Source organism: Oncorhynchus tshawytscha, linkage group LG16 (assembly GCF_018296145.1).
Source record: "Oncorhynchus tshawytscha isolate Ot180627B linkage group LG16, Otsh_v2.0, whole genome shotgun sequence".
In the NCBI taxonomy this organism is placed as follows: Eukaryota; Metazoa; Chordata; class Actinopteri; order Salmoniformes; family Salmonidae; genus Oncorhynchus; species Oncorhynchus tshawytscha.
In genome coordinates this window covers 63759104-63831192 of record NC_056444.1, presented here as the reverse complement: position 1 = coordinate 63831192, position 72089 = coordinate 63759104, and positions in this window count along the sequence as shown.

Genomic DNA, 72089 nt, shown 5'->3' with positions numbered 1-72089 from the left:
ATTGGGATTGCGATTTTACTGTGCAATCTGTGCAAAATTGTTCCTTTTGTTCTGCTGCTTGTGCATTGTTCATGGGCTGTGTTTAGTATTGGTAAACTGTTTAATAAAGGTTTCTTGGGATTTATCTTGAGAACCCCTCTGTGGTGGTTAATGGGAATGGGTTCATGTTGACGCTATCGTGGCTGTACTGAATTCTGAAGACTGCTGAAGAGCTATCTGTGCAGAGACATGCTCTGTTTCAAAGGCTTGTTTGCCTCCAGCTTGTGTGGATATGAACAGCCTCTCTTTGTTATGCTCTAAAAGTAATCCACTCAAGTTTGAGGACAGTTTGCAACAATTGGAAGACTTTGGAAGTTTGCAATTGTAATGAACATGATGGGAGACAGAGAGCTGGTTTCAAGCTCAGGGCGCAGCAGGTGTTTATTGTAAAGGACCACAGGAGGAGGCAGGTAGCTGGGTCCAGGGTCAGGCAGAAGGTCACACACAGGGGGTCCAAAAAGGCAACAGTACAGGCAGGGAAAAGTCTAGTAATGTCGTCAGGGAGATCAGGCAATAGGTTGATAACAGGAAATCCAATAGGCAAAAACTATCATACACGGGAAGAGTAAATTACAGGAAAAACAGATCTCATACTAGAAGTGTGTCACAAAACAAACAATACCTCACAATGATGGTGTGCAAAGAACTGAACTAAATAATGTGTGATAATGACATACAGGTGTGTGTGAACAGATGATTAGAATTTAGGTGATTGGAATCTGGAGAGTGAGCTGCGTTCAGGGGATCTATGTGTTTGAGAGTGTGAGCTGAAAAGTGGTCTGGAAAGTGAGCTGCGTTCAGGGGATCTACGTGTTTGAGAGTGTGAGTTGGAAGCAGACGTTACAGCAATAAGAGGCAAATGCTGGGCAGATACTGTAAGAGTACTCTCTGCGCTGGAGGCATCCCTGTAAAAGCCATCTGTGATTGGTGCTTTGTTTCGCCTTTGCTCCTCAGAACTCCAACCAGCATTTCTTCTCTCTGATCATACCCATACCGAGAATATTCATTAAACTATGTGCTAGACAATGTCTTCCCTCTCATCATCAGTTTCATAATGGACTCGCTTGATTTAATGTTTCATGTGAAGCATATTATTAATTCGACCTCGTGAAATGGAAAAACTGCTATCTGGAATCTGTTTTACTCCGCCATATATTTTAGGGTTATAATTCTGAGAAATAGCAATTCATGTCTGCACTTAGGGGGAAAATATATATTATATGAAGTCCCTCTTGAGAGGAATGGATCTGCACGGGTCTAGTTGCACAACAATCTGCCTCGGAGTGAAGGCCTATAAGGTGAAATGTGTGTAGCTTTAGTGAGGTCTTCCATGATGTTCATAATGACACAATGATAGGATTTATGTATGTGATACATGGTTCAGACGTCTCTCTCGGCTCCTTCACAGTCTCTACATTTGGTCACCAGGGGCCAAAATAGTGCGTGACTTCCACACTTCGCAATAAGCGACGTTTTCAGAAGTGATAACGGAAATGTCAATCTGGAAAATGAGAACTGTTTGAGAAGGACACGCTTTTGACTGGCCAATGACACAGTATATCCTCGAATGACAACCAATTAAATGCTGCTATTACATGTCAGGATGCTACCTTGAGGGGCTTCATTCATCTCTTTTTGAACAGTACATGTTTAGAATGCTTTTATTTCCCCAGAAGAACATACCTGACAAAGTATCGGCACAAGCAGGATTTCTTGAGTATTCTATCCTCCCAACCTGTGATTGATTACTTTGGTCTGAGGCTGATCGGCTTCTTAATTGATTCAGCGAAACTGTGTGGTGGGTTACCGTGGTTGATTTAAAGCACCACAGGTTTTTACTTTTCCAGAGATGGCTGTTTTGTGAAATAGAGGCACCACGGGACTCATTGTAAATCATGTTTAAGCACAACAAATCTGCATCTGTGACTGTTCTCAGGTGATGGGGGAGATTTATCACTCGCATAGGTCTACTGTAGAATATGGCTAACTGGGAAGGGTGTGTGTGAACATTACAGAGAGCTCATATGATATTTGAGTAGCTGTGCAATGTCAGTGATGTAATATTCATTGATATATACTTCATATTAAAAGTGTTGTAGATCACAGCATTAACATTACATTATAACACATTGTCTACATACTCCTCTTTCCCCTTCAGTTTGCCTGCAAATATGTCTTCCCCTTTCAGCTTCTTTGTGAAGCAACCCTCTTCATTTGAAACAACAAAACTATCCCTGAACACAAGGTGGTTAACAAGGCGAACAGGTGCCTCCCGAGTGGCCGGGTGTGATCCCAGGCTCTGTCACAGCTGGCTGTGACCGGGAGACCCATGAGGCGATTGGCCCAGCGTCACCCGGGTAAAGGGAGGATATGGCCGGCCAGGATTTCCTTGTCCCATTGTGCTCTAACGACTCGTGGCGAGCAGGACGTCTGCAGCTGACTACGGTCACCAGCTGGGTGGTGTTTCCTCCGACACATTGGTGTGGCAGACTTCCGGGTTAAGCGAGCAGTGTGTCAAGAAGCAGTGTGGCTTGGCAGGGTCGTGTTTCCAACGACGCATGGCTCTCGACCTTCGCCTCTCCCGAGTTTGTAGGGGAGTTTCGGTGTTGGGACACGATTGAAACAACCAATTGGATATCACGAAATTGGGGGGGCTAACAAGTGAAATCCAAGGAGGTAAACTGAAATCAAATTGTAGTTTCTATCGACCCTCAGTTACGGAACCCCATTTCCCAAAGATTACAATGTCCTATAGACTGGAGGTGCTTTAGTACCATTCCTCTGGGACTCCAGCCTCTTCTGAAGGACAATGCCCTTCAATTGGAATTGCTGCATGCTATTGATTTTCCTCAGCTGTTTTAATTTAGTCTCTTTCACCCACGATACAATATTTGGGTAGAAGCTATTGTAAGACATTGTACTTTTTTTACAATGTCTGTAAGACTGTTTTGAAACTGCTTCCTCTGCTTCTGATCTCTTTTTCATAGTAACAGGATTGGTTGAACCTGCTCAGCTGTACCATAAGTAGCATAAACACTCACAAATAAAGACGGCCAGTATTCACAAATAGGGATATTTTTCTACGTTTAATTGCCTCGAATCTGAACCTAAACTATACTGAAACACATTTCACATACATAACAAAATATGAAGTAAATGTCAACGCCCTGACCTTAGAGAGCCTTTTTATTTCTCTATTTGGTTAGGTCGGGGTGTGATTTGGGTGGACATTCTATTTGGTCTGTTTCTTTGTTGGCCGGGTATGGTTCACAATCAGAGACAGCTGTCTATCATTGTCTCTGATTGGGAATCATACTTAGGCAGCCTTTTTCCCACCTGTGTTTGTGGGTAATTATTTATTTTCTGTGTGTGTTGGTGTGCGCCACAGTTGCATCACGTTCGGTTTCTGTTGACCTGTTTTTTTTGTGAAAGTTTCACTTTATTAAAGATGTGGAATTACATGCACGCTGCGCCTTGGCTCATTTATGACAGGGAGTTTGAAGACAGTGAACGTGACAGTAAAGTATAGTGGGGGAGAATGTGGGAGAATGAGGGAGTTGATTAGCTAGAAGTAAACCATGCATAATTATATAATCACCAATTGTGAATGAAGAGCAGGGCGGGCCATATTATATTGCATTGATGTATTCTAATTATCTCAAAATGGTATGTAGGCCTACCATATATCAGTCCACCAAATCCATGCAGTCTCATCAGTCTACTTTAAAATATATATTTTACCCGGTAGTTCACTGAGAACACATTCTCATTTACAGCAACAACCTGGGGAATAGTTACAGGGGAGAGAGGATGAATGAGCCAATTGGAATCTGGGGATGATTAGGTGGCCATGATGGTATGAGGGCCAGATTGGGAATTTAGCCAGGACACCGGGGTTAATGTCCCTACTCTTACGATAAGTGCCATGGGATCTTTAGTGACCACAGAGAGTCGGGACACCCGTTTAACGTCCCATCCAAAAGATGGCACAGGACAATGTCCACAAACACTGCCCTGGGCCATTGGGATATTTTTTTAGTCCAGGTGAAAGAGTGTCCCCTACTGGCCCTCCAACACCACTTCCAGCAGCAGCAGCAACTCTTATCCAGGGTCTGACCAGGACCAACCCTGCTTAGCCAGCAGTGGGATGCAGTGTGGTATGCTGCTGGAGTACAGGTGTACTCTGGCCTAGTTGGAGTACACAATGAGAGCGTGCGTAATTTACAATGACAAGAAGACCAAGACGAATGGATGCTACAAAATTGGAAGGAAAACGACTCAGATGGTGGGAAAGAATGAATGGCATCTCTGAGTATACTTCTGATTCTGAGACCTCCGAGGCCTAAGCGCAAAACAAGACAGAGCGGTGTGCACTGAGCAGGTGCCCCTGCTAACACCAAATGAAACTGTGAGCGGGAGAGAGGAAGGGACAGCACAGTTGGATAGAATAAGCTGCTGACTGTTACAATGCTATGGGCCTGCTCTCTGATCGCTGAGAGAGCAGGGCCTACATCTCAAGCAAAAAACATCAGTTACACACTCCAACTAATGCCATTGCATGAAGAAACACACCATGTAAGCACGAGCTGACAATGATATATATATATTTTACTGCTATCATATCAACACTTACTGTATATTCATTATAATGCCATTATTGCTTTTATGCAATTTTTCACCATTTATCAAGCACACTTGGCGCTTCTAAAGTTGTTTAGGCTACTGATCTTTTCATCATTTGACTGCATGTCTTGCTAACCATGCATCTTGGTGGTTGGGGTATTTTTTTTATTTTGGCATTATTTAAAAAACATTTCATAGTGATAACAAAGGCACTCCACGAATGAAAAATAATTGAACTCTTGAATATGGGTGTTTTTAGTGTTTTTTTGTTTTACATACTGTGTTGCTTACAGTAACATAAACTAATGAAAATGCTATTGTGTTGTTAAAAAAGTATTCTAATCTTACTTAAGACCTTCATAAACAGAATCAAATAATTATTTTTGCAATAGCATATATGAAATGTATTAATTACACTGATAGAATGTTGCAGTCAGAATGACTGCTCATTAGCTTGAAGTGGGGGGGGGGTCCCTCAAGGTCCAGCAGTTTTAGTTAACCCTATTAGTCCTGAGACCACAGCAAGAAACGGCTTTCACTTTCATTTATCTGCATGTCCATCCCTTATATTTAGCCTCACAATGAAATGTATGGTGGAAAATTAGAAGATTGTATTTTAATACTGTTTATGCATCGAATAAGGTTTCTCAGTACTGTCTCATCTGTGTCTGCGGGACTGAGTTGGGCCTCTGGGGCTTGGCGCTGGCAATTGATTTATGATGGCTTGGTGATAAAACCTACAGCCTGCATTCCATTAAATGATTAGTGTCTGTGAAAGACTGGCCTGTCTGCCAGGGCCAGGTGAACCCTCTGTCCAGTTTCTCTCCCACATGCAGATGAACACTGGACTTCAGGAACTGTGATGAGGACCCTGTGTTCCATGTTGCATTAGTATATGTGTGTTAAGGAAAATAACCATGTATTAACAAGCAGTAAATGAGCTAGAGACAGAAACCTGCCGCAATGTAAATCTTGCTGTCTGTTGCTTGATAGCACAATGTACCTTTGTATAATTCTACACATTTGTTTGTTGTTTGTCATGAACATTTAGGAGGATATACTTTTCTATAAAGGCCTGTAACCCAAATCGGCAAGTTGGGCTCTCAGCGATCACTTACAGGGGGTCGTTGACCAGCTCCATTATTGCAATACTGAATAATAAAGTTAGATTGTTTTGAAGAAATATAAAAGTCTCTCTCCTTTTAATCAGAAATATTCCATAACAAATGTTTTACCATTTTCAGGACAACCAGGGCAACAAGTAGAACACAATTTGACATAAACAGTTGCATCCATGAGCTTTATTGACAAATGTCGAAATAAAAATAAGGCCCACCAAAGCAAAAACCTTATATGAATGAGATAATTACCGAAATTGTTTGCACAGTGGAAAATCAATAACCAACTAGTCAGTGACAACTGTGTGGAGTTTGACAGCAACTATGTGAGCTTATCTCCTGGACACTATGTCCTGGGATTTCCATGATCTTCTATATAGAAGAGCCCCTTACCTTCTAACGACTCTTGTGTAGCTTGTGAGCGACATAGAACAAAACGTGTTATATGTGGGTGTTTGTGAGAGTAGATACTGTAACTAGTTTGCAGCTCAAACCATTCAGATTCTACAAACATTTATGACAAAAGGCGAGGTCCCGGATCCTTTCAGTATCCGCCCTTGGCTCACAAACACCTCTCTAGCTCATGGTTGGTATCTATGGATGCAGATGAAATAGACCAAACAAATGGTACAACCCATAAGCCTATAGCTCAATTGGGTTAAAGGAGGGGGGAGAAAGCAAAGGAAATATTTCTCATAATGTGTGATGAAAACCAATTTATTAGCTGGGATGATGGATCAGCTGATCATTTAGCTCTCTCTCTTTCTCTGGTCCTGTCTCTGAGTTGGGGGATGAGAGGGACGTGGTCAGGTTCCATCTGTCATCTAGCTCTGCACACAAGGCTGTGTCTCTGAGGAGAAGGACACCAGGTACATATCATCATGGGGGGATATCTCTATCTGCATCAGTAATGGATGGGACACTTCCTGATTCATCAGGAATTCCTGCTTTTCTGGACATTATCCTCCATTAAATTATAATTGAAACTGACCAATACTCTAGCCAGAATCATTCTTTGCTATGTTTTCCTGATCACATAACTGACATGTATCAGTAGCCTCAGGCACAATGCCCTTTTATTTCTCATAATGCCTTTAGTCTTTTTTTCCACTTGTATTATTTTTTTTACAAACGACTGACATACTCTGAACTCCTAAGTAGTGGAGCGACTCCCTTTGAGAACGGCTAACAGAGAAATGGTTATTTCTCATTTGAATTGGACTTTGAAATCACTTCAAATACTATATGTGCCTGCCTTCATCAGGGAGTAAGATATAGGGCACGTTCCTCTTCCCAAGCGTTGCTGACACCTGCCAGATCTTACAACGCCTGAATAGGTATTTTCAATATCAGCTAAACACATCACATGTTATAGCAATCTGTCAGTCAATGACACAGTCGATGAGTGGTACGCAACCACTGGTTAATGCATGCAATGTCTGAGCAGGGGAACGGGACCACAATGTGGAGGAGAAACAATTATATAGCCTTGACACACCTGTCTCAAGGTGATCACAGGTAGTTCATATATTGGCTACTAGGGTCCGGGCTTATAGCAAAACAGCAACGACATTATATCGCATAAGCAAAAAAAGAGCCGAAAATAAACTATTTACACATGAAAAATATTGCCCAAAAAATTGCCAGACTTCAGCCCCCCAAGTCATAGACTATTCACTCTGCTACCGTCCGGCAAACGGTACTGGAGCATCGGCTCTCGGACCAATTGGCTCTGAGACAGCTTCTACCCCCAAACCATAGGACTGCTAAATAAATCAAATCAAATCAAATTGTATCAATTTTTATTTGTCACATACAAATGGTTAGCAGATGTTAATGCGAGTGTAGAGAAATTTTTGTGCTTCTAGTTCCGACAATGCAGTAATAACCAATGAGTAATCTAACCTAACAATTCCACATCTACTACCTTATACACACACAAGTGTAAAGGGATAAAGAATATGTACATAAAGATATATGAATGAGGGATGGTACAGAACGGCATAGGCAAGATAGAGTAGATGGTATCAAGTACAGTATATACATATGAGATGAGTAATGTAGGGTATGTAAACATTATATTAAGTGGCATTGTTTAAAGTGGCTAGTGATACATTTTTTTACATCCATTTCCATCCATTTCCATTTTTAAAGTGTCTGGAGTTGAGTCAGTATGTTGGCAGCAGCCACTCAATGTTAGTGGTGGCTGCTTAACAGTCTGAGAACAGTCTGTTTTTCAGACTCTCTGCTTTGATACCCCGGTACTGACCTCACCTTCTGGATGATAGCGGGGTGAACAGGCAGTGGCTCGGGTGGTTGTTGTCCGTGATGATCTTTATGGCCTTCCTGTGACATCGGGTGGTGTAGGTGTCCTGGAGGGCAGGTATTTTGCCCCCGGTGATGCATTGTGCAGACCTCACTACCGTCTGGAGAGCCTTACGGTTGTGGGCGGAGCAGTTGCCGTACCAGGCGGTGATACAGCCCGGCGGGATGCTCTCGAATGTGCATCTGTAGAGGTTTGTGAGTGCTTTTGGTGACAAGCCACATTTCTTCAGCCTCCTGAGGTTGAAGAGGCGCTGCTGCGCCTTGTTCACAATGCTGTCTGTGTGGGTGGACCAATTCAGTTTGTCCGTGATGTGTAAAACTTACTACCCTCTCCACTACTGTCCCGTCAAAGTGGATAGGGGGGTGCTCCCTCTGCTGTTTCCTGAAGTCCACAATCATCTCCTTTGTTTTGTTGACGTTGAGTGTGAGGTTATTTTCCTGACACCACACTCCGAGGGCCCTTACCTCCTCCCTGTTGGCCGTCTCGTCGTTGTTGGTAATCAAGCCTACCACTGTAGTGTCGTCCGCAAACGTGATGATTGTGTTGGAGGCGTGCATGGCCACACAGTCGTGGGTGAACAGGGAGTACAGGAGAGGGCTCAGAACGCACCCTTGTGGGGCCCCAGTGTTGAGGATCAGCGGGGTGGAGATGTTGTTACCTACCCTCACCATCTGGGGGCGACCCGTCAGGAAGTCCAGTTCCCAGTTGCACAGGGCGGGGTGGAGACCCAGGGTCTCGAGCTTGATGACGAGTTTGGACGGTACTATGGTGTTAAATGCCGAGCCATAGTCGATGAACAGCATACTCACATAGGTATTCCTCTTGTCCAGATGGGTTAGGGCTGTGTGCAGTGTGGTTGCGATTGCGTCGTCTGTGGACCTATTGGTGGGTCTAGGGTGTCAGGTAGGGTGGAGGTGATATGGTCTTGACTAGGCTCTCAAAGCACTTCATGATGACGGAAGTGAGTGCTACGGGGCGGTAGTCGTTTAGCTTAGTTACCTTAGGTTTCTTGGGATCAAGAAAGCAGACTGGGATAAGGTTTGATTAAATATGTTCGTAAACACACCAGCCAGCTGCTCTGCGCATGCTCTGAGGATGCGGCTGGGGATGCCGTCTGGGCCTGCAGCCTTGCGAGGGTTAACACGTTTAAATGTTTTACTCACGTCGGCTGCAGTGAAGGAGAGTCCGCAGGTTTTGATAGCGGGCCGTGTCAGTGGCACTGTATTGTCCTCAAAGCGAGCAAAGACGTTATTTAGTCTGTCTGGGAGCAAGACATCCTGGTCCGCGACAGGGCTGGTTTTCTTTAATCCGTGATTGACTGTAGACCCTGCCACATACCTCTTGTGTCTGAGCCGTTGAATTGCGATGCTACTTTGTCTCTATACTGACGCTTAGCTTGTTTGATTGCCTTGAGGAGGGAATAGCTACACTGTTTGTATTCGGTCATGTTTCCGGTCACCTTGCCCTGGTTAAAAGCAGTGGTTCGCACTTTCAGTTTCGCACAAATGCTACCATCATACCACGGTTTCTTGGTTTGGGAATGTTTTAATCATTGCTGTGGGTATAACATCGCCGATGCACTTTCTAAAGAACTCGCTCACCGAGTTAATTAAATGATTATCTGGACTGTCTGCCACTATCTTGCACAGACTCTATGCACACACACAGTGCCTTCAAAAAGTATTCATATGCCTAGACTTATTCCACATTTTGTTGTGTTACACAGCATGAATTTAAAATGGAAAATGTTATTTTTTTCTCTCACCCATCTACAGTACACACAATACCCCACAATGACAAAGGTAGCAAATTAATTGAAAATGAAATACAGAATTATCTAATTTACATAAGTATTCACACCCGAGTCAATACATGTTACAACCACCTTTGCAGCGATTACAGCTGTGAGACTTTCTGTTTAAGTGTCTTAGAGCATTGTACACCTAGATTGCACATTATTTTCAAAATTCTTCAAGCTCTGTCAAATTGGTGGTTGATCATTACTAGACATCCATTTTCAAGTCTTGCCATAGATTTTTAAGCAGATTTAAGTCAAAACTGTAACTTGGCCACTCAAGAACATTCACTGTCTTCTTGATAAGCAACTCCAGTGTGTTTTGGCCTTGTGTTTTAGGTCATTGTCTTGCTGAAAGGTGAAATAGCTCTATTCCATTAATTTTTTTATCCTGAAAAACTCCCCAGCATATAAGCATACCCATAACATTATGCAGCCACCAATATGCTTGAAAATATGGAGAGTGGTACTCAGTAATATGTTTAGGGCAAATCCAATTCAACACAACACTTTCTATTCAAGACAAAAAGTGAATTATTTTGCAGTATTACTTTAGTGCCTTGTTGCAAACAGGATGCATGTTTTGGACTATTTTTATTCTGTACAAATGTCCTTCTTTTCACTCTGTCAATTAGGTTAGTATTGTGGAGTAAGTAGAATGTTGTTGATCCATCCTCAGTTTTCTCCTATTACAGCCATTAATCTCTGTAACTGTTTTAAAGCAACCGTTGGCATCGTGGTAAAATCACTGAGCGGTTTCCTTTCTCTTTGGCAACTAAGCTAGGAAGGACGCATGTATCTTTGTAGTGACCCCTTGTATTGATACACCATCCAAAGTGTAATTAATATCTTTACCATACTCAAAAGGATATATACAGTATATCACAAAAGTGAGTACACCCCTCGCATTTTTGTAAATATTTGAGTATATCTTTTCATGTGACAACACTGAAGAAATGACACTTTGCTACAATGTAAAGTAGTGAGTGTACAGCTTGTATAACAGTGTAAATGTGCTGTCCCCTCAAAATAACTCAACACACAGCCATTAATGTCTAAACCGCTGGCAACAAAAGTGAGTACTTTTCAGTATTGTCACATGAAAAGATATACTCAAATATTTACAAAAATGTGAGGGGTGTACTCACTTTTGTGATATACTGTATATATATATTTTTTTACCCGTCTACCAATAGGTGCCCTTCTTTGAGGCATTGGAAAACCTCCCTGGTCTTTGTGATTGAATATGTATTTGAAATTCACAGCTCAACTGAGAGACCTTACAGACACTGTAATTGTAGGGTACAGAGATGAGGTAGTCATTCAAAAATAATCTATACGCATTAGTGGAACCATGCAACTTATGTGACTTGTTAAGCACATTTTGTTCTTGTTCTAACAAAGGGGTTGAATACTTACTGACTCAAGAGATTCCAGCTTTTAATTTTTAATTAATAAATAATTCTAATAATTATTAATAATTCTACTTTGACATTACAGGGTATTGTGTGTAGGCCAGTGGCCCAAAACATCTACATTTAATACATTTTTAATATCATGCTGTAAAACAACAATTTGAAAAAGGTCAAGGGGTGTGAATACATTTTGAAGGCACTGTATAGGAGTGGAGGCTGGTGGGAGGAGCTATAGGAGGACGGGCTCATTGTAATTACTGGAATGTAATTAATGAAACGGAGTCAAACATGTGGTAATAACATTCATTCTATTCCAGCCATTACAGTTAGCCTGTCCTCCTATAGCTCCTCCCACCAGACTCCCCTCACACACTACACTGACACTCTCACACAAAACACACACACATTCACTACATATGCACACACACTGTCACGCCCTAACCATAGAGAGCTGTTTATTCTCTATGTTGCTTGTGGTGTGATAGTGACTAGGGTGGGTCATCTAGGTGATTAATGATTTATGTTGGCCTGGTATGGTTCCCAATCAGAGACAGCTGTTTATTGTTGTCTCTGATTGGGGATCATATTAAGGTAGCCATTTTCCCCATTCTGTTTGTGGGATCTTGTCTACAATTAGTTGCCTGTGTGCACTCAAGCAGCGTCACGTTTTGTTTGTGCTTTTGTTAGGTGAGTTTCGATTTATTAAAATTATGTGGAACTCTACGCACGCTGCGCCTTGGTCTACTCATTACGACAAGCTTGACACACACGCCCACTCATATACACACTTTCACAAATCATATGCTACTGCTACCCTGTTCTTCATTTTAACATTTTTTTATTACCTATCCTGATGTCTAGGCACTTTATTTATTTATATATATATTTTAATTGAACCTTTATTTATCTAGGTAAGTCAGTTAAGAACAAATTCTTATTTACAATGATGGCCTAGGAACAGTGGGTTACCCACCTTGTTCAGGGGCAGAACGACAAATTAGATCTAGCAACATTTCAGTTACTGGTGTGATTTGGGTGGGAATTCTAGTCTTCTATTTCTTTGTTGTCCGGGTATGGTTCCCAATCAGAGGCAGCTGTCTATCGTTGTCTCTGATTGGGAATCATACTTAGGCAGCCTTTTTCTCACCTGTGTTTGTGGGTAATTATTTATTTGTGAGTGTTAGTGTGCGCCACGGTTGCGTCAAGTTCTGATTCTGTTTTTGTGAAAGGTTTCTCTTCGATTAAAGATGTGGAATTACATGCACGCTGCGCCTTGGCTCATTTATGATGGGGAGTTTGAAGCCAGCGAACGTGACAACTGGCCAACTAATATTAACACTTATTTGGTTTTGGAGAAATTCTTTCGATTCTGTATGTTTTTAAGAAATATTGCCTGGTGACTTGTAATTCCGATACCAAAATCCCACGTATCTTTTCTAATTTCTCTCCCTCATGAGCGATTTCATTACCAACAAATCTGTGCGGAATTGCTGCAACTGAATTGGCTACAATAGGAAATCACAAACCACAGTTGAGTCACCTGCTACGGTCCTCCTTTCCACTGTCATACTGTTATATTCAGCTCATAACTGTTTTCTTTCTGTTGTCTGGTGGTCAAATCAAAAGTGTTAAAACAGTCTGAGTCTGGACAACCCTCTCTCTCTCTCTGCCTCTCTAGTTAATGTCACCACTCCCAGCTGTTACTGACCCCTACCCATGAGCTCTTTCTTTCCAGTTACAGTAACCAGCATCCTCACCCAATGAGCACCAACCGATGTCCATGGACTTTGAAAGGTTGTTCAAATTTGGTCAGTCCACCCTGGACCTGATGTTAACGTCCACAGACGGATCGGACTGGACCAAATCTGAACCTATCATAGACATGTTTCACAAGTTTGAATGGCACAGTGCTATACAGTGAAGAGGACAGTACAGTATATTGTGCTGTACTGTACTATACGCTACTTTACTGTACTGTCCTCTGCTGTGCTGTGATGATAAGACATTATGCATTTCTATGTAGTACAGATCAGAGACCCATGATGTAATTCCATTAACAGATGTAAATCCATTTCACTTACTGTAGTTCAATAACCAAAATAGATTTTTATAAACTCAAGGTGCCATGTCATAGTTGACATCTCATTCTTTCTGCTGACATCTGAATCATAATTGAGAGCAGATATTTAAGAGTTTTTGGAAAACATGGCTGCATAAAAATCGAAGGGACATTTTACCGTAATTCCGTTACCAAAGTTTGAATCGGCACAGTTCCACTAAATTTGTTTTTGTAAATCTTTCTGTGGAAATTGTTACAATTAGTCATGTGCATAGAGTTGTCTGCTTTGTTAAACTTTAAAATAAATGTTTTTGGCATACATTTTAAAGAGAAAAAACGGCGTCAAAGCATAATTGTTACCTTGGAATTGACCCCATCCATCAGAAGCAACATGCATAATGTGACTCCCAACCACCTCAGCGTTATCTCAATGGCACCACCTGCTCTCTACATGATTAGAATGCTCTGTGATTGGTGTCTAGGGGATAAAGGGGGATCAACACAATGAAGCAGAATATCTGGAAGAGACTTTGGCCAGGGCCCGATATAGCACCTTGATCTTGAACAAGCCTAACATGGTATCTTGTGCTAGCTTCTGCTCTGGAAATGAGTTGAGTTGCGACCCGATCCCTTCAGACTTGAGCATTTTTGGTATGATATAACTGGATTGTAATTAGGGTACAGTTGCAAACTATATTGAAGGCACTGCTATAATATCTCTTATTATATCAGGTATTTCCCAGAAAAGTGGTTGAAACTTCGAGAGACCTGGTAAAATAAATGTTAGATGCATTGAATTATTTATCTACCATACTGAGCTTCAGAAAGAAAGTGATTTAATTATTTTTATTTATTTTTTAAAGAAAGAAAAATATAACAAAATAGGCAAATCTTACACGTGTACAACGAAGGAAGAACACCAACCTGTGTCTCCTGTTGAAACGGTGAAAAGCCATTAGAATTGATTAAAAGCCTGGTAAACACTTGTCTCACAGACATTCAACCCTCGTTGACAGAGGGTATATCTTGGCTACGAGTGGACTCTACTTAGCCAATGATTTCCATCCTAACTTTTTCGCTAGCCAGTTTATCTTCCTGCAAGGAGAATGGAGTTGATTGAGGTTGAGTTGGGGGGGGCTGCTTCGATGCAAAGTCTGTTTAATGGCAGTTTAATCATCAGTTGAAGTGTCCTCGAAAAGCTTTCTCTGAAAAAGTTACCTCAATGATTTTGTAATGGCTGCTCTTAAGAAAGTACAATATCATGAATCTCATTCTTTTGAGTTGGTGGTTTGAACAGTGCTGACAGTTGTCTGATTAGAAGTAGGGGTTTGTGTGAATGTGTGTGTTTTTATCTGTGTGTATGTGTGTTTGGCCGTGTGTGTGCTTGTGTGTGTTTGCATGTATATGTTTTCGTGTGTGGGTATGTGTGTTTGACTAGAAGGCTGATAGAAACATCAGCTCATTTACTAGTCGATGTGTAATTCATGACTTTGATGCCCTGTGGCTGCATTTGACGCTTCCGACAAGCGAGGAGGATCAAACATTCCACGTTGCATTCCTACGCCTTCAGCCAGTCATTTGTAAATAGGAAAGTAAGACACTTAGTGATTCATACCGTTTCAGATGTATCCATGAGTCATTTCTGATGGGCATTAAACAGGGTTCCTCCGTATGTACAATGAGTGGGCTCCCGAGTGGTGCAGTGGTCTAAGGCACTGCAGCTCAGTGCTAGATGCGTCACTACAGACGCTGGTTCGATTCCAGGCTGTATCACAACTGGCCGTGATTGGGAGTCCTGTAAGGCGGCGCACAATTGGCCCAGTGTTGTTCAGGTTAGGGTTTGGCAGGGGTAGGCAGTCATTGTAAATAAGAATTTGTTCTTAACTGACTTGCCTAGTTAAATAAAAATCATAATAACTGATGCTCTCTCACACAGTCCATGCATTTGCATTAATCAGGGATGTAGCTACAGAACCTGCACTGATTGCTTGACCACCATCACGTACAACTTGGCACATGATAAAGAAATGTAGGAAAAACATCTCACCGTATTAATGAATTCCAATGGCCCATATTCCCCTAAAAATGTATGTGTTCATGTAGCCAAGCACTGTAAACATCAGTTTTTTTCAACTGTCAACATCTCAGTTGATCACTTAATGATGTGAAAAGTAGTCTGCAGTGCCAGCTAAAGACAGATAACAGTCCTAACAACACAAAATGGATGCCATGGTAGTGCCATGGTACTAGTTCATCATCCAGCACTACTGTATCCTCCTGTCCACACTTACCTTAGTCTGAGTAAATGGACGCTACAGCAAGTCAACTGTACCCCAGACTACTGCAGCCATTTCCAAAAGGCCAAGCAGGGAGGGAATGAGAGAAAAGCAGAGAGACATACGTGAGGGAGAGAGAGAGAGGGAGAGAGAGAGGTGCTGAGAAAGAAAGCGAGAGAATTAGAGACAGGGGAGAATTTCATTTCCTCATCACAATGGCTACCGGTGCACTTCACACAGTGTTGCATCAGACCTTCCACACAAAAGTATGTGGACACCTGTTCGTCGAACATCTCATTCCAAAATCATGGGAATGAATATATTGCTTCCCCCCTTGGCTGCTCTAACAGCTCTTCTGAGAAAGCTTTCCCCTAGATTTTGGAACATTGCTGCGGGGTCAGGGCTCTGTTCAGTCCAGTCAAGTTCTTCCACACCGATCTTGACAAACCATTTCAGTAGTTACCTTGCTTTGTGCAGGGAGGCATTGTCATGCTGAAATAGGAAAGGGCCTTCCCCAAACTGTTGCCACAAAGTTGGAAGCATAGAATCGTTTTGAATGTCATTGCACTGTATGCTGTACAGTCGTGGCCAAAAGTTTTGAGAATGACACACATATACATTGTCACAAAGTATGCTGCTTCAGTTTGTATGATGGCAATTTGCATATACTCCAGAATGTTATGAAGAGTGATCAGATGAATTGCAATTAATTGCAAAATCCTTCTTTGCCATGCAAATGAACTGAATCTTCCACTGCATTTCAGGCCTGCCACAAAAGGACTAGATGACATCATGTCAGTGATTCTCTCGTTAACACAGGTGTGAGTGTTGACGAGAACAAGGCTGAAGATCACTATGTCATGCTGATTGAGTTCGAATAACAGACTGGAAGCTTCAAAAGAATGGTGGTGCTTGGAATCATTGTTCTTTCTCTGTCAACCATGGTTACCTGCAAGGAAACACGTGCCGTCATCATTGCTTTGCACAAAAAGTGCTTCACAGGCAAGGATATTGCTGCCAGTAGGAGTGCACCTAAATCAACCATTTATCGGATCATCAAGAACTTCAAGGAGTGCGGAACAAAATATCGATATTTTGGGTCCATGGCCAGGAAAGTCCCCAGACCTCAATCCCATTGAGAACTTGTGGCCAACCCTCAAGAGGTGGGTGGACAAACAAAAACCCACAAACTCCAAGCATTGATTATGCAAGAATGGGCTGCCATCAGTCCCAGAAGTTAATTGACAGCATGCCAGGGCGGATTGCAGAGGTCTTAAAAAAGAAGGGTCAACACTGCAAATATTGGCTCTTTGCATCAACTTCATGTAATTGTCATTAAAAGCCTTTGACAATTATGAAATGCTTGTAATTATAATTCAGTATTCCTTAGTAACATCTGACAAAAATATCTAAAGACACTGAGACAGCAGACTTTGTGAAAACTAATATTTGTGTCATTCTCTTGGCCATGTAATGTAGCTCTGAGCAGAAGTGTCCCCTAGATACAGATGTAGGATCCGCTTCCACTCCCCAATCCTTAAATTTGTATTTATTTTAATTTTATAACATTATTCTCTCCAATTTCGTGATATCTAATTGATAGTTATGATCTTGTCTCATTGCTGCATCTCCCCAACGGCCTCGGGAGAGGCAAAGGTCGAGACATGTGTCCTTCAAAACATGACCCGCCAATCAGCGCTGCTTCTTAACACACTGCTCGCTTAACCCGGAAGCCAGCCACACCAATGTGTCAGAGAAAACACAGTTTGACTGACAACTAGAGTCAGCTTGCAGGCTCCCGGCCCGCCTCTCTCGCTCTCTCTCGCTCTCTCTCGCTCTCTCTACCCACCCCAGCAGTCATAAGTTATGACCCCAGTTACAGTTTTTCTCAATTGCTAAAACACTATTTCTGAAACCTTGCTCCATTTCCTGAAAACATTAAACACAAAACCTCATCTTCAAGCACTATTTACATAACCTCTGACTCCTCTTGCAAAATGAAACATTCGCCTCAAAACAATTTTACCTGTGTTCAAAATCAAACACTGCTCTCAAATCATAAACAAAGTGATCAAAATGATATACACTCTCAAGCAGTCAGTAAACAATACACCGAAAAATAGAAAACACATTGTTCAAAACATACAATTCTCAGGGAGAAGTACATTTTTAATCTAAAAATATATTCATATTTTTCCGTCATTGTCTTTTGATGAACGAATACATGTTCTATCATAGTAGCTCAAAATTGATCAGAAATTACTCCTCTGCTTTGTTCTTTGCAATTTTGTTTTTTGTTCTTCCTCCTCCTTGTACCCCTATTTTTACAGTACTGTACCCTGCATATCACAAACTTGTCCTTTGTCTCTGTGATACTGTAATTCTTGTTCTTTGTTGATATGAACCTGCAACCAGCCAAAATCTATTGAGCAGTCAGTACTGTTAAAAAATTAAAAGCACAATGTTCAGGGCCATACAATTCATCCATTGTACAGTATACAGCCTACAATGCACTGTACTACAGTATCCATTCTCAGACTTTCTCCTTCCTACCTTCAACAACCTGTTTGCTCTCTGAACTGGCTTATATTGGTTGTGTCGCATCATTTGAAACAGGTTAAATACATTTTGAGTGGTTGTGTTCAATCAATGACATGTGTTCTCTATTTGTATTTGATTGTTGCCACTTGTGTTTACCAGTATGGATGACATGTGCATTAGAGTGCAGAATGTGTTTTGAGAATGAGAATGTGTTTAGAGTTTTGCTGAAAAGTCTAAGTGAGATCTGCAAATTGTGTTTTATCATGTGAAATGGTTTAAGGTATTGACAACAGACTGCATAATTAGCTAAATGAGTCCAGGCAACTGAGAACTTTGTTCAGCCAATGGGTTTTATTGTTTTAGCAATTGAGAAAAACTGTAATTTCCATGTGACTGAGTCGCGGTAATCTTTTCTTATGCTCTCTGGACATGCTTTGGTAGTACCCAACTTGCTAACGACCATCAGGTCCTAATGGCCGGGTACTCAGTTCTCTATTGTCCCTCTAACCACTCTGACCATCGAAAATCACATCATCAAAACAGTACTGTCCTTTTAAAACTATGAAGAAAGTTTGAACCTTCTGTTGAACTTCTGAGTGTAAAACATGATCATTGTGGATGTTGTTTCAAAGCCTAACACAACAAAATGGACAGTGCTTTCTAAAGTGGTGATTCATTCAAAGCACCCATATGCATATTAAAACAAATTAAAATGACGATTGTGACATTATGCAATACATAGCCTACTGCATATTACGCATGGCAGAAAACGAAAAACAAAACTGATTTAAGATGTCTTTGGTACATAATTGGTGTAGCCTGTACTCCAAAATTAAACACATTTCAGTAATCACCCTTGAGTGTGGACTATATTGTTATTAATACTGGCTGGACTGAACCTTATTCTAAACTCCAAAATGTCTATCCACTTGACTGGGAGCATAACGACACAGGACTAGACCCAAACACAGACACAGGAGGCAGATGGTTTGAGTGTCTGATATTTATTAATAGACAAGAGGCAGGTCGAGGACAGACAGAAGTATGCAAACCAGGTCAGAGTCAGATTGGTACAGGATGGCAGGCAGGCTCGAGGTCAGGGCAGGCAGAATGGTATGGCAGGCGGGCTCAGAGTCAGGGCAGGCAGAAAAGGTTGGAACCAGAATGACTAGAAAACAGGGACTAGACAACCAGGAGTACGAAAAACACACTGGTTGGCTTGACAAGACAAGACGAACTGGCAACAGACAAACAGAAACCACCGGTATAAATACACAGGGGATAATGGGAACAAATGAGAGACACCTGGTGGGGGGTGGAAGCACAAGACAGATGAAACGTATAGCCAGCCCTAGGTGATGCTGTTGGTTTATCGATTGTATGGGTTAGACATTCTAAGGTTTGTATCATTAACAACTAAAGTTGCCAAATAACTTTAAAGCTAGCGTATAGGACCTGTTTCAAATGTTCACTTGTACGCTCAACATGCAAACTCACCCCTGAATGGGAAATATATCCTTTCTGTTTTATTCTGCTAAGGTAAATTATATTCTTCTTACTATAGAATAATTTAATATAAAACAATGGCATTGGACATAAGCATATCTTGTCAGCTAAATGAATAAGCCTATGGCATGGAGCATAGCCAGATAACATACAGTAGGCCAACGTATATTATGTTCTTCCGAAATACATTTTCTTCGTATCATAATGTTTCATTTGACTAGACTAAAATACATTTATTTAACCTTTATTTTTAAAGGGAAGGCATATTGAGGCTAAGGTATCTTTTTAAAATGCGCCCTCTATAATACAATATAAAATAAACATCAAACACTAATATATATATACAGTACCAGTCAAAGTTTGGATACACCTACTCATTCAAGGGTTTTTCTTTATTTTTACTATGCTCTACATTGTAGAATAATAGTGAAGACCTCAAAACTATGAAATAACACATATGGAATCATGTAGTAACCAAACATGTGTAGCCACTCTTTGCCTTGATGACAGCTTTGCACACTCTTGGCATTCTCTCAACCAGCTTCATGAGGAATGCTTTTCCAAAAGTCTTGAAGGAGTTCCCACATATGCTGAGCACTTGTTGGCTGCTTTTCCTTCACTCTGCAGTCCAACTTATCCCAAACCATCTGAATTGGGTTGAGGTTGGGTGTTTTTGTGGAGGACAGGTCATCTGATACAGCACTCCATTACTCTCCTTCTTGGTCAAATAGCCCTTACACAGCCTGGAGATGTATTGGGTCATTGTCCTGTTGAAAAACAGATGATAGTCCCACTAAGAGCAAACCAGATGAGATGGCGTGTCACTGCAGAATGCTGGTTAAGTGTGCCTTGAATTCTGAATAAATCAGTGACAGTGTCACCAGCAAAGCACCCCCACACCATCATACCTCCTCTTCCATACTTCACAGTGGGAACCACATATGCAGAGATGATCCGTTCACCAACTCTGCATCTCACAAAGACATGGCGGTTGGAACCAAAAATCTCACATTTTGATTAGACCAAAGGACAGATTTCCACCGGTCAAATGTCCATTGCTCGTGTCTCTTGGCCCAAGCAAGTCTCTTCTTCTTATTGGTGTTCTTTAGTAGTGGTTTCTTTGCAGAAATTGTACCATGAAGGCCTGGTTCACGCAGTCTTCTGTGAACAGTTCATGTTGAGATGTGTCTGTTACTTGAATTCTGAGGTGCAGTATTCTCTAATGAACTTATCCTGTGCAGTCGAGGGTACTCTGGATCTTCCTTTCCTGTGGTGGTCCTCATGAGAGCCAGTTTCATCATAGAGCTTGATGGTTTTTGCGACTGCACCTGAAGAAACTTTAAAAGTTCTTGACATTTTCCGTATTGACTGACATTCAGTCTTGTCATTTCTCTTTGCTTATTTGAGTTGTTCTTGCCATAATATGAACTTGGTATTTCACCAAATAGGGCTATCTTCTGTATACCACTGCTACCTTGTCACAACACAACTGATTGGGTCAAACACCATAAGATGGAAATTCCACAAATGAACTTTTAACGAGGCACACCTTTTAATTTAAATGTATTCCAGGTGACTACCGAGAGAATGCCAAGAATGTGCAAAGCTGTCATCAAGGCAAAGGGTGGCTACTTTGAAGAATCTCAAATACAAAATGTATTTTGATTTGATTAACACTATTGTTTTTTTGTCTTCACTATTATTCTACAATGTATAAAATAGTAAATAACAAAGAAAAACCCTTGAATGAGTTGGTGTGTCCAAACTTTTGACTGTTACTGTGTGTGTGTAAATACGTGTATATATCTATACACAGTATATATTAGAAAAGAAGAACAGTCATGGTAAGCACACATAAAACATCACAAATCACCCAGAAAAACAGTTACATTCATAAAAAATACATCCCCAATCAATACTTTAAATTGCCCAAACTGCACTAGAACACCAAGATGAAATGTATTTAGAATTTTGCTCCAGCAATACGGTACATTAAAATTAAAAGCAGGTTTACTTAGCTCGGTGGAGACCCTAGGAACCTTGTGTTAACCAACCCTGTGAGCGGGATAGGCAACTCAGGTGTCTATACTTCAAAAGCAAAGTTAGATAAGATTGAAGTTTATGAAGTAGGGCCTTGTAAACAAAAAGGGAGTATATCTACGGGTCTTTAGCGAAGACCAGCCAATCTTTTGATACAGGATACAGTGATGATTATCAAAACTGTCGCCTGTAACACAACGAAGGGTACTATGTTAGATGGCATCCAAAGGTTTAAGAGTAGTAGCAGCTGCACTTTGATAAATATTATCACCATAATCAAGAACAGATAAAAAGGTTGACTGAATAATCTGCTTCCAACTGCTTAGAGAAAGGCACGTTGTTTCTGTAGAAAAAACAACAACTTTCAATCTAAGCTTCTTAATTACCTCTCTGAGCGCGGAACCCGGTAGCGGGCTGAAATTCCACTACATACGGTGATCGCTACATAAATAGTCATATTAAACATTCATGAAAATACAAGTCTCTCACATGTATCGAAAGCCTAGAATCTTGCTAATCCAATTGCGTTGTCAGATTTAAAAAATAATTTACTGCGAAAGAATACGATGTGATTGTCTGAGTATAGAGCCCCATAAAAAGAAAAAAATTCAACCAGCAGAGATGTAACATAATCCCAAACCGAATTAAAATAAATTGTTTAGCTTTGACGATCTTCGTCTATTTGCAATCCCAATGCTCATTGTGTAACAATGAATGATCTTTTGTTTGATAAAATCCGTTTTTATAGCCTAACACGAAACATTTTGTGAACCGCTTGTGTCGTGAGCGACGACACATTCCAGGTAAATAACCCACACAGAACGTGACTTTTCCAGTCATGCTTGGTTTCACTGCAATCAACTGGTTTGTTTGTAACACAATCAAATCTGATGGGTCATTTCGCGGGACGTATTGACTGAAAGAAACCGATTTGAAGACAACAAGCAATGACATCATTGTGCACCAATTATTTGACCGCTGTTTCGTTGATTGACTGTATGTTAACCCAATGACCACTGATCGTCTTGAAATCTAGCTGGGTAGATAGCCAATGAGCTGAGGTAAACGGCAATAGGTCATGTTTATGTGTTGCAAGACCAACCCATGTAGTAAGCTCTGGCGTAAAGAGAGTAATTCGCAATTGAAGTTCCATACCAGAAGGAGCAACACATATTACACACAGCATTGTTTCGCATATTCAGCTGTTTATATATCAATCATTATGGCGACTAAGTCAGGGAAAGCTAAATCTAAGTCTAGATATACAGATGTACACACAATTTTAGAATACATTGATTGGGAAAATGAGACAGAGATTGTTGTAGGACGATTCATTTAGCGATTCCCAAATGGAGGAATATTTTTGGAACGTGGGGGTGTTAGAATACCATTTTGGTATTTTGTATATAGTTATTTGTTTCAAAATGTATACCTTCACCAATTTGGCCATTTGGGCTACTTGTGTGGGACACATCATTCTGAAACTTTTCACAAGTACTGTTGCTCTCTTATATTATTCACTGAAATTGTCCCCATCATCCTATCTGAATGTTTGTTTTATCTTGTTCATTTTAAAGATGATGATACAAAAATAAAAATAAAAACGTATGTTTTTTTTCATTGTATTATCTAAACCAGATCTATTGTCTTCTCCTGCATTCAATTCACATTTACACAAACTTCAGAGTGTTTTCTTTCAAATGGTACCAAGAATATGCATATCCTTGGTTCTGTGCCTGAGCTACAGGCTGTTAGATTTGGGTATGTCTTCAGGTGGAAATTGAAAAAAGTAGGGGGGTAGCTCTAAGAGGTTTTAACCAGACTTGTGGAGGTCTACAATTTTTTTCTGAGGTCTTGGCTGATTTATTTCAAGCTTGAGTGAGGTCAAGCAAGAGGCACTGATTGATGTCAAGCAAGAGGCACTGAGTTTGAAGGTAGGCCTTGAAATACATCCACAGGTACACCTCCAATTGACTCAAATTATGTCAATTAGCCTATCAGAAGCTGCTAAAGCCATGACATAATTTTCTGGAATTTCCCAAACTGTTTATTAAAGGCACAGTCAAATTAGTGTATGTAAACTTCTGACCCACTGGAATTGTGATACAGTGAATTATAAGTGAAATATGTGTCATGCACAAAGTGGATGTCCAAACCGACTTACCAAAACTATCGTTGGTTAACAAGAAATTTGTGGAGTGTTTGAAAAACAAGTTTTAATGACTCCATCACGCCAACCTATGTGTATGTAAACTTCTGACTTCAACTGTATGTGAGAATGCTGTTCATTGACAACAGCTCAGCTTGGTGCCCTTCAAGCTCATCACTAAGCTAAGGACCCTGGGATGGAACAGGCCCCCAGGTGGTGAGGGTAGGAAACAACACATCTGACCCTCAACACGATGGCCCCTCAGGGGTATGTGCTTAGTCCCCTCCGGTACTCCCTGTTCACCCACGACTTTGGCCGTGCACAACTCGAACACCATCATTAATTTGACAACAACACGACGGTGGTAGGCCTGATCACCGACGACGATGAGACAGCCTATAGGGAGGAGGTCAGAGACCTGACAGTGTGTTGCCAGGACAACAACCTCTCCCTCAACATCAGCAAGACAAAGGAGCTTATTGTGGACCACAGGAAATGGAGGGCCGAGCACGCCTCCATTTAAATTGCCGATGTGACTGTCCTGTGAGGATCCGAATGGGTCAAATCAGACTAGTGGTATTGTGATAGTAACCAGGCCTCTCTCTCTCTCACACGGGCGGGGGCTGCTGGATGGTCGACTGGAGAGAACTCTCTCTACCCTTTAGTATCAACCAAAGGAATGCCTTTGTCTACAGAGACTTCTGCCTGCCCACAACTCTAACATCCAACAATATTTCTAACAGAAGAATATGGGTGTCAGTTGTTTTTCATTTGTGATGTCATTAAAACTGTATGGACCAAATACTGTAACTTGGAAAGGATTACCCCTCAGAGAGCATGACGGAAAGCCGCTTTTTACCAAGAGTGCATAAAGGCTAGGAAGAGGAATCAACCTTTAGACTAGGCGGGTATATTCATGTTGGAAATGGTTGAACTTAACATGAAAACGTTGAACCACAACACGAGGTGAAGAAATAAACTCACCTTCCTTCAGACCAGAGAGATGAAGAGCTGCAGCTCATGTCCATTGTGGTCCGAATCCTGAATACCAACAATAGGAAGAAGAGGCAAGAAGCTAACCTCAGACAATCACTGGGACAGCTGATTAGCTGTCTTAAGTCAGATATCTAGAAAAGCGAATCTAAGTAAGAATATCATACTACGCTCATCGCCAATGGGAACTGTTGACATGGCTGGTTATCTTCCAGAGTGAACAAGAATATAGAAGACGGGAAAGGGGAGACACCTTTCAGACAACAAAATAAAATGAAACTCTATTTGTCACATGGGCCAAAATGCTTACTTACTACAGGCCCTTAACCAACAATGCAGTTTAAAAAATAAAATAAAAAATAAGAATAAGAAATAAAAGTAACAAATAATTAAAGAGCAGCAGTAAAATAACAATAGCAAGGCTATTACAGGGGTTACCAGTACAGAGTCAATGTGCGGGGGCACCGGTTAGTCGAGGTAATATGAACATGTAGTTAGAGTTATTAAAGTGATTATGCATAGATAATAAGAGAGTAGCAGCAGCGTAAAAGGGGGGAAATGCAAATAGTCTGGAAAGCCATTTGATTAGATGTTCAGGAGTCTTATGGCTTGGGGGTAGAAGCTGTTTAGAAGCCTCTTGGACCTAGAGTTAGAGCTCCGGTACCGCTTGCTATGCGGTAGCAGAGAGAACAGTCTATGCCTAGGGTGGCTGGAGTCTTTGACAACTTTTAGGGCCTTCCTCTGACACAGCCTGGTATAAAGATCCTGGATGGCAGGAAGCTTGGCCCCAGTGATGTACTGGGCCGTACGCACTACCCTCTGTAGTGCCTTGCGGTCGGAGGCCGAGCAAGCTTGAAGCTCTCAACCTGCTCCACTACAGCCCCGTTGATGAGATTGGGGACGTGCTCGGTCCTCGTTTTCCTGTAGTCCACAATCATCTCCTTTGAATTGATCACATTAAGGGAGAGGTTAGAGGCAACCAGGCTTCCAGTACGTCTCCTCAGTCCGGTGAGACCTGTTCCGACTCCACGTAGGAAGCCTCCAGTGATGATCCATGGCCCGAAGCCTCCAGTGATGATCCAGGGCACGAAGCCTCCAGTGTTGATCCATGGCACGAACCCTCCAGTGATGATCCATGGCACGAAGCCCCCAGTGATGATCCATGGCCCGGAGCCTGCGGTGAGGATCTATGGCACGAAGCCTCCAGCGTGGATCTGCTGTCCGGAGCCTCCGGACCGGGGCTAGTGGCGAGGGTCCCCAGTCCGGGGCCGGCGGCGAGGGACCCCAGTCTGGGGCCTGCGGCAAGGGTCCCCAGTCCGGGGCTTGCGGCGAGGGTCCCCAGTCCGGGGGCGGCGACGAGTGTCCCCGCCCCAGGGGCGCCACCAAAGTGAGGGGAGCCAGAGGTGGAGCGGGGGGGGTATGCGTCCCGCACCGGAGCCGCCACCGAGGTAGATGCCCACCCGGACTCTCCCCTATAGTGTCAGGTTTGCACCTTTGGGGAGGGGGGGGGGGTACTGTCACGCCCTGACTGTAGAGATATTTTTATTTTCTATGCTTGGTTGGTCAGGCTGTGACTCGGGTGGGAATCTCTGTTTTTCTATGTTTTGGCCGGGTATGGTTCTCAATCAGGGACAGCTGTCTATCGTTGTCTCTGATTGGGAATCATACTTAGGCAGACTTTTTTCCTTTTGTATTTTGTGAGTAGTTGTCTTTGTTCGTGGCCTGTATAGCCCTAGTAAGCTTCACGTTCGTTTTTGTTGTTTCTTGTTTTGTTGGCGACATTTATAATAAAGAAAAATGTACGCTCACCACGCTGCACCTTGGTCATTTTCAAGATGACGTTCGTGACAGAATGAGTATTTGATAAGAGGTAATGATTAATAAGATGACTGTTTATCGATGAAATAGAAAGACCCTACAGTGTTTAATTCAGGAGATGGTGACTCTCTAAACAACTTATTCCATGGTGCCCTAAATCATAATGAGTTAATTGTTACATGATTCATTTAATTGGGTAATAATTAAACATAGTTAATGGATTAAATAAACAACAGTCATCAGATTAATGAAAGTAAATTCACGACAACAGGGTGTAGTGGAGCGGGTTGAGAGCTTCTAAAGATCTATCATGGTCCACACACACCAACACAGTCGTAAAGAGTGAACGACAACTTCTCTTCCCCATCAGGAGGCTAAAAAGATTCAGCATGGGCCCTCAGATCCTCAAAAAGTTATAGAGCTGCACCATTGAGAGCATCTTGACTTGCTGCATAATCGCTTGGTATGGCAACTGCTTGGCATCCGACTGCAAGTCGCTACAGAGGGTAGTGTGTACAGCCCAGTACACCACTGGGGCCGAACTCCCTGACATCCAGGACCTCTATACCAGGTGGTGTCAGAAGAAGGCCCTAAAAATTGTCAAAGACCCCAGCCACCCAAATCATAGACTGTTCTCTCTGCTACTGCACAGCAAGTGATACCGATGCACCATGTCTGGAACCAGACTATCTATCCTGTTGCCTAGTACCTTTAGTCTTAGTTTTGTCCATATCCAACTCAGTTACCTTGTACCCTTACACATCGACTCAGTACTGGTACTGTGTATTTATTATTACTTTTTTAAATGACTTTTCTATGCTCACTTATGGAAGGAACTGTATGTAAGCATTTCACTGTTAGTCTACAGCATGCGACGAATAACATTTGACTTTTTCAGTCTCTATGGAGCACAAGGCCTCACCAAGCCTACCACATTATTGTTCTAGTTTAAGTTTCCACGTTAACTGTTACCTGGTTACAATTGTTTCATAATTAATTGACACTGATACTTTAAAGGTGAGACAATCATAAGTGATGGATCGATGGATAGATAGAGAGACTAATTAGATATACTGTGGTAATAAATGCAGTGCTCCCATCCCTACCGACTTTGCTCAGGCGCAGGTAAAGCCGGTCCTTGGCTGGGTGAAGATGCTAATGGGGGTGGCAGTCCGGTGCAGGCTCACCGACACACCTTCGCCTGTGAATTCTCTGGTTATGACCTCCAGCTCGTGAGTGTCCTGCACCGCCAGGCGGCCCTGACGCAACGTGTGCGGCCTGCACCGCCAGGTGGCCGTGGCGCAACGTGTGCGGCCTGCACCGCCAGGCGGCCCTGACGCAACGTGAGCGGCCTGCACCGCCAGGCGGCCCTGACGCAACGTGTGCGGCCTGCACCGCCAGGCGGCCCTGACGCAACGTGTGCGGCCTGCACCTGCCCTGACGCAACGTGTGCGGCCTGCACCGCCAGGCGGCCCTGACGCTTCGTGTGCTGCATGAAGACAGAGACGGAGGGGCGCATTCAGAGACACAACAAGACAAGGGCAAATTCAAAGAGACAACACAAGAAAAACTACTGCAACATATGCTGTGCGGAGACAGGAGCATGTTCAGAGGCACAAGGCAAACAAACAGACAGAAGATGCAGAGGCATGTTCAGAGACAACACAACAAGCTAGCAAACAAACAGACAGAAGATGCAGGGGTGTGTTCAGAGGCAACAACACAAGCTAGAAAACAAACAGACAGAAGAAGCAGGGGCGTGTTCAGAGACACAACATCAGACAACAACTGATGAAACATAGGCTTCACAGACACAGGAGAGGCAGGGGCGGCTTTAGAGACACAACACAAACTAGCAAACAAACAGGTCCAGACTGGACTGAGGCTCTTGCCATAAATATTACAATTCAAAAAACTTTATCACACAAGGGGCAATAGTAGCTCTGGACAAAACTAGTACTTTACTGTAGTAAAGACACCCTATTGCGTGAAGACACCCTATTGCTTACATCCAGGTAGTGCACTAATATGACAAATAGAGCCAGCCTGTGCAGTAGTTGCACTAAATGGCGAAAAGGGTGAGTCTGGCCAAGTAGTGCACTATATGCTGGAGCCCTGGGGAGCCTGCAATGAGGGAAATGATACCATAGAGATAAAATTACTAGAACGACATCCCCATTCAAGTTAAAGGGTCTGTGATGAGTGGACGGGAGGCCAAATTGAATGTACCCATATTAGTAATTATATTTCTACAGCACAGTGAGGAGGGGGAGAGACACATGGATATGTACACATTCATGCATTTAAACAAAAGAAAGCATACACAATCATATAGATTCATACTAACTCACACTTGCGTGTCCGTACACACACATCGATTCATCAGAAGCATGTATGTCTTTGTGTGTGTTTGCTCGTGTTTGCCTGTGTAATGAAGGAAGGAGTGAACGTCCTGTACATAGTGCCTCGTTAGTACATAACACATCAAACACAGAAACCCTCCTTCAAACCCCCCATCAGCAATCAAGGTTATACCAAGGTCTCATTGAGGGTTAAGAAATCATCAAAAGAAAAGACGCAGACATAAGAACATGTTCTTATTCCCACAAGTCTGATCACAAGAAAGTGTGATGAGTACAAGCCGACCGTGTAGAAGAGAAATAAAAGAATGAGATGCCTGTGACAGAAAAAGAGAGGTGGTGAACAGAAAAAGAAAAGCCCCACCAAGCCCCTGGCTGCATCCCGAATGGAACCCTATTCACTATGTAGTGCACTGTATTAGACCAGGGCTTTATAAGGAATAAGGGAAAGGGAAACGGGGATACCTAGTCAGTTGTACATCTGAATGCATTATTCCGCATTTAACCGTGTTATCCCTATGACACATTTCCACAGACAGACCCTGTAGCCTGCTGGGTAGTGAGAGGAAACCTCATCACCTCTGACTACACCAACAGTGATACTAGCTTGCCGTATATCTATCTCTTTACATCTTTCATGCTGCCATGGTACAGTACATCATGTCTGGTCTAAGAGCTTCTCAAAGGAGAAGCCTTTTTGATACACTACATGACCAAAGGTATGTGGACACCTTCTCATCGAACATCTCATTCCAAAATCATGGGCATTAATATGGAGTTGGTCCCACCTTTGCTGCAATAACAGCCTCCACTCTTCTGGGAAGGCTTACAACTAGATGTTTAAACATTGCTGGGGGACTTGCTTCCATTCAGCCACAAGAGCATTAGTGAGGTCGGGCACTGTTGCTTAGTGATTAGGCCTGGCTCGCAGTCGATGTTCCAATTCATCCCAAAGGTGTTCGATGGGGTTGAGGTCAGGGCTCTGTGCAGGCCAGTCAAGTTCTTCCACACCGATCTCGACAAACCATTTTTGCATGGACCTCGCATTGTGCACAGGGATATTGTCATGCTGAAACAGTGAAGGGCCTTCTCCAAACTGTTGCCAAAATGTTGGAAGCACAGAATCGTCTAGAATGTCATTGTATGCTGTAGAGTTAAGATTTCCATTCACTGGAACTAAGGGGCATAGCCCAAACAATGAAAAACAGCCCCAGACCATTATTCCTCCTAAACCAAACTACAGTTGGCACTATGCTTTCGGGCAGGTAGCATTCTTCTGGCATCCACCAAACCCAGATTTGTCTGTCGGACTGCCAGATGGTAATGCGTGATTCATCACTCCAGAGAACGTGTTTCCACTGCGTCCAATGGTGGCAAGCTTTACACCACTCCAGCCAACGCTTGGCATTGCGTATGGTGATCTTAGGCTTGTGTGCGGCTGCTCGGCCATGGAAAACCATTTCATGAAGCTAGGGAGTGTTGCAACCGAGGACAGACCATTTTTAAGTGCTATGCGCTTCATCACTTGGCGGTCCCGTTCTATGAACATGTGTGGCCTACCACTTCACGGCTGAGCCATTGTTGCTCCTAGACGTTTCCACTTTACAATAACAGCACTTACAGTTGACTGGGTCAGCTCTAGCAGGGCAGAAATTTGACGAACTAACTTGTTGGAAAGGTGGCATTCTATGACGGTGCTACGTTGAAAGTCATTGAGCTCTTCAGTAAGGCCATTCTACTGCTAATGTTTGTCTATGGAGATTGCATGGCTGTGTGCTTGAGTTTATACACGTCAGTAACGAGTGTGGCTGAAAGGGCCAAATCCACTAATTTGAAGGGGTGTCCACATACTTTTGTGTATATAGTGTATCTTGTAGAGGCTTGAAGACATGCACCCCCCATCCTCCCACTTTTCCCCTCCTCCCTCCCCCCGCTGACTCTCTCTGCTCGGTCCATTAATTCTCCCAGCAGGCCCAGAGCCCAGAGCTGACAGGAGGCCCTGGGCTGCAGGGGAGGGGCGGCTCCGGCACTGCAGCCGCATACAGAGCCGAGTCAAGCTGAGTCAAGCGGAGGAGCTGCTGACTACCTTGTATACAGTACAGTACGTACAGATTCATATATACTGTAGACACAGTGGGGGGTCAACTGAGGATCATACAAGATCGTACAGTTTAGAGAGACTAGTTAACACCCAGGCATGTGCACAGATAGGGGTCTATCTGTGCTTTCCAACTTGCCAAGTGTCCTATTGTGTGGTGGTATAAATAAAAAAAAATTGTATATAGTTTTTGTCACTGTTGTTGTTCTGCACGCAAGTCATCGTGACGTCGTCAAATTCTTGGGCGGCATGTGTGCCAAATATAAAACAGCTTGTTGCATTGTGGCCATAGACGTATAATCTATAGAAGGGTTTTGGAATCTTTAACCCTGGCAATTTGAATTTTAAACTCATTGGTACACTAGCAATGGCTGCCAGTCCTGAATTAAATGGGAACTGCCATCTATTGATTATAATTCAATGGTTGGTTAACAGCTGTCAGTTTACCTTTTTGCACATTTCTAAATAGCCTACAATTGCGAGAAAAATGTACAGTTTAGAAAGCAAATGTCTGCTACTGAAAAGAAAATACTAATCTGTCTGTACACGCTAACAATGGTACAGTACAGTTTCTCAAAAAATGTTGTGCGATTCTGAGCAAACAGCACTGTAGTTTATCTTGAGCGCATTGGCCATCAACGGTGAGTAGACTAGCCTTCATCTTCATCATTGGGTGAGTCAGTGCCTGGAACGTTTATTTAGTAGCCTAATGTAGCCTGTAATATACACTCACCGGACAGTTTATTAGGTACACCACCCCGTCAGGCTTTGAGGCATTCAGTTATTGTTCGATTTAATGTTAGAATACTGCCGCAGCAACTGCGTGATGTTATTTCGTCAGCATAGCCCAACATCCCTATGGAACATTTCCAACTTGTAGAATCAAGGCCCAAGAATAATTTGTAGCTGCGCTTGGAATGTATAACTACTTAAAACAAACCTAACCTAGGGAAAACCGTTACGGTACACTTCATTCCATGCCAATTTTTTTTACAATCATCTTGCAAATCTCTGTTTTGGGCGAGACTGACTTTATGACCAAAATTATCCTATTTGCATACTAGAATTAATGTTTCTGACTCATATCGATGCCACATAAGCCATTTTCAAATGGAGAAGTCATTTTTTAGGGGCAGTTGCTCTTTAAGACTGAATATTACTTTAAGTACTATGACATGGCACCAATGCACACTATAAACCCTAAAATTACATTATTTAACCTGCATGTTCTGTATAGATGTATACCATGGGTATAACAAAACATTTTGTTTTACTGCTCTAATTACGTTGGTAACCAGTTTATAATAGCAATAAGGCTCCTTGTGTGTTTGTGATATATGGCCAATATGCCATGGCTAAAGGCTGTGTCCAGTCACTCCGCTTTGCGTCGTGCATAAGAACAACACCTTAGCTGTGGTATATTGGCCATACACCCCACCTCCTCGGGCCTTATTGCTTAAATAACACACTATAGATATTGGTCTCCACTAGGCTATGACATACAAGTGTCTAGTGTATCCTAAGGTTTCGAATGAACTGTTCAATTGTGGCCTGGGGTGGTGTAGCATTTACGTCGTCTGCCTTCAGTGCGCACATATAGGCCTACCGTGTCAGTTTGGGTTTGATTCCGACCCATCTCCTTCTGGCATAAATAATCTCCCTATTAATTTGATGTAGTTACATATGAAAAGTCCAGAGTTATTTAACCCCGATCTTAATAAGAAGTGACCATACCAAACAATTCTGGATAACATAAATAGTAAACAAATTAAACAATAACAGTACACCAACATTAGTTTCCATTCATACAAAGTGTTGGGTAAATTGCCACAGTAGATTTTCCATGGTAAACAACAAAATACTTTATTTTTATTGTACAGAAGGATTGTAAAATAGATAAATCACCCTTAGTCTGTTCAAAAAGGACTAAGCTGTTGCAATGACAATACCAGCCAGAGGGCAAACATATCTTGAAAGATTTTGCAAGCAAGTTGCAAGCAGGGTGGCTAATTTTAAGAATCTAAAATATGTTTTGATTTGTTTAACACTTTTTTGGTTACTACATGATTCCATATGTGTTATTTCCCAGTTTTGATGTATTCACTATTATTCTACTCTGCAGAAAATAGTAAAATAAAGAAAAAGGTGTGTCCAAACTTATGACTGGTACTGTATATGTGGACATTTGCCAGGCCCTGGAGAGGGAACCCCCACCAGGTGGAACCCCACCTGTCCTCCTGAGCACCTGTACATTCCCACGGGAATAAGGGATCAGCTGCTGACCTGGGCGCACACAGCTGTCATTTCTGGACATCCAGGTATCTCCCTCACTATTCAAAATATCTCTGAAAAGTACTGGTGGTCCACCTTGACGCAGGACGTGACTCGTTACATCAACTCTTGTTACGTATGTGCCCAAACTAAATCTCCCTGGCACGTTCCAGCAGGGAAACTCCTTCCCCTTCCCGTGCCTCTGCGTCCATGGTCTCATCTGTCCATTGATGTTTTTTCATTGATCTCCCCTCCTCTGATGGTTTCACCACCATTTTGGTGGTTGTGGACAGATGATCTAAATTATGCTGTTTTATCCCCTGTTTTCTGGTCTCTACCACTCTCCAGGTCACTGAGGCACTGTTCCAGCAGGTCTTTTGGCACTATGGCCTTTTCAGAGGATATCGTCTCCGACCGTGGCCCCCAATTCACGTCACGGGTATCCAAATATCATCCGAGATATCCACCTTCACCTGTACTGTCACGTCAACCACCGGTCCTGGCAACCCATCATTACGCACACCTGGCAACCCTAATTACACACACTTGTGCCCCATCATGAGGCACACCTGGACTCTATCACTACCCTGATTACTCCCCCTGTATCTAGCAGTCCCTAGCATCACTCTTCAAGAAGTATTGGTCTGTGTCCAGACGTTTCTTTTGTATTGCTTTATGTTCATTATTCATCTCAGCACCTGCTTCCTGACTCCCAGCGTCATTGTTACAGTAGTGACTGGGTGTATTGATACGCCATACAAAGTGTAATTAATAAATTCACCATGCTCAAAGGGATGTTCTATGTCTGCTTTATTTATTTTTTACCCATCTACTAATAGGTACCCTTCTTTGTGAGGCATTGGAAAACGTCACAGATCTTTGTGGTTGAATCTGTGTTTGAAATTCACTGCTCAACTGAGATAATTGTATGTGTGGGTTACAGAGATGCGGTAGTCATTTAAAAAATCATGTTAAACACTATTATGGCACACAGAGTGAGTCCATGCAACTTATTATGTGACTTGCTAAGCATATTTTTAATTCTGATCTTATTTTGGCATGCCATAACAATGCATTTTGAACACTTATTGACTCTAGTCATTTCAGCCTTTCATTTGATTTAATATGTAAAAATGGCTAAAGACACAATTCCACTTTGACCTTATGAGGTATAGTGTGTAGGCTGTAAATAGTGTGTAGGCTGTAAATTTAGGCTGTAACACAACTAAATGTGAATAAAGTCAAGGGGTGTGAATTATTTCTGGAGGCACTGTAACATCAATTTGCAAAATTTCATAAAAAGTATATGGTACTCGAAACATTGGAAGAATTGAAATACAATTTCAATAGCATTAATGAAAACAAATATCACATTGTTCTTTCAAGTGCATGTGATGGTAAATGCCTACTAACAAGATTTACACTAAGTGTAATGATACCCTTTTCACTCAGAATGAACAGATAAGTGTTACAACAGTCAAGTAAAATGTCACTATCAATTATGTTATGAGTATGTAAATAAGACACACAGTCCAGAAATATCACATTTACATAAGTATTCAGACCCTTTACTCAGTACTTTGTTGACGCACCTTCGGCACCGATTACAGACTTGAGTCTTGGGTATGACGCTACAAGCTTGGCACACCTGTATTTGGGGAGTTTCTCCCATTCTTCTCTGCAGATCCTCTCAAGCTCTGTCAGGTTGGATGGGGAGCGTTGCTGCACAACTATTTTCAGGTCTCTCCAGAGATGTTCAATTGGGTTCAAGTACAGGCTCTGGCTGGGCCACTCAAAGACATTCAGAGACTTGCCCCAAAGTCACTCCTGCGTTGTCCTGGCTGTGAGCTTAGGATTGTTGTCCTGTTGGAATGTGAACTTTCTTTCCAGTTTGAGGTCCTGAGTGCTCTGGAGCAGGTTTTCATCAAGGATCTCTCTGTACTTTGCCCCGTTCATCTTTCCCTCGATCCTGACTAGTCTCCCAGTCCCTGCCGCTGAAAAACATCCCCACAGCATGATGCTGCCACCACCATGCTTCACCGTAGGGATGGCGCCAGGTTTCCTCCAAACGTGGCGCTTGGCGTTCAGGCCAAAGAGTTGAATCTTTGTTTCATCAGACCGGAGAATCTGGTTTCTTATGGTCTGAGAGTCCTTTAGGTGCCTTTTGGCAAACTCCAAGCGGGCTGTCAGGTGCCTTTTACTGAGGAGTGGCATACGTCTGGCCACTCTACTATAAAGACCTTATTGGTGGAATGCTGCAGAGATGGTTATCCTTCTGGAAGGATCTTCCATCGCTTCAGAGGAACTCTGGAGCTCTGTCAGGGTGACAATCGGGTTCTTGGGCACCTCCATGACCAAGGCCCTTCTCCCCCGATTGCTCAGTTTGGCTGGGCGGCAAGCTCTAGGAAGAGTCTTGGTGGATCTAAACTTCTTTAATTTAAGAATGATGGAGGTCACTGTGTTCTTGGGGACCTTCGATGCTGCAGAAATGTTTTGGTACCCTTCCCCAGATCTGTGCCTTGACACAATCCTGTCTCGGAGCTCTAAGGACAATTCCTTTGACCTCATGGCTTGGTCTTTGCTGTGACATGCACTGTCAACTGTGGGACCATACATAGACAGGTTTGTGCCTTTCCAAATCATGTCGAACCAATTGAAATTACCACAGGTGGACTCCAACCAAGTTGTAGAAACATCTCAAAGATGATTAATGGACACCAGATGTACCTGAGCTTAATTTAGATTCTCATAGCAAAGGGTCTGAATACAAGTGTAAATAAGGTTTTTCTGTTTTCACTTTGTCATTATGGGGTACTGTGTGTAGATTAATTAGGATTTATTTAAATCCATTTTGGAATAAGCCAGAAACGTAACAAAATGTGGCAAAAGGAATTAAATTGACAAAAGTTGATATTTTCTTAATCGTAACCCTTTTCCAAACCTATTCCTCATAACTTGCTACGTTAATTACCCTAAAGCTGTATCCCTTCCAGACAAACCAGATTTACACCCCCCCCCATTATACTTCTCTTCTGAACCTCTCCTTTCCACTTTGAAGAGTAACTTGTTTTCTTGGCTGGCCTATTCTCCTGCACCTCGGTTGATGTAAATAAATAAACAGACACTTCATCAAGTGGCAACCTATTGTGATAGGTAGTTAGCTATTTTATTACACATCCTATCAATCTGTTCACTCTTTATACCAATGACAAGGTGGCTAGCTGGCCAAGAGACATAGATTACACAGGGAGCTAAAAACAGGAGATTAGTATTTTTCTGTCATATACTGGGTTAGCCAAAACTAGCTACCTAGGTAGCTACCAAGCCATTTGAGTTGCACGTGTCCTCAAAACACAATTTCAACAGCAGAATAATATTTTAGAAATACTTACCTTACTCCAGAAATACATAATATTACAACGGCAGAAGGTATACTATACCGTACATACAAATGTATGTGGACACCCCTTCAAATGAGTAGATTCGGCTATTTCAACCACACCTTTTGCTGACAGATGTACAAAATTGAGCACACAGCCATGCAATCTCCATAGACAAACATTGGCAGTAGAATGGCCGTACTGAAGAGTTCAGTGACTTTCAACATGACACTGTCATAGAATGCCATCTTTCCAACAAGTCAGTTCGACAAATTTCTGCCCTGCTAGAACTGTCCCGGTCAATTGTAAGTGCTGTTATTGTGAAATTAAAACATCAAGGAGTAACAATGGGTCAGCCGCGAAGTGGCAGGCCACACAAGCTCACAGAACAGGACCACAGAGTGCTGAAGCGCGTAGCCCGTAAAAACTGTCTGTCCTCGGTTGCAACACTCACTACTGAGTTCCAAACTGCCTCTTGAAGCAACGTCAGCACAAGAACTGTTCTTCGGGAGCTTCATGAAATGGGTTTCCATGGCCGGGCAGCTGCACACAAGCCTAAGATCACCATGCGCAATTCCAAGCGTCAGCTGGAGTGGTGTAAAGCTTGCCGCCATTGGACTCTACAAAATCTGGGTTTGGCGGATGCCGAGAGAACGCTACCCGCCGCAATACATACTGCCAACTGAAAAGTTTGGTGGAGGAGGAATAATGGTCTGGGGCTGTGTTAACTTCTTGGATATAGGGGGCGCTATTTTGTCACAAAAAGATGCTAGACTATGCATATAATTGACAGCTTTGGAAAGAAAACACTCTGACATTTCCAAAACTGCAAAGATATTGTCTGTGAGTGCCAAGAGAACTGATGTTACAGAAAAAACCCAGATAAAAATCCAATCAGGAAGTGCCGCATTTTTTAAAATCGCCTCATTTTTATTTTTATTTTTTTTTTATTTCACCTTTATTTAACCAGGTAGGCTAGTTGAGAACAAGTTCTCATTTACAACTGCGACCTGGCCAAGATAAAGCATAGCAGTGTGAGCAGACAACACAGAGTTACACATGGAATAAACAAATTAACAAGTCAATAACACAGTAGAAAACAAAGGGGGAGTCTATATACAATGTACAATGTGTGCAAAAGGCATGAGGAGGTAGACGAATAGTTACAATTTTGCAGATTAACACTGGAGTGATATATGATCAGATGGTCATGTACAGGTAGAGATATTGGTGTGCAAAAGAGCAGAAAAGTAAATAAATAAAAACAGTATGGGGATGAGGTAGGTGAAAATGGGTGGGCTATTTACCAATAGACTATGTACAGCTGCAGCGATCGGTTAGCTGCTCAGATAGCTGATGTTTGAAGTTGGTGAGGGAGATAAAAGTCTCAACTTTTTGCAATTCGTTCCAGTCACAGGCAGCAGAGTACTGGAACGAAAGGCGGCCAAATGAGGTGTTGGCTTTAGGGATGATCAGTGAGATACACCTGCTGGAGCGCGTGCTACGGATGGGTGTTGCCATCGTGACCAGTGAACTGAGATAAGGCGGAGCTTTACCTAGCATGGACTTGTAGATGACCTGGAACCAGTGGGTCTGGCGACGAATATGTAGCGAGGGCCAGCCGACTAGAGCATACAAGTCGCAGTGGTGGGTGGTATAAGGTGCTTTAGTGACAAAACGGATGGCACTGTGATATACTGCATCCAGTTTGCTGAGTAGAGTGTTGGAAGCCATTTTGTAGATGACATCGCCGAAGTCGAGGATTGGTAGGATAGTCAGTTTTACTAGGGTAAGCTTGGCGGCGTGAGTGAAGGAGGCTTTGTTGCGGAAAAGAAAGCCGACTCTTGATTTGATTTTTGATTGGAGGTGTTTGATATGAGTCTGGAAGGAGAGTTTGCAGTCTAGCCAGACACCTAGGTACTTATAGATGTCCACATATTCAAGGTCGGAACCATCCAGGGTGGTGATGCTAGTCGGGCATGCGGGTGCAGGCAGCGATCGGTTGAAAAGCATGCATTTGGTTTTACTAGCGTTTAAGAGGAGTTGGAGGCCACGGAAGGAGTGTTGTATGGCATTGAAGCTTGTTTGGAGGTTAGATAGCACAGTGTCCAATGACGGGCCGAAAGTATATAGAATGGTGTCGTCTGCGTAGAGGTGGATCAGGGAATCGCCCGCAGCAAGAGCAACATCATTGATATACACAGAGAAAAGAGTCGGCCCGAGAATTGAACCCTGTGGTACCCCCATAGAGACTGCCAGAGGACCGGACAGCATGCCCTCCGATTTGACACACTGAACTCTGTCTGCAAAGTAATTGGTGAACCAGGCAAGGCAGTCATCCGAAAAAAAAAACTCAAAAACTCAAAACTCAAGGCTCATGCCAATGGCTGTGAAGGAGCTAGGAGTCAGCTTACGTTTTCCACGTTTTCCCCAAGGTGTCTGCAGCATTGTGACGTATTTGTAGGCATATCATTGGAAGATTGACCATAAGAGACTACATCTACCAGGTGGTCACTTGGTGTCCTCCGTCGCAATTATTGCGTAATCTCCAGCTGCAGTATTTTTCTGTTTGCTTCTGATGAGAAGCCAACTGCCACCACTGATAGATTATCGAATAGATATGTGAAAAACACCTTGAGGATTGATTCTAAACAACGTTTGCCATGTTTCTGTCGATATTATGGAGCTAATTTGGAAAAATGTTCGGCGTTGTAAGTGACTGCATTATCCGGTCTTTTTCTTAGCCAAACGTGATGAACAAAACTGAGCTATTTTGTCTACTTGACTGGCCTGCACAGAAGCCTGATCTCAACCCCATTGGAATGCCAGCTGCAAGCCAGGCCTAATCGCCCAACATCAGTAATGCTTTTCTGGCTGAATGGAAGCAAGTCCCCACAGCAATGTTCCAACATCTAGTGGAAAGCCTTCCCAGAAGAGTAGAAACTGTTATAGCAGCAAAGGTGGGACCCACTCCATATTAATGTCCATGATTTTGGAATGAGATGTTCGATGTCCACATACTTTTGGTCATGTAGTTAATAATTATTCAAGTGCAATTTACCTCTGATTACATTTGGCTAAAAACCCATGAACAAAAGTATCATCAGGGGTGAAGTCTTCTTCACTTCAAGAGCCCACTCACTAGTCCACTCAGTTTCCCTCCATCAAAATGCATTACAAAATAAATCCCAAACGTTACTCATAAAAATTTTCCAAACAAGTCAAACAACGTTTATAATCAAACCTTAGGTACCCTAATACGTAAATAAACGATACAATTTAAGATGGAGAATCGTTAGTCTTTACCGAAAATACCAAAGAACACGCTCTCTTCCACGCGCTTGGAAACACTACAGCCAAAATGGGAGCCACCTAGAAAAACTACAATTTCTGGCTGATTTTTCCAAAAACCAGCATGAAACTCTTTCTAAAGACTGTTGACATCTAGTGGAAGCCCTAGGAACTGCAATCTGGGAGGATTTCGCCTTATAATAAAAGTGACAGCCATTGAAAACATTTTTTTTGGCGATGGTTTGTCCTCGGGGTTTCGCCTGCCATCTCAGTTCTGTTATACTCACAGACATAATTTTAACAGTTTTAGAAACTTTAGAGTGTTTTCTATCCAAATCTACCAATTTATATGATATATGCATATCCTAGCTTCTGGGCCTGAGTAACACGCTTTTCATCCGGACGTGAAAATAATACCCCCTACCCAAGAGAAGATAACCATTAATTTATTTTCTCTATTGCTTGCATTGGACATACAAAAGTTTGGACAATCCTTCTCATTCAAGGGTTTTTCCTTATTTTTACTATTTTCTATATTGTAGAATAATAGTGAAGAATAAGAGGCAGCCATTGTGAGGCCCACTGAGCACAAACAGTATCAAAACCACCAAGTTGGAGTGGAATTTAATAAGAGCAAAATCTGACGCTGGAGTCAATCATGAGTCGCGCGAGGAGAGGATGCCTGGTTATTCTTTAAAAGTGCTTTCCTCACCATCTTAAATAAGCATGCCCCATCCTGTGGCGTACTGCATTAGCATCTAATAGTCCCTGCAACTTTTCAGGGAAGTTACGAACAAATACACACAGGAAAGTTAGGAAAGCAAAGGCTAGCTTTTTCAAACAGAAATTTGCATCCTGTAGCACAAACTCCCAAAAGTTCTAGGACACTACAAAGTCCATGGAGAATAAGAGCACCTCCTCCCAGCTGCCCACTGCACTGAGGCTAGGAAACACTGTCACCACAGATAAATCCACGATAATTGAGAATTTCAACAAGCATTTTTCTACAGCCGGCCATGCTTTCCACCTGGCTACCCCTACCCAAGTCAATAGCCCTGCACCCCCCACAGCAGCTTCCCCCATTTCTCCTTCACCCAAATCCAGGTAGCTGATGTTCTGAAAGAGCTGGAAAATCTGGACCCCTACAAATCAGCCGGGCTAGACAATCTGGACCATCTCTTTCTAAAATTATCCACCGAAATTGTTGCAACCCCTATTACTAGCCTGTTAAACCTCTCTTTCATATCGTCTGAGATCCCCAAAGATTAGAAAGCTGCCGCGGTTATCCCCCTCTTCAAAGGGGGAGACACTCAAGACGCAAACTGCTGCAGAACTATATCTATCCTACCCTGCCTTTCTAAGGTCTTTGAAAGCCAAGTTACCAAACAGATCACGAACCATTTCGAATCCCACCGTACCTTCTCCACTATGCAATCTGGTTTCCAAGCTGGTCATGGGTGCACCTCAGCCACGCTCAAGGTCCTAAATGATATCATAACCGCCATCGATAAGAGAAGATACTGCTGTTAGGAAATTATGATTAATATGACTGAACAAATCATTTTAAATGGAACTGTAACTAAGTAAACTTATACTCTGTTTTATTATATCTAGTTAATGAACACCATTCCAACTAGGAAGAAACAAATGGGTTGTGGACTGTGAAAACAGATAAGGTCGTTAGCCTATGGCTGACCCTACAGAAACTTAGCTCTGGGGTTTTTAGATAAGGCAGTGAGTGCATTCCTAGGTTTTCTGTTAATTAAAACTGTCAGTTCAGTGGTGATCGATAATGTTGAGGGGTCAAAAGTTATCTGGGAGTGTGTTAGTAAGTTAGAATGAACTTTTCACCTTACTTTGTCCCGGTCGAGAGGAGGGGATTCTGTTAAAGCAATGAAATGACGTCATGATCTGTATATAAACTGCTGCACGTGATTAAGTGGGAGCGCGCTCCGAGAATAAATTATATTACCTATTATTGAAAGACTGGTCTGCGTCTATTTTATGCAAACAAGAAATCTTAGAAATTCTCATAAAATAGATTAAGGGCGTTCAATTGATGAAAGCACATTGGCATAATTAAATTACAGTAACAACTGCGCAGCTGTATTCATCGACCTGGCCAAGGCTTTCGACTCTGTCAATCACCACATTCTTATCGGCAGACTCAACAGCCTTGGTATCTCAAATGACTGCCTCACCTGGATCACATATTACTTCTCAGACAGAGTTCAGTGTGTCAAATCAGAGGGCCTGTTGTCCGGACCTCTGGCAGTCTCTATGGGGTGCCACAGGGTTCAAACCTCGGGCCGACTCTCTTCTCTGTATACATCAATGATGTCACTCTTGATGCTGGTGATTCTCTGATCCACCTCTACTCAGACGACAACATTCTGTATACTTCTGGCCCTTCTTTGGACACTGTTAACTAACCTCCAGACGAGATTCAATGCCATACAACTCTCCTTCCGTGGCCTCCAAATGCTTTTAAATGCAAGTAAAACTAAATGCATGCTCTTCAACCGATCGCTGCCCACACCTGCCCACCTGTCCAGCATCACTACTCTGGACAATACTGACTTAGAATATGTGGACAACTACAAGTACCTAGGTGTCTGGTTTGTCTGTAAACTCTCCTTCCAGACTCACATTAATCATCTCCAATCCAAAATTAAATCTAGAATTGGCTTCCTATTTCGCAACGAAGCATCCTTCACTCATGCTGCCAAACATACTCTCGTAAAACTGACTATCCTACCGATCCTTGACATCGGCGATGTCATTTACAAAATAGCCTCCAACACTCTACTCAGCAAACTGGTTGCAGTCTATCACAGTGCCATCCATTTTGTCACCAAAGCCCCATATACTACCCACCACTGTGAACTGGATGCTCTCGTTGGCTGGCCCTCGCTTCATATTCGCGCCAAACCCACTGGCTCCAGGTCATCTATAAGTCTTTGCTAGGTAAAGCCCCGCCTTAGCTCAGCTCACTGGTCACCATAGCAGCACCCACCCGTAGCACGTGCTCCAGCAGGTATATTTCACTGGTCACCCCCAAAACCAATTCCTCCTTCAGTCGCCTTTCCTTCCAGTTCTCTGCTGCCAATGACTGGAACGAACTGAAAATATCACTGAAGCTGGAGACTCATATCTCACTCACTAACTTTAAGCACCAGCTGTCAGAGCAGCTCACAGATCACTACACCTGTATATAGCACATCCAACTACCTCATCCCCATACTGTTATTTATTTTTCTCCTTTGCACCCCAGTATCTCTACTTGCACACTCATCTTCTGCACATCTATCACTCCAGTGTTTAATTGCTATATTGTAATTATTTCGCCACTATGGCCTATTTATTGCTTTACCTCCCTTATCCTACCTAATTTGCACACACTGTATATAGACTTGTTCTATTGTATTATTGACTGTATGTTTGTTTATTCCATGTGTAACTCTGTGTTGTTGTTTGTGTCTTGGCCAGGTCACAGTTGTAAATGAGAACTTGTTCTCAACTAGCTTCCTGGTTAAATAAAGGTGAAATAATAATTTAGAAAGAGTGCACTGTGTAGAGCAGTGTTTCCCAACTCCAGTCCTCAAGTACCTCCCAACAGCACACATTGTTGTTGTAGCACCGGACTAACAGACCTGATGATTAGTTGACAAGTTGAGGGCTACAATAAAAATGTGTACTGTTGGGGGTAATTGAGGACTGGAGTTGGGAACCACTGATATCGGGAATAGGGTGCCATTTGAGGCGCAGCCTGGCATTAATATTCTTCCAGTAAACAGACAGGATTGATAATTGCAGCGTCGTGAAGAAACACAAATTATATAACAGTCATTCTAGAGGAATGTTGGTCGCTGGTGCCCCCCTACCCGCTGTACCCTTTTATCATGTAAATGAGGTAATTTTGTTTTAGAAAGAAGTGCTCTGTGCCCCGAGTACCAAGGATTCTTAGAGAGTCTTCCATTAGGCGTGAAGTAGGTATTTGTGAGGTGGTTGAAGTTGTTTTAGTGACAACACTGTAAGGCCTACAAGCCTGACAGTAGTGACTAGCTGAGATTGCAGGAAAAAGGCTAACATTGAGCTTTATCAAGTAAAATACGTCAATCCTTTTACCAACAAGGGGGTATTTTTTTTAAATGTCATCCCTAATTTCCCGCCACATATGCCACTTTGGAGCAGTATCTGTGGATTCCTTTTTGCTCAGTAGACTACTTTAAATTGACAGCCTGTAACTCAGTCAGAGCAGGAATCGTCAAAACATAAACGGTACCATTAGGTTTCAAATTGCGCTGAGGGCTCAAAGATGCAGCCACAAAAGACGGGACTGCACCTTTTCTCGCAGGGACGATGATGAGTATGACAAATCGCTGTTGCCTTTATTTTGGGGCTGACAGAGCTGATGACAAGATAAAAGGACATAAAAGGAGGGTCTTTCAATCTCCATCCATATCTTTGCAGACAAAAACGTGGTGAGGATATGTGTTTGCAACATGTACTCGCACTACTGGTGTCCCCCAGGCAGTGGCAGTTCTAGCTTGTATGGCTCCCTGGGCAAACCCCCTTCAGCCCCCCAAACAAAGAAAAAAGCACCATTCTGCACTGACTGTCATTTTTATTCAAACATTTGGAACAACACAAATAATTATCAAAACATTTTAAACTATATAAATATAAAAATATATACAAAAATAAGACTAATAAATATAAAATTATAGTATATAAATACAAATAAAAAAGATAATTGAATTATTACACTGTTACCCTATTGCTAACAAAAAAAACACAAATAAAACTAAATTGCACAAATCCTATATCATAGAATAACACACTTATAAACAAGAGTACCTGTTTATTACACTATTGCAATTCAAACAAGAAACACAGAAACTAAATTGCACTCCTGCCATTTAAACCCTGACCTTTCTTGAAGCAAAGTCATCAATTACATCATAACAAATCTACCCAGCAATTGCATGGTTAATACTGATGACAGCAAGGCCACTAAGGTGTTCTTGTGACATGGTGGACCTCAGGTAGGATTTGATGAACTTCAGCTTTGAAAAGCTCCTCTCTGCTTCAGCTACGGTCACTAGAAGAGCAAGACAAATTCTGAGAGCAGTCCAAAAATGTGGATACATTCTGAGAGCTCCCTTTTGTGTATAAATATCAGCAGCTTAAGCAGGGTCATGGTTTTCGATGGCAAGTCAGGCAAGTTTTTTCAGTTCCTGTGCAAGTTCTTTACAGTGCAGTGTCATATTAAGGGCCTCACATTGTTCTGTCAGCTCCTCATTTGAGAGACTTTGGAAGGTTGACATCACTCCAAACTTCTCTCCCACATCTTTCATTGTGGAAAATCTTTGCTGAAGGGCTGAGGTTGCAGCATCAACAATGACATTGAAAAATATCACCTCCAGCTTCTTCAGGGCATCACTCAAATGTCACGTCTGCTCCCGCCCTTCCCCCAGCGCCAGGCTGCAGCGGGATGCGTCTTGCCTCAGCAGGCTCGACAGGCTCCCACGCTCCTGCCGGTTTGTTGGGTTTCCACGCCCCAACCGGCTTGCCCAGCGCGCCCCCCTCCACCCTTCGTCTGCTCCCGCTCTCCCCTCCTGGCGCTTGAGGGCACCAGGCTGCCCTGCATTATGCACACCTACGTTCCCTCATCACGCGCATTAGCTATATTGGACTCACCTGGACTCATTCATCACCTGTTTATTTCCTCCCCTATATTTGTCAGTTCCCTTGCTCTGTTCCCTGCTGCTGCATTAATGCTTTTTTCTGTATTACTCGTTTGCTGACGCTGTTCCTGTCTCGTTCCTTGTCTGTTCCTTAAATTCAATGTTTGACTCCCCGCATTGCTTCGTCTATCCAGCATCATCCCATGTGATATCAAAGGCTCATCAAACGATTTGAATAAAAAGTGCTGCTTTGTGTACCTCAGCTGTGATCAGTTGTTGAACGGCCCCTACATTCATACCCATGCAAATATCCTTGGCTGACGTTTGTGCAGTCATAAAGACTGTTGCCCTGAAAGAGTTCAGTGTGTCAAATCAGAGGGCCTATTGTCCAGACCTCTGGCAGTCTCGCAGTCTCTATGGGGGTGCCACAGGGTTAAATTCTCGGGCCGACTCTCTTCTCTGTATACATCAATGATGTCGCTCTTGCTGCTGGTGATTCTCTGATCCACCTCTACGCAGATGACACCATTCTGAAAACTTCTGGCCCTTCTTTGGACACTGTGTTAACTAACCGCCAGACGAGCTTTAATGCCATACAACTCTCCTTCCGTGGCATCCAACTGCTCTTAAATGCAAGTAAAACTAAATGCACGCTCTTCAACTGATCGCTGCCCACACCTGCCCGCTCGTCCAGCATCAATACTCTGGACGGTTCTGACTTAGAATATGTGGACAACTTCAAATGCCTAGGTGTCTGGTTAGACTGTAAAATCTCCTTCCAGAATCAAATTAAGCATCTCCAATCTAAAATTAAATCTAGAATCGGCCTCCTATTTTGCAACTAAGCATCCTTCACTCATGCTGCCAAACATACTCTCGTAAAACTGACTATCCTACCGATCCTCGACTTCGGCAATGCCATTTACAAAATAGCCTCCAACACTCTACTCAACAAATTGGATGCAGTCTATCACAGTGGTTCACACCGTTTTGTCACCAAAGCCCCATACACTACCCACCACTGTGACCTGTATGCTCTCGTTGGCTGGCCCTCGCATCATACTTGTCACCAAACCCACTGGCTCCAGGTGATCTACAAGTTTTTGCTAGGTAAAGCCCCGCCTTATCTCAGCTCACTGGTCACCATAGCAGCACCCACCCATAGCACGTGCTCCAGCAGGTATATTTCACCTGTCACCCCCAAAGCCAATTCCTCCTTCGGCCGCCTTTCCTTCCAGTTCTCTGCTGCCAATGACTGGAACAAACTGCAAAAATCACTGAAGCTGTAGACTCATCTCTCCCTTACTAACTTTAATGAACAGCTATCAGAGCAGCTCACAGATCACTGCACCTGTACATAGCCCATCTGTCAATAGCCCATCCAACTACCTCATCACCATACTGTATATTATTTATTTATCTTGCTCCTTTGCACCCCAGTATCTCTACTTGCACATTCATCTTCTGCACATCTATCACTCCAGTGTTTAATTGCTATATTGTAATTACGTCCCCACTATGGTCTATTTATTGCCTTTACCTCCCTTATCCTACCTCATTTGCACACACTGTACGGACTTTTTCTACTGTTTTATTGACTGTATGTTTGTTTATTCCATGTGTAACTCTGTGTTGTTGTATGTGTCGAACTGCTTTGCTTTATCTTGGCTAGGTCGCAGTTGTAAATGAGAACTTGTTCTCAACTAGCCTACCTGGTTAAATAAAGGAGAAATAAATACATTTTTAAAAAGTTGCTGGGACCTCTGTCTTTCTGAGAAGACTGACTGCAACATGCACATGCATACTTGAAGACTGCATCAGCTTGGTCACATGTTGGATCGGGCTCAGGATGTCATACCACACCACTGTACAGATGCTGAAGCAGTATGATCCCACCTCCTCTGACAAGGACTGGGCCTCAATCTTTATCACAGGGTCTTTGGTTTGATCCCTCACCTCAATCAGTGCCTGTCTCACTTTACTGCCTGTCTCACTTTACTCCCTCACCTTGTCCACATGTTTTTTCAGGATGGCCCATCGCTGTGTGGAGGCTGATAACAAGGTGTACAGTTTGTGTAAGATGACAAATTCACCTGTGGCATCGACAGAACTTTTAGCAGTATCAGCCACGACCAGGTTCAATGTGTGAGCCCCAAATGGCACAACTAGAGTTCTTGGATTCATTTCCAGAGGTCTGGCTTAGACGCCTTTCTTTTTGCTTTTCATGTTGGCCCCATTATCATAAGACTGTCCACTGCAGTCCTCAAAAGGAATTTTTAGCTCCTCTAATCTTATGAGAATCAGGGATGCCAAATGTTGGCCCGTGGACTCTTCTGCCTCCAAAACCCCCATAAAATGTTCCTTAATGAGGGGCTTCTCCTTCAGTGACACAATTCAAATCACAACTGACAACTGTTCAGTATTGCTGACATATGAGGTGCAATCTAGAATGATAGAGAAGAATTTTGCCAGCTTGATGTCTCTCACCATTATTGAAATGACCTTGCTACTCAACAAATCAATGAGTTCATTCTGTATTTGGTGGCCATTTTTAGCTGGTGGTGTGACTCAAGGTCCCTTTTTGGACACGGTTAAGGTGCTCTCATGACCGAATCAAATTGTGCCATCAGCTCAACCTCTGAGGAAATTTCCATGAGATGGAGAGTAGTGTTTCTGTGTGTCCCCTTATTGCCAGAGACGTGTCAACACCTCTCTTCATCTTATCCTCTCAGCCTCTATAAGTGCCATCTCATGCTTATCAATTGTTTCCCTTTTTTGATCCTCATTTCCAGTTCTTTCCATGTTTTATGCAGTTTTGGTGTACTGGACTGCTGTCGTGTGAAGTCAGCAAAGACCTTGCATGTTTCTAGTCTGTCAGTCCTAAGTTTGCTCAATTCATTTTCTTCTTAGAAAATGGTTTGCAGCAGAAGAGGTTGTTGTTTCTTTCAGAATACACCAACCAACCTTTAGGGATTTTGCCCCCGGCTGCCCATGTTGCCCATACATAAATCCGCCGCTGCCCCCAGGGCTCGGTTCTAGACCATCTCCTCTTTTCTCTATACACCAAGTCACTCGTCTCCGTCATGTCCTCACAGGGTCTCTCCTATCATTGCTATGTGGATGGCACTCAGCTACTATTTTACTTCTCCCCTACTGATACTCAGGTGGTGACAAACACCTCTGCGTGCCTGCCAGATTTCTCAGCTTGGATGTCGACCTCAACCTCGACAAGAGATGGACTACACCCTGTCGTTCTCTGCAAATATCAAAGCAGTGACTCGCTCCTGCAGGTTCTTGCTATACAACATCAGTAGAGTACGACCCTACCTCACACAGGAAGTGGCGTAGGTCCTAAACCAGGCACTTGTCATCTCCCATTTAGACACTGCAACACGCTGTTGTCTGGGCTCCCCGATTGTGCCATCAAACTCCTGCAATTTATCTAGAATGCTGCAGACCGCCTGGTTTTCAACATCCCAAGTCCTCCCATGTCACCCAGCTACTCCAGACAATCCACTGGCTTCCAGTCGAAGCTCACATCAACTACAAGACTATGGTGCTTGCCTATGGAGCAGCAAGAGGAACTGCCCCTCCAGGCTATGCTCAAACCTACACCCCAACCTGAGCACTCCGTTCTGCCACTTCTTCTCTGTTGGCCCTCCCACCCCTACGGGAGGGCAGCTTCTGCTCAGCCCAGTCAGTCTACGCTCGTCTCTGTCCTGTCACCCCAATGGTGGAACCAGCTTCCCCCTGAAGCTAGGACAGCAGAGCATTGGCCCATCTTCAGAAAGCACCTGAAACCCTTACCTCTTCAGAGTATCTTAAATAATCCTCACCTCACCTGGATCTCTGACTTTGCTGATAACTTCTTTATTGAGGAAAAGTGTACATACTATGCCTTTGATATGTGGTTTGACCACCTAGCTATCTTAAGATGAATGCACTAACTGGAAGTTGCTCTGGATAAGTCTGCTAAATGACTAAAATATAAAAATGTAAATGTAAAAAAAAATTCAAACCCAAATCCTCCTATGTGGTGTCTTCACTATGGAGCAAATCCTAGCTTCCACTTAGTCTTCCCATTGACATCAATGCATGACAAAAATAAAATTTGTCTGACGTGGAGGTTAGAATAGACCCTTATACTTGCATTGAATTCTGCATGCCCAGGGTAAATCCATCCTGTAAGCGTTCTTAAATAACTTTGGGAGACAATGTACAGTACAATATAGTACATAACCTGCTGATTGGAATCAATCTCAGCCTACTCACGGGGCTATGCTATGCCGGTGATGTTTATACATGGTGCCGTAGAGCCACAAACATGACAGCCGTGGGTTCACCTGGAAAATGCCAGAAACTGCAGCAGAAGCACATTGCCCTGCAAGGGACCCGTCTCCTTTCTCTGGGGGTCATAGTTGACTGGTTCCATCGGGTCCAGCACTTCAGCTACCAGCCTACTGGGGTCTGTGATGTGAGGGAAGCTGGAAAAGCTGCAAAATAGGAGGAAAGAGGGGGACTTGGAGAATAATCTAGGCTGAAATTGCATCCTATTCCCTATAGTGCACTATTTTTGTCCAGAGCCCACGAGGAAGCACATGAGGCTCTGGACAAAAGTAGTGCAGTATATACAGTACTAGGGAATAGGGTGTAATTTCAGAAACAGCCCTAGAGAGTACTAAGCAATTTGTATTAGCAACCAAACTTAAAACACAGTGACATGGGAATTAGCCAGTACATCGCAGGGGTTGAGGTCAATTCCATTTCAAAGAGTAAAATAGTCATCACACTTTAATCAAAGAGGGTTTGTTTTCAATTCACAAAGTTAACTTCAAATCATTTCCTGTCGAAGAGAGTAATCGACCCCAACCCTCAGGTTGGCATTATTAAGATGTTGGTCCCATCCTGTTCAGCGGTAGTAGTGAAGAGGAGGTGCCAAAACACTCCCTCAGGATTTCAACCATAATCTGTAGTTATCTCTAATAACAGTGGCCACCTGTTTTTCGGAAACCATGGTCAAATCCATAATTTATACTTTCGATATTGACATGGACTACTCCGTGCATGATCAGTAATGGAGCAGCGAGCACAGATGGCTGGTTAAAGTGCTCGTTCAGGGAAAGCAAAAATAACAATATTTTGTTATCCAAGACACTACTCCAACATCAGTTGGACGAATGAGACAAATCATGTCAGTAAATAAAATGTACTTGAAAATATAATATGAAAAAAAACAGCTCTCATATAATTAATTCGAGTTTGGGCTTATTTGGAGGAGGATGCCGAAGACGTTATCAAATGAGACCATTTGCCATGGATTTATTAATTTCACACCATCTCCCCCTCCAAAAGTAACATCTTAATTCACCGCCGATTGGATTCATATTCGGGCCACTGTCTTATTAATTTCAAAGGGCTTCAATCTGATATGCGGTTGCTATTATTGAAATGAAATTCAAGTTCTTTGGACATCATTGTGATTCTCATTAAATAAGTGGGTCATTCCCTTCAGAAGATATTTTGACAAAACCTCCCCCCCAAAAATAACCATTTGGACTTGGAACATGCTAGGGGAGTCCCAGACGTTCTATCCCAGCGAACAGCACCATGTCTGTTTGTGTTCCAGACACTGTGTCTGCATCCTAAATGGCACTCTATTACCTATACCTTATGGGCCTGGTTCAAAGGTAATGCACTATAAAGGGAAAATGGGTGTCATTTGGGACACTGCCTGTGAGACTGGTTAACATACCAGCCAATTTGTTTCATCTAATTTTGTGATAATGCAATTGTTCGCTTTTCAGTTGTTCAGTTTGTGTCATTCTTTAGTTTTTATTTAATGTTATGTTTGTTGTGTTGCATTCCATGTCTGAAATGTGCTGTATAAATAAATCTTGATTTGTTTCAGCGACAGCCGCCGCATCTGTTTTTTAGCCCGGCATCATTTCTCATGTGGTATTCCTCTGTAACACCATTAATGTAATATATTATTATTCTTGTCACGCCCTGAGCTTAGAGATCCTTATTTATTCTCTATGTTTTTGGTTAGGTCAGGGTGTGACTCGGGTGGGAGAATCTGTTGTTTTTGCCTAGTGTGGTTCCCAATCAGAGGCAGCTGTCTATCGTTGTCTCTGATTGGGGATCATATATAAGTTGTGATTTTCCGTTTGGGTTTTGTGGGGAGTTATTTTCTGTTTAGCTGTTTTGCTGCCTGACAGAACTGTGCACTTTTGTTTTTTCTACTTTGTTGCAGTGTTCAGTTTATAAAAAATTATGAACGCCTACCACGCTGCACCTTGGTCTCCTTCTTCAACCCACGAGAGTCGTTACAATTCTCAATTAAATGGTAACTAAAAAGTAGCCTATGCCTACCTGGCAGAATGATATCATAAATGTTTGCAGTGGCCAATCCAGTGGCCATTTGTTTAGCGAACTCTGCAATCACATGAGCGCTACAGAAACTTCACTAACCAAACAATGGTCTCTTGGTGCCCAGACCTTAAAGAAAATAACTGAAACCTGGATAAATTAAATGGAGAAAACAGAATAAGGCCCTAAAAATATCAGATTTTTTTTTGCCGTGTTCTGTTCAAAGCTACGATACAAGGCCAGTTGGCATTCCATAGCCTTCTATCACTGCAAGTGCTAACCACAAACGCTATCTGAGCTTGGCCGCTCAGATGCGAGTGACTTATCATGGTTGTAAAGCACCAGGGTGGAGAGACTAGTGTAGAACTACATCAGCAGCGATACAGCCCTTTCAATGACACAGCACTACTTGAGCTACAGTACTACAGCTGTAGTTAGCCTTGAAGGGACACGGTAATCTGTCATTTTGTCCTGCTGCTTATGTCCTTTATTCTGGGACATCTCCTTGTAATGTTGATATCAAGGACCTCAAGGAACCTATCCTTCCTTTAAACATGAACCTGCAGGCGTTCTGAGAGACACGTACAGCGGCGAGGGACTGATGTGTGAAACCGCTGGCTGTGCTCACCAACAAAATCAATGCGGGGCCTCTAGAGGTCGTGGGCGGTAGGTAATTCAACCATGAAGGTTTGGATAGCTGGCTAGACTTAGCTAGCAATCTTATAAAATGTTGGCTGATATGGGTTAATTGAGTGACAGTCAGTGACTTACATATAACGAGGGAAAAACTGAGTTGCTATAAAGTAAATTTTTTATGTGTAGGGCCCCCTAGCTGCCGCGGGGCTCTACGCGCAGCGCACAATCTGCGTATAGGCAGAGGCAGAGATGGCAATGCCAGTCTACATTAAAAAAAACCAATAATAGATCACACTTTATATGAAGTTAACCTAAGATTACTGAATACAATTAAATTGAATTAATCACATTTAATGCTATGTACGATCTATGTGTCATTCGTTATGCTATCTATAATGTAAATATGATGTGCACTAGTTCTGTGTGCCTCTACTTAATTATAATGACATTGATTTGGGGCTACAAGTTGGTGTCTATGCGGTAACACTAGCAGCTATGCAGATCATGTTTCTGAGGATGTAACAATAGCAGCTATGCATATCTTTAGGTCTGTGTGAAGAAAGACGTTGTTGGCGTCTAAATTAAAGAGAGATAGGAACACATTTGTGTCAGGTCAAACGGATTGTAATGAGCATGAAATATATCCAAAAGGTAAACTCAGAGATCCCACGATTAAGCTCATACTGTAATTTTTTCAACCCATTTTTTTTAAGAAGAAAAAGAACACATTGAATGGAGCCCCAAATGTATGCATCCTTGTGGGTGTGTAGGAGGCAGGAAGTCTCGCAGTTAGAGCGTTGGACCTGTAACTGAAAGGTTGCTTGTTTGAATCCCCAAGTTGACAAGGTGAAAAAAATATGATGTGCCCTTGAGCAAGGCACTTAACCCTAATTGCTACTTTAAGTCGCTCTGGATAAGAGCATCTGCTAAATGACAAATGTAAAATGATGTGAGGCAAGAACTAGCTGGTTTTCAAAGGCAAAACGACTGCCATTCCAGTTTTGCATGAAGTTACTTAATACAATTAGTACCCCAGTTCCTGTTCCTGCACCCTCAGCTTCATGATGGACCTCTTTAAATGCGATAAAACATTTTAACAAAACCCAGAGAACCATTGGGGCACTAAACAGAAGAAAACTGACTGAAACGGGAGGGACTACCTGAATTGTCCACTAATATTAATTTCTCGTGGTGAAACATTTTGCTACACTGTGCACTAATGTGCACAACCCTGAAATTCTTATACAGTATATGGTGGCTGCTGAGACAAAACGATGTATCTGTTCCTTCATGTACAACAGACTTCATAAATAGATCAAAATGGATGGTGTGTTCTGTATACTCAACATGAAAAGACATCCGAATTGTCTAGGACAGGTGATTAACTTTGCATTGAATACTGCACTGGGTTCAATGTCAAATAGGAATTCAATGTGTGAATGGAATGCTTTTGTAATGTGCTCAGGTAGTGTTGAATAGAAACATCCCTGAAGAGACTGATTAACTATTTTTCCAGGGAAAATCCCAGCTTGTAAAGAATTTCATACCTTGAGAAAATTGGACCAGCCTTTGTACATTGATGTGAGAGCAGAGTCAAAGAGTGGGTTTCTTTTGATTTAAAAGATGAAAAACCTTGTGTAACCCTAAAGACAAAGAGCATGCCGGAGTTCAGCAAAATAGTGTCCTCAAGGTTTTGTGTGTGTGCATGTGTGTTTGTGTGCTTCTGCCTTGTCTGTAGATATGTGTCTGAACATACCTTTGGTTTAGAAAGGCGAGTGAGCCTTTGAATTCAAAATGTGTCCATGGAAACGTGTATACATGATTGTGTGCACACACACATATGTGAGTGTGACAGAGACCTATGATGTGCCTATATTCATGTGTGCATGTATCTTCATGTGAGTAGCACTGAGTATCCCTGTGCGTGTCTGTGCGCACATGGTAGAGGGTACAGAGGTGGAATCTTATGACATGTGACAGCTGGTGGGGCGATGCCAATGGGGAAGGATAGAGCTGAGAGCTGTTTCCATGGCGACGTGGCAGAGTGGTTCATGGTCGGGTAGTGTGAAGTAGCTGCCAGCTGAGACAAAGAGAGCTAGGAGAAACAACAGGAATTCACATAAACTATATACGCCTTATTAAAACAATATGACAACATACATCATTGCTGAATAATAAAGCAAGATTAGAGCCCTATGTTGCTATGCTGGTCAAAAGTAGTGCACTGTGTAGGGAGAGGGATGTCATTTTTGAGAGGTGCTCCTAATTCTCTATGGCTGGCATAACAGCATTGTGATAGATAGACTTCTCTCGCTGCAGCATACAAAAATGTGTGTTATTTCAGGAATGTGTGTGTCAAATTAAATCCACCTGTCATTTCAGTTTCAGAGTTCCAATGAGACTAAACTGAACTTGACCAGACATAAAAAAACAAGTAACGATAAAGGGACAATCAAAATAACAGTGACATCAACAGTGATATAAGCGAGAGGTATATTATATTTTTACATGAGCTATACAAGCTACCCTTATATTCCCGATACTTATTGATATAAGTCTATGTGTAAATCACCCAAAGTGATAGAGCAATGACCCTGGACTAAAAACAAAAATGTGTGTGGAGAGAAGGTTGGTTTTACAGGTATACTCGCTCTAGATTGTCAGTACTGCACGTCTCCTTTGCTATAATGCCATGGCTGTCACACCCTGATCTGTTTCACCTGTCCTCGTTATTGTCTCCACCCCCTCCAGGTGTTGCTTGTTTTCCCCAGTGTATTTATCCCTGTGTTTCCTGTCTCTCTGTGCCAGTTCGTCTTGTATGTCCAAACCTACCAGCGGTTTTCCCCTTTTTCTAGTCCTCCCAGTTCTGACCCTTGCCTGTTCTGGACTCTGTACCCGCTTCCCTGACCATTCTGCCTGCCCTGGCCTCAAGCCTGCCTGCCACTCTGTACCTCCTGGACTCTGTTCTGGTGATGATCTTTGACCTGTCCAAGACCATTTTCTTGCCTACTCCCTTTGGATTTATTAAACATCTTAAACTCCAACCATCTGCCTACTGTGTCTGCATTTGGGTCTCACCTCGTGTCAGGGTCGATTGTAAGGTAAACTTATGTATCCCTTAATGGGTAGAGTGATGCGTAAAACACATTTTTACTGGCAGTCATTATCGGCTGTTAAAATGTATGCTTTTTCTTCCTTTTTGCCATAATATAAGAGGATGTCAAATCAAATTTTATTTGTCACATACACGTTTTAAGCAGATGTTATTACAGGTGTAGCGAAATGCTTGTGCTTCTAGTTTCAACAGTGAGGCAATATCTACCAAGTAATATCTAACAATTTCACAACAAATACCTAATACACACAAATCTAAGTAAAGGAATGGAATTAAGAATATATAAATATATGGTCGAGCAATGTCAGAGCGGCATAGACTAAGGTAGAGTAGATAGTATAGAATACAGTATGTACATATGAGATGAGTAATGCAAGATATGTAAACATTATTAAAGTGGCCAGTGATTTCTGTATGTAGGCAGCAGCGTCTCAGTGCTGGTGATGGCTATTTAACAGTCTGATGGCCTTGAAATAGAAGCTGTTTTTCAGTCTCTCGGCCCCTGCTTTGATGCACCTGTACTGACCTCGCCTTCTGGATGATAGCGGGGTGAACAGGCAGTGGTTGATTGAGTTGGAGGCGTGCATGGCCAGTCATGGGTGAACAGGAAGTACAGGAAGGGACTGAGCATGTACCCTTGTGGGGCCCCAGTGGTGTTGTTTCCTTACTTCACCATCTGGGGGCAAAGGTTCTGAGTATTTCTGTTTTTAATAAATGATGCAAAAAATTCTAAAAACCTGTTTTTGCTTTGTCATTATGTGGTATTGGGTGTAGATTGATGAGAATTATTTTGTATTTAATCCATTTTAGAATAAGGCTGTGATGTAAAAAACTGTAAAAAGGGAAGGGGTCTGAATACTGTCAGAATGCACTGTATGTAGCAAAAAAAGTGTAAAAACCCACAAAAATATTTCTGTTAATAAACGGGGCAAGAACAAAGGCGTTCATTTCAGTAGAACAGTGAAATGAGCCCCAGCCATCTCAGTGAGCAGCTGACTGCCCTGTTTTTGTCGTCTCTCCCATTATATGTCAGGGCAAAAAGGCTGGGTGGAGAATGTTGGCAGTACGGCTCACATCCAAGCTCAACGCCACCACTAATTGCCGCCTTCTCTGCCTGTTCCTCTCCTCCTGTGTGTGTATATATGTGTGAGTGTGTGTTCTCACACACAGAGCCGCCTCTATGGAGTGATTTCAGTGCCAACAGAAATTGTATTTGGATATATATATAATTTTGTAATATATTAATAAACGTAATGAATATTGCATTCCGTTTAAAAATTATATTTAAATGTAATTGAATACTCAAATTGAATGTTTAAATATTAAGTTTCATGATTGTAGATATAAGTTAACAAACATTCAACTTCACAGATGCATTCAAATTCAGTTCTCTAAATTCAGAAAAAAAATCAGAGACCACATCCTGGTACTTTGCCAGCCAGGAAAGGTAGAGGAGAACAGATAGAATCAAATGCTCTGTGTGGTAAACAGAAGCTTCTGGCATTTTCTGAAGCCAATGAGGCATGCTACATTTATTTTCTTTATATGAACCGGTTCAACTATATGCTATTAAGACCCCATTCCTGAAAGCAAAGACTCTCTGGAGCATGGATGGGCTTTCTGTTCCCCTCTATGATGATCACAGGCTGCGTTGGAAGGGAATGTCATAAAAAACGCAATTTGGCACCCATAAGAAAATAGTTGGCTGTCCCTTCTAAGGCCTTCCATTGCCTATTTAATCTTGCGATTGATTGGGTTCCAACCAGGTCTTGTACATGTCATAAGACTAAGTTAGCCCACTTAGATAAAACCCATAGTGATTAGCTCAGGAAGTATTTTATTTTATTTAACTAGGCAAGTCAGTTAAGAACAAATTCTTATTTACAAAGACAGCCTAGAAACAGTGGGTTAATTGCTTTGTTCAGGGGCAGAATGACAGATTTTTACCTTGTCAGCTTGGGGATTTGATCTAGCAACCTTTCAGTTATGTTCTAACCACTGCCACCCCTAGTTAATTAACACGTCTTTAAGTCTCCAGCGAGGTTCATCGAACCACTTTGGTTACATTTCATCCCTCTTTGATGTCATACTCAGAGATCACAGCATCAATATAACTGACTGGGTTCGAAATCAGGCCTACTGCACAACAACACTTTCTGTGGTAACCAGAAACAAACCCATTTAATGAGAGTGCAACAGAGGTGGTTTGGTGGTCCAGCCATGTGATGAGTAGCCTCGCAATTACCATTACTGCATGTAGTGAACCATGGGGCAGCAGGTAGCCTAGTGGTTAGAGTGTTGGACTTGTTACTGAAAGGTTGCTAGATCGAATCCCTGAGCTGACAAGGTAAAAATCTGTTGTTCTACCCCTGTTCCTAGGCTGTCATTGAAAATAAAATGTTGTTCTTAACTGACTTGCCTGGTTAATAAAAAACAATGTATGTCAGCCTGCAGGATCAGGGCACTTGAAAGGCTATGTGATGAGCAACCTTGGCTGAGACTTGAAGACATGTTAGTTTGACTGATGGGGTTCTAACCCAGGTCTCCTGTGCACCAGACAATGCAACTTTTCAGGTCTCAGACAAGCTAGTCTTCGCACAAGCATGGTCACCCGAACCACCTCCTCCTTGATGAGACCCGTCACAGGACCAAAGTCTAGGCTTTAGCTCAACAGGTTAACAGTCTTAACCCATATCAGTCACCTTGAAATGACTACCCTTGCTGGAGACTTGAAACCAGGGGTACACTGGGACCAAAAATCAGCCCTGACTCCATAACACACCGGCCCATTGTTGACCTTGAGGCCTCCACACTGGCCCATTCTTTTCCTCCAGGCCCCCATTATTAGCCAGATAATGATTATTTCACATTAAAAAAACAAGTTAGACAGGCCCACTGCCAGAAATGCCAGATGGCCAGTCGGCCCCTACTTGAAACTAGACTGTCTAACACAAGTCAAACTAACCCGTCTTCAGGTCTCAGGCAAGGTGCTTATCACATAAGCATGGATCACTAAACCACGTGAGTAACCTTGCTGGATCTTGAAACTCACTCCTCAGACTGAAGTCTCACCCCTTGCACAATTATAGCAGGATATGTTGGAATGCTTCAGGAGGGCGGTCACATGTTTTCGAAGGCAGAAGTCCTGAGTAAGCGTCTCCATATGAGCTGAATCGGGGGAAGTGGTACTCGCTAAGCAGGCAGCGTGACATCTTTTACAATGGTGCCACTGGACTGAGATCTGCAGTTGAGCTGGTTCAACCACTGGGGTCGCTGTGGAGTGAGTTAAGGGGTTGAATGTAGTGGATGGGTATCTGTGAAACTCACTCATCACCCTGAAGTGTATCTCCTTGAACAATTGAAAAATGACTTTTTCAATAGCACTGTGGGTTGGAATACTTCAGGAGGGTAGTCACGTGTGTTGGCAAGGCAGAGGTCCTGAGTTCAAGTCTTGTATGAGCTGATTCAAGGGGAAATGGTACTTGTTAAGCAAGCAGCATGTACTTTACATGAACTTCCTGAACTTATCCCTATAGGCTTTTGCTAAGTTGGCTAACACAGTCTTGAGACATGCAGGTTCTAACCCAGTCAGTCACAATAGCAAAATTAAATAGTGAGTGGAAAGGCTATCCTTAGAAGGTCTATGAAGTGGATTTCAACTACAGTATATTGTCATGGGGGACCCCAAAAAACTTTTAAAGCAGCCTGTAATCATCATAGAGGGGAACAGAAAGCCAGTTCATGCTCCAGGAATGGGGTCATAATAGCTCATAGCCAAAACGGTTCAAATGCTAGAGACAAATTAATTGGAAGAAAATAAATTCAACATGCCACGTTGGCTTCAGAAACCACCATTTTCTGTTTAGCACAGTGAGGATTTGATTCTATCTGTTATCCTCTACCTCTCAAAGTACCAGGCTGTTGTCTGGTTTTCAATCTGAATTTAGATAATTTAATTTGAAAACTGAATCTGAATGTATATGAAACTTTGATAAATTATAGTTTGTAAACTTGATACACAGACAATGAATGTAATATCTACCATATTGAAACTGAATAAATAAATATTTTACTTGAATATTCAATATACATTCAAGTGTGCATTATAAAATATTACATTCAAATTCAATATCCTTGTTCAAATTTGAAATTAAACTATAGAATTCTGTTGGCACTGAAATCGCTCCATACGTCTAGTTCGTGTCTGCTGTGTTTCACATGACTCTCGATGTGGGGTTGTGTGTGTGTGTTTGTTCTCACACACAGAGGCGTCTCGCTCGTGTCTGGTGTGTTTCACACCAACAGTGGCAGGCCGTGGTGACTTGCGATGTCGGATCATGTGTGTGTTTGTGTGTCTCACCGGTGTGAAGTTGACTTCTCAGTTGACACTCGTTGTCATATGTCTCCCAGTAAGTGAGAGAAAGAGAGGAGGTGGGAGAGAGAGGGAAACAGAAAAAGAGATAGTTAGAGCACATTTGAAGATAGAGGAGGAAAGGAAAAGAGTATTTGGTAGAAAGTGTGAGATGAAAATTGGAGAAAAGAGGTAGGGAAAGATAGCCTAGCGGTTAAGAGCCCTGAAATCCAAACAACAATATGTTGCGCAAGATGAAAGTGTGTGGAAAACGCTTGCTTGGCAAATTCAGAAAGAAGAGGAGGAACGTACCATTGACAGCATTAAAAACCCCAGATGATAGCATAACAATGGATGCTTCTGAAATGACTGCAACTCAGTCTTTAAAACATTTTCATTGCAAACTGTATCAATTCCGAAAACAAAAGTTCAAAGAAAGATAGACAATTTTTTAAATAAAGGCCAATTTACCAATTATAAGTGAACCACAGAAAATTCATATGGATAGAAACATTTCCCTAGGTGAGCTGGTGGAGGCCATTAGTATTCTACAAAATGGGAAATCTCCTGGTAATGATGTAGAATTTTACAGACACTTTCTTCCCAAATTACTAAAGCCTATGTTACTTATGCTCATAACAGCTCTATATACAAATACAAATTAACTTTCCCAATTACTATGTTTGGCTACAATCACCCTAATAAAAAAAGAAAAATATGGACCCATTGTCATGTGGATCCTTCCACCCAGTATCACTTTTGAATGTCGTTTACAAAATCATTGCTAAGGTTTTTGCTAAAAATAGTAATACTAAAGTTGATTTACTCAGATCAAACAGTGTTCATAGAGAATAGGATGTCTTCAGACAATCTCCAACAATTTATTTTATATAATTCTTCATACCAGTAACTTCAAAAGTGGAATGGGCATATTTGGTGGCTGTCTTAAAGTTTGGTTTTGGTCTGGTATTTATTTCCTCGATTGAGCTATTGTATAAATCCCCCAAAGCTGCTTTAAGAACAAATTGACAAATCTCAGATCAAGTTCTCACGAGGGACAAGACAGGGATGCCCTCTGTCCAGTTATTTATTTCCATTCGCCACAGAGCCACTAGCATCAATAATTAGAACTCTTGGCTCAATCCGGGGGAATAGAGATTGTTGGAGAACAACATGTGATATTGTTGTATGCAGATTACATTTTGCTCTATTTATCTGAACCAGAACATTCTCTGTAATTTATTTTGCAAATGTAGGACACATGGTTCTGTATCAGGATTCAACGTGAATTGGGAGAAATAATGACCATCTCTAATTATGACTTTTCAAGCGTGGATAGCAGATTTTAAAGGAAATGAACAAAGAAGGAAATTAAATACCTGGAGAAGGCCAATAAAATCAACTACTCTCCTCGACTAAATAAGGCTGAATTCCTCTCTGCAGATCCTCTCAATCTCTGTCAGGTTGGATGGGGAGCGTTGCTGCACAGCTTCAAGTCCAGGTTCAAGTCCAGGCTCTGGCTGGGCCATTCAAAGACATGTCCTAAAGCCACTCTTTCTTTGTCTTGGCTGTGTGCTTAGGGTCGTTGTCCTGTTGGAAGGTGAACCTTTGCTCCAGTCTAAGGTCCTAAGTGCTCTGGAGCAGGTTTTCATCAAGGATCTCTCTGTACTTTGCGCTGTTCATCTCTGCCTCAATCCTGACTAGCCTCCCAGTCCCTGCCACTGAAAAATGATGCTGCCAACGCTAGGTTTCCTACAGACGTGACACTTGGCATTCAGGCCAAAGAGTTCAATCTTGGTTTCATCAGAATAAAGAATCTTGTTTCTCATGGTCTGAGAGTCTTTAGGTGCCTTTTGGCAAACTCCAAGCGGGCTGTCAGATGCCTTTTACTGAGGAGTGGCTTCAGTCTGGCCACTCCACCATAAAGGCCTGATTGGTGGAGTGCTGCAGAGATGGTTCTTGGTCACCTCCTTGACCAAGTCCCTTCTCCCCCAAATGCTCAATTTGGCCAGGCGGCCAGCTCTAGGAAGAGTCTTGGTGGTTCCAAACTTTGTCATTATGGGGTATTGTGTGTAGATTGATGAAGAAGTGTGTAACATTTGGAAAAAGTCAAGGGGTCAGAATACTTTACGAAGGCTCTGTAAATATATTTGAATAATGTTAAATTTTGATTTTTTTCTGACATGTATAGATGTAGCCTCGGTACTATGGTTCTGATGGCTCAGTTGATTATTACCTGGTGCTTGTGCGGGCATCAGTTAGCCTGAATGTTAGAGAAATGGGCCAGCAGGTGGAGGGTCTCCAGTTGAAATACCAGCTCTAATAGTAAAAATGTGGAGTGAAGTGTTGCTGGCCTCAGTGTCTTAGATGCCATCTTCTGCCGTTGTGCCCTTGAGCAAGACACTTAACTCCTATGACTGATTTTGGGGTGCTGCACTACCGCTGACCCATTGATGCGTGTGTCTCTGGGGGGTTGGATTGTAAGCAAATATACACATTTCTGCTCTCTGCAAGATAAGAAATCATTATTATATTTATTCTTTAAAAAACTGTGGATTTGAGTGTATTGCAATTCTGTATGTCAGTGTGTACATTTGACTATAAGAACTTGGGAGCTGCAGGTACAAGGCTACTAACATAATGTTTAGCTGCAAACCTTATTATATGAGGAAGGAGAGCAGACCTAGGCACTCAATGTGGCCCATATATCCAACACTGAGACAGAGCTAATCCCTCTCCTCCACGTGTGTGCATGAGTGTCTGCATGTGGGTCAGTGGCTGTGTCCCTGGCCTTATCCCTGGGAAAGAGCTGTATCCATCAGAGAGCCCGGCCCCTCACTGACAGCCCCACTCACCCCGAGAGACATCACTCACTCCCCACAGGTCAACCTGCCCCAGAAACAAAGACACGCACACACACACACTCACTAAGAGCATTTTGTATTATTCTGTACGTAAATCCGAGACACTCCATTTAGTTTGATATGTTATGCTTGGAATGGTTACATGAGACAGATGGTTACTTAAGGCAAAAACTAATAACACAAATGTCTACTGAGCAACCCAAAGATTGCGAGTTCAAATCTCATCATGGACAACTTTAGCATTTGAGCTAATTAGCAACCTTTCAACTACTTTTCAGCTACTTTGCGACTATCAAACCCGGATCCGGGAGTGTGATCATAGCCTCAAACTAATTAGCATAACGCAGCGGACATAAATCTTCCTACAAAATCTTCCTATTCATGAAAATCACAAATGAAATATATTGAGACACAGCTTAGCCTTTTGTTAATCACACTATAATCTCAGATTTTCAAAATATGCTTTACAGCCAACGCTAGACAAGCTTTTGTGTAAGTTTATCATGGCATAATGCTATGTTAGGCTCTGCTGGCAGCAGGCAACATTTTCACGAAAATAAGAAAAGCAATCAAATTAAATCATTTACCTTTGAAGAACTTCGGATGTTTTCACTCAGGAGACTCCCAGTTAGATAGCAAATGTTCCTTGTTTCCCAAAATATTATTTTTGTAGGCGAAACAGCTCCCGTTTGTTCTTCACGTTTGGCTGAGAAATCGACCGGAAAATGCGGTCACTACAACCCCTAACCTTTTTCAAAATTAGCTCCATAATATCGACAGAAACATGGCAAACGTTGTTTAGAATCAATCCTCAAGGTGTTTTTCACATAATAATTTGATAATATATCCGTCGAGACAATTGGTTTCTCATAAGAAGCGATTGGAGAAATGGCTACTTGTGTACTTTACGCAAGATTTTCTGCGGGAGCCATCATGTGACCACTTGCTAAATGTGGTCCCTTACGGGTATTCTTCAACATAAATGCGTAAAAAGACGTCACAATGCTGTAGAAACCTTGGGGAATACGTAGAAAACGTAAGCTCATTCGTAGCTCATTCAGAGCCACATAAGGAGTCATTGGCATGAGGCAGTTTTAAAAAATGCGGCACTTCCTGATTGGATTTTTATCTGGGTTTCGCCTGTAACATCAGTTCTGTTGCACTCACAGACAATATCTTTGCAGTTTTGGAAACGTCAGAGTGTTTTCTATCCAAAGCTGTCAATTATATGCATAGTCGAGCATCTTTTCGTGACAAAATATCTTGCTTAAAACGGGAATGTTTTTTATCCAAAAATGAAAATACTGTCGCCAAGTTAAAAAGGTTAACTAACCCTACCCCTAAACTTTAACTCTAACCCCTAGCCTAGCTAGATTTCGTAACATATTGTACATTTTGAAAATTCTTAACATATCATATGAAATGGGTGATGGACATCCTCAAATTAATACATACTGTCACGCCCTGACCTTAGAGAGCCGTTTATTTCTCTATTTGGTTAGGTCAGGGTGTGATTTGGGGTGGCCATACTATGTTGTGTATTTCTATGTTGGCCTGATATGGTTCCCAATCAGAGACAGCTGTTTATCGTTGTCTCTGATTGGGGATCATATTTAGGCAGCCCTTTTTCCCACTTTCTGGTGTGGGATCTTGACTATGTTTAGTTGCCTGTCTGCACTAATTTGTATAGCTTCACGTTTCGTTGGTGTTTGTCACGGCTGATGAAAGGAGTGGACCAAGGTGCAGCATGGTGAGCGTACATGTTCTTTAATTAAGGAAAGACACTGAACAAAACAATACACACTACAAAACAAAACCGTGAAGCTTAAGGCTAAGTGCCATAAAGAAAGTCAACTTCCCACAAACACAGGTGGGAAAAAGGGTTCCTAAGTATGGTTCCCAATCAGAGACAACAATACACAGCTGTCCCTTATTGAGAACCATACCCGGCCAAAACATAGAGATAGAAAATCAAAGAAACACAACACATAGAAATGCCCACCCCAACTCACGCCCTGACCAAACCAAAATAGAGACATAAAAAGGGTCTCCAAGGTCAGGGCGTGACAGTGTTGTTGTTTTTGTTCAGTGTTTCATTCATTAAAAGAGAATGTACGCATACGACGATCATGACACATACCCGACGAAACTTAACATATCATAGGAAATGGAGTGTCTCAGATTTACAGACAGAATAATACGAAATGCTGTGTTAAAACGGCCAGCTTCAGTCAGCTGATTCTAGCCATCCCTTCTGGTTAATTCTAGTCGGGCAGCTTAGTCTCACATTCAGAGGACCCCCACTTTTGTTTGTGTCATATTGGTCAAGGTTACTCCAAATACTTATCACCACATCTCCTTCAGACATGATTCCCAGAACCTCAGTTTCAGTTAGTCCATGACCCCAGCACACTGTGTGGTCAGAAACAGTTTGCCCTTCTGCTGAACATTTCCTCCTGTGTACTGAATCACTGTATGTCTGATGTTTAATTGTGCGTGCATCTTAACAAGCTCAGTTTTCACTGGACATGATTCCCAGTTATCTGAACCATGAGTGGTCAGATGTGAGTGAGTGTGGACATCTTCCATTAAACTCCCCTTAATCCTTGTTCTGACTGGACATTCTATAGTGATTGCTACGGGCCTTAACTTTTTATGGCTGCAGGGGCAGTATTGAGTAGCTTAGATGAAAAGGTGCCCATTGTAAATGGCCAGCTCCTAAGTCTCAGTTGCTAATATATGCATATTATTATTGGACAGAAAACACTCTAAAGTTTCCAAAACTGTCCAAATATTGTCTGTGAGTATAACAGAACTGATATTGCAGGTGAAACCCTGAGGAAAATCAAAACCGTAAGTGGCTTCTATTTTGAAAACTCCATGTTCCATAGCCTCCCATTGCTCCATTTAAAGGGATATGAACCAGATTCCTTTTCCTATCGCTTCCTCAAGTTGTCAACAGTCTTCAGACATAGTTTCAGGCTTTTATTTTGAAAAATGAGCCAGAACCATAACATCGCGTCAAGTGGTCACATGAGTTTTGCTCGCGCAACAGAATTTGGATAGGTATTGCTTTTCCCTCTCCTACTGTGAAAGACATTTGCGGTTGATATATTTTATATTATATTATATTATATATATTTTTTTAACCCGAGGAATGATTATAAAAAACGTTTGACATGTTTCTGTGGACATTATGGAAAATATTTGGAATTTTCATCTGCGTTGTCGTGACCGCTCTTTCCTGTGGATTTCTGAACATAACGCGACAAACAAACAGAGGTATTTTGGATCTAAAAATAATCTTTATGGAACAAAAGGAACATTTGTTGTGTAACAGGGAGTCTTGTGAGTGAAAACATCCGAAGATCATCAAAGGTAAATTATTAATTTGATTGCTTTTCTGATTTTCGTGACCGAGCTACCTGATGCTAAGTGTACTTAATGTTTTATCGTGGGATCGATACATTTACACAAACGCTTGGATTGCTTTCGCTGTAAAGCATAATTTCAAAATCTGACACGACTGGTGGATTAACAAAAGGCTAAACTGTGTTTTCCTATATTGCACTTGTGATTTCATGAATATACATGTTTATTGTATGTAGCGCTATGCTATTCAGCGGTTGTTGACACTCATCCCGATATCGCAGCCATAACAAGTTAAGCCAGCACCTGTCTTATTACAGTCATGGGTCTTTCGATTCCCTACAACACTACCCCTATTTTTCACTCTGAGACCAGGTTGCTCAGACAGACACCTGCACACATGTACATGTACATATAATGAACAAAAATATAAACACACATGCAACAATTTCAACGATTTGACTGAGTTACAGTTCATAAAAGGAAATCAGTCAATTTAAACTAATTCATTAGACACTAATCTATGGATTTCACATGACTGGGCAGGGGCGCAGCCATGAGTGGGCCTGGGAAGGCATAGGCCCACCCACTGGGGAGCCAGACCCAGCCCACAAAGCGGCTTTATTACAGACAGAAAAACTCCTCAGTTTCATCAGCTGTCCGGGTGTCTTGTCTCAGACGATCCCGCAGGTGAAGAAGCCAGATGTGGAGGTCCTGAGGTTACATGTGGTTTGCAGTTGTGAGGCCTGTTGGACGTACTGTCAAATTCTCTAAAACAACAGAGACGGCTTATGGTAGAGAAATTAACATTCAATTATCTGGCAACAGCTCTGTTGGACATTCGTGCAGTCAGCATGCCAATTGCAAGCCTTCTCAAAACTTGCGACATGGAACGAGCTGCAACAAACACTCAAACTGGACAGTTTCATCTCATTCTCTTCATTTAAAGACTCAATCATGGACACTCTTACTGACGGTTGTGCCTGTTTTGCGTGATGTATTGTCTCTACCTTTTTGCCCTTTGTGCTGTTGTCTGTGCCCAATAATGTTTGTACCCTGTTTTGTGCTGCTACCCTGTTGTGCTGTTGCCATGTTGTGTTGTCTCTCTTGTCGTGATGTGTGTTTACTACTATATTTTTTACATAATTTATTTTTATTTTTAATCCCAGCCCCCGTCCCTGCATGAGGGCTTTTGCCAGGCCATCATTGTAAATAAGAATTTGTTCTTAACGGACTTGCCTAGTTAAATAAATGTTAAATAAAATAAACATCTGTTGCATTGTGTTGTGTGACAGAACTGCACATTTTAGAGTGGCCTTTTAATGTCCCCAGTACAAGGTGCACCTGTGAAATGATCATGCTGATAATCAGCTTCTTGATATGCCACACCAGTCAGGTGGATGGATTATCATGGCAAAGGACAAATGCTTACTAACAGCGATCTAAACAAATGTGTGCACACAATTTGAGAGAAATAAACTTTTTGTGCATATTGAACATTTATGGGATCTTTTATTTCAGCTCATGAAACATGGTACCAACACTTTACATGTTGCGTGCATATTATTGTTCAGTACACATTCACAAAACATGCAGAAACGCACACTGCAATCATGTTCACACATTCACTTGTGCAGAAATGCACAGGAAGGCACACTTGTGTCGTGTCTTTGGGTATGCTGGATTAACTAGAGAGTCGGGGCACCACAAAATAATATTTATAGAGCTGTTATCTTCTGAATAAACTCTTAAAGAACTAGTAATATTTTACATCAATAGCAGTCAATATTAATCATCATCTTAATTCAGTCTCGTCTGAAAGTTATAAATTCTTAGTTATCTGCACGAACCCTGGCTAACAAAGTTGAATCAGCAATACAAAATTGGGTTTAATTATTTATTTACTAAATACCTAACTAATCACACAGAATTACACATACACAATTAAATCATAACCTGATTACAAAATACGTCCCTAGCGGGTGGAACATATATGACAGCTTGTTACACAAAAGAAAATGGGCTGGGTTTGAGTGAAAGAGCGGGAAGACTGAGGAACAAAGGGCGAAGCTGTGCTATCGTAAATACAGTATCTTATGCATTCTAAATTACCGCCCATTTGGAAAAGGAAAATGCAATAAATATTTACTCTGAGCTGCGCTTCGGTAGGTTGGTGGTAGATGGAAGGCCGTGTTGCCCAACCAAGTCCTTTGTCCTTTGAAGAATGTCTCTGGTTGTCAATTGGATACGTTGTAGTAACGTCGTTGTGTGATAGACGGGATACTCTGTTTCTTCCTAACCCTCGTTTGCAGCGGCTGTTGCTAACTCAACGGCTAGGAGGTATCACTTCTGTCGTGAAAAAGAGTTCAAAGTTCATACCATTCGCAACCAAAGCTCACACTGATGTTGGTTTCATTCTGTAGTTATTATCTGAACCATTCTGACATGGGACCGTCGTCCTCACATCCTAGGAACAGGAGGTTATATTGTCGTGAAGGCTTTATATAGGAAGGGAGAGGAGGGTGTGTTTTAAATTTTTTATAGCCTATGTCCCTTCACAGGGGTGGGCCACTGATTGAGCAGAGCCCTACCTTATGAAAACCCAAATCTCACATTTTAGAAGCTACATTTCATCCCATCACGAATAATTTCATATTCAAACATTTAAATTGAACAACAATTCAATGTGAATCCGATAACTCTGATGTGTAGACTTTCCACTGTAGAGTTTATATCATCTTATCATTGATGAGAATGTCTCAGTTGACAACCGAACTGACATCATATTCATTAAGTACCACCGCATATGTTCAATTGGTCGGATTACCAGAATATAGTTCATTTCCCCCCACCTTCTGATGTTCCCAGAATCTCTGTTAACCAAGGGTTTTGGAAATGTAACATCAGTAGGGTAGAGAGAGGAAAAAGGGGGGAGAGGTATTTATGACTATCATAAACCTACCCCCAGGCCAACGTCATGACACTTGTATAAATACGACACAAACATAAATGTGCACGCACCCAAAAAACATGCGTGCACAAACACACTCTCCATTAAAAACCCTACCCACTTGGATTTAGTGGATCTGCTCTGCTCCATACCACATCATATAATGCAGGATATTTTATAGACCTGATCCCCATGACTATGAAATGTATCCAAACAACAAACAACCCGACTTAACCAGACAGAGATGACACAATGATGCCCTCCAACCACGTTTCTTTCAAGAGATAATAATGTAGAACTGGGGCACAGAATGCCATTTCGTCTGACTTACTTAGGCTTTGGTAGCAACCAGAGCCATTAATATACATTATATTATGTATTGCGGAGTGTCTACGGATCCAACCTTTCTCAGACCTTTTTTTCTCTACGCTAAAGATCCCGAAACTTCTGCACATGTGTTTATGCTCTACTTTACGCACAGGCTACTCTGGGGAATGGTGCTTGTTTAATAAAGTTAGATCACACCCTGATCTGTTTCACCTGTGTTTGTCTCCACCCCCCTCCAGGAAGTTGCCCATCTTCCCCATTATCCCCTGTGTATTTATACCTCTGTTCTCTTTTTTTTCTGTTGCCAGTTCTTGTCTTGCCATGTCTTACCAGCCTTCCTGTTTCTCTAGTTCTGTTACCTAGTTTTTTCTGGTTCTGACCATTCTACCTGCCCTGACCCCGAGCATGCCTGCTGTCCTGTACCTGTCTGACCCTGACCTGTTCACGAACCTCTGTCTGCCCTCGACCTGCCCTTTGCCTGTTTCGAATAAATCATCTGAGAACTGTGTTATCCGCCTTCCTGTGTCTGCATATGTGTCATATCGTGAGTCATGATACAAAGCTGAATCAACATCTGCAAGATCAAATAATGATAGTATTATGCATATTTCAGTACTGTAAGACAAAACTCAACAGCTCACACCACTATTGGCAAAATACAATCGTAGGCCATTCTACAGTTAACACCATCTGATCTAATATTCAAAACAACACTGTGAAACTCAAAGATCTAAATCACGTGTGTTAAACGCACTCTGAGTGTCAAGGGGTGCATAACTGGTGGCATGAAAGTCAAACGCAGGAGAGCAGAATTTGGTAAATAATTTAACGTACATAACTACCGGCATACAAAAGTGACAAAACACATGGGCACAAAAACCTGTATGGCACCAGTCACATAAAACACACGTACTTACAATAAACAATTCCCGACAAGGACATGGGGGAAACAGAGGGAACATGTCATTAGGCTAGAAGACCGGTGACTACGACCAACCGAACACTGCCTGAACAAGGAGAGGAACCGACTTAGGCAGAAGTCGTGACACTGAGGGTCAAGTACAGTGGGGAGAACAAGTATTTGATACACTGCCAATTTTACAGGTTGTCCTAAATGTAGAGGTCTGTCATTTTTATCATAGGTACACTTGGTTGGACGTTTCCACTGTAAAACTTAAAAAAGTATTATTCAGTGAGAAATGTGAAGGGAAGAACACAAAAATGTTTGCGCAAAGTAAAAAAAAACATGCACAGAACTGGATCCGCGCAAGCACAGAAGCTTTGGGATCCATAGACTGGAGAAAAGAAATTCTGGGAAATGTCAGATCCGCAGTCAAGGCCTATGTATTATAGTGTATTATTACAATGCCATATTATGGCTCTGGCATGTAGAAACTAAACACATAGTCCAATATGAGATTAATAGTGAAGACCAGGGCCTGTATGATGATCCAGGATTTTTTTTAGATCATAATGAATTGGATTACATGGACAGGGCAGGACATGATCCCAGATCAGCACTCAATTAGCACCCAGGCCCATTCTGACAATATTGAGACCTGTGGAGTGGAGCTGACATGGCTTCAGGTAGCTTTCTATCAATGACTCATGTCTGACCATGTTAACTAACGGTACCTGCTCTGTGTGACAGTCTTATCCCTGGGCCTTGTGGTGATCCCGGTGCAGATGCTTGAGGGGCATGCTGATGTTTTTAACACACCTCTAATTTGCTGTTACATTTACGATAGATACTTCCATAGAAATGTAATTCCTAGAAGGGATATAGAACCTTTGAACTTGACAAATTGACTGGTAAACTTATAGGTACACTATTTCTATGATTACTCCCTACATCCCCATTCTCATTTAGCCCGGGTCGCCTTCTTTCCACCGTGACTTCCATTCACTCCGCTAAATACAAACACTTCTTCATCATTCCTACGATTCAAAGTTAATAGCGTGCCATTTATTCACTGCAGATTGCATATTGGAGGAGGTCGATTCATTTATAGCCTGGTTAGGGGTATAATGCAACATAACCAGTGCTGCATCCTAGGGGTGTGATGTTTAAACCAATTTGGGATTGTTAACGTTTAGAAAAAGAGCCTAACCCGAGAACTTTCTTTTACCTAACACAATTTTGTATGTAGGAGGAGATCTTTCAAACGATTTGCCACGGATATAAAGCACTCCGCACGTCATCGTCGTTAACAGTTGAAAAATGGCAGAGAGTGAGGCATCGAAGTCCTGTGTGGCAATACTTTGAGAAGTTAAATGAGAATGTGATGAAATGCAAACTTTGCAAGGTGGAATTTAGCTA